At 42.3% G+C, this 71,259-nt stretch overlaps 2 protein-coding genes and 2 non-coding genes across 8 annotated transcripts; 2 read left to right on the top strand and 2 right to left on the bottom strand.

The window, feature by feature from the left end:
• Positions 1–9,690: 9,690 nt before the first annotated feature.
• On the top strand, positions 9,691–9,814 carry LOC112630882. Its single transcript, XR_003121009.1, has one exon. It is a non-coding gene; the product is annotated as a U6atac minor spliceosomal RNA (small nuclear RNA).
• A 16,676-nt stretch (positions 9,815–26,490) lies between these two features.
• On the bottom strand, positions 26,491–45,252 carry LOC112629869 (translation initiation factor IF-2-like). The gene is made up of 2 exons (XM_025393650.1): positions 45,229–45,252; positions 26,491–27,525 (listed from the first exon to the last, which is right to left on the bottom strand). The coding sequence occupies exon 2, from the start codon at positions 27,466–27,468 to the stop codon at positions 26,830–26,832; it is 639 nt and encodes a 212-aa protein (XP_025249435.1). The 5' UTR covers positions 27,469–27,525; positions 45,229–45,252; the 3' UTR covers positions 26,491–26,829.
• PABPC1 (poly(A) binding protein cytoplasmic 1) lies at positions 26,753–45,472 on the top strand. Of its 5 annotated transcripts, XM_025393644.1 has the most exons (17): positions 26,753–26,796; positions 27,608–27,760; positions 27,874–28,102; positions 31,191–31,384; positions 31,583–31,698; positions 33,831–33,970; positions 36,229–36,323; positions 36,609–36,746; positions 36,939–37,034; positions 39,686–39,958; positions 40,195–40,285; positions 41,407–41,517; positions 41,599–41,753; positions 42,727–42,811; positions 43,354–43,484; positions 44,003–44,096; positions 45,024–45,472. In XM_025393644.1, the coding sequence occupies exons 3-16, from the start codon at positions 27,910–27,912 to the stop codon at positions 44,093–44,095; spliced, it is 1,911 nt and encodes a 636-aa protein (XP_025249429.1). In that variant the 5' UTR covers positions 26,753–26,796; positions 27,608–27,760; positions 27,874–27,909; the 3' UTR covers position 44,096; positions 45,024–45,472. The 5 variants fall into 5 exon arrangements, with proteins under 5 accessions (XP_025249429.1, XP_025249433.1, XP_025249430.1 ...); XM_025393648.1 differs by lacking the exon at positions 26,753–26,796 and having other exon boundaries at positions 27,406–27,765; positions 28,041–28,102; XM_025393646.1 differs by lacking the exon at positions 26,753–26,796 and having other exon boundaries at positions 27,501–27,781; positions 31,191–31,288.
• Positions 45,473–65,152: 19,680 nt separating this feature from the next.
• Positions 65,153–65,256, bottom strand: LOC112630838. Its single transcript, XR_003120971.1, has one exon. It is a non-coding gene; the product is annotated as a U6 spliceosomal RNA (small nuclear RNA).
• Between the last annotated feature and the right edge of the window lie 6,003 nt (positions 65,257–71,259).

Raw genomic sequence — 71,259 nt, 5'->3', positions numbered from 1 at the left:
ATTAGGGGAAAGGTGGCTGATTCAAATTACAAGTCTATACTCATCAAGAGAAAGGAAGTAAAATCCTTTCCTCTGACCAATTTTTTTTTTTTTTTTTTTTTTGAGACAAGATCTCACTCTGTCACCCAGACTGGAGTACAGTGGTGAGATCACAGCTCACTGCAGCCTTGACTTCCCGAGCTCAAGTGATCCTCCCATCTCAGCCTCCCAAGTAGCTGGGACTTCAGGTGCATGCCACCATGTCCAGCTAATTGTTTCTATTTTTTATAGAGACAGGGTCTCACTATACTGCCCAGGCTGATCTTGAACTCCTGGCCTCAAATGATTTTCCCACCTCAGCCTCCTAAAGCACTGGAATTATAGGCTTGAGCCACCGTGCTCGACCTGGACTTTGCATTTAACAAGTAAGTTTATGCCATCATGTAGAGATATGATTTTAAATGTATTTGATTCAATAACATATATACATAGGTCAATATTCCCTGGATGATCCCCTAGGTCCCTTTTCCTAGAGGCAACTACTACTACCAACCTGATAAATGATTATGTCATTCATGGGATTCACTCATGCTTACTGGATCAGAATCTTCAGGCTGCAAATATTTTCTCCAGCCCTTCCCACATGTTCAACTATCACAAAGACTTGTGTAATGAATACAAGATAAAAAATCAGAAGATTGTTTACCAGTTTTAATTCAAATTCTTACCAGGCTATTCCCCAGCCCTTTCAGGCCCTAGAAAGGCCTATGCCATTTGCTGCAGTTAGACAAGTTTCTAGACAAACTAGAAAATCAGGATTTCAGGACAAGCTCAACGTCTAGACAGACAACACCCTGGCGGTGGTTTCAGAGATTAAGAGATGTACTCCCCTCCGATATCGCCCACATGGGCTTTCTATGACAGGCACAACTCCATCTCCTTTGCTCTAAGGCAGTGTGGTATCATATGGGGTCATTCAAAGAACACGGGCTAAACAGCCTGGATTCAAACCCCAGGTTTACTTCTTGAAAACTGTGTGACCTAGGACATCTTGCTTAACTTCTCTGAGCTCTTTTCTCTAGTATAAAATCGAAGAATACCTACCTCCTAGTGTTGTTGTGAAGATTAAATGTAATGATATACGTGAATGGCTCTCAACAAGTAGTCATCTCATGGTTAAATGACTTTGGATTTATGTAAAATTCAGATGACCTCCCCCGGGGGTGTCTTCCATAACCGACCACACCCGACTCTGTGGCATCAGCATCTGCAGGTCCCCGAGGAGTCTCTCTCTTCCTGTCTGGAGTCAGCCCCTCTGCAGTTGATCTCCATTGCAACCCTCCTCCTGCTCCTCCAGGATCTGCTTTCATCGTTAGTTTTTTCTCTCTTCTATCTTGAATCTCTCTTTGTCCATTGACTCTCTCTTCTCTCACAGGTTTGCTCAAGTCTTTTTTTTTAAGGCAGACTCACTCGGCCACCCAGGCTGGAGTGCAGTGGTGCCATCATGGCTCACTGCAACCTCAAACTCCCAGGCTCCAGCGATCCTCCCACCTCCTGAGTAGCTTGAACCAGAGACATGCACCAGCACCTCTGACTAATTTTTTGTTTTCTGTAGAGATGGGGGTCTTGCTATATTGCCCAGACTGGTCTTGAACTCCTGGGCTCAAACGATCTGCTCACCTTGGCCTCCCAGAGTACTGGGATTACAGGCATGAGCCGCCATGCCCAGTCACGTCTTTCATACTTGAAACAAAAAGCCCATTGGTGACTCTTGTGTGTTTTCCATTACTTCCCACTCTTGTCTTCTCTCTTAACAAGATTTTTTTTTTTTTTTTAAGTATGAAAAGTTTTAATCACTAAACTTAAAAAGAGCCTGAGCGACTGGTCAGACCCCTCAGGCTGGGACAGGACTTCCAAGATCAGCTCAAGCCTGAAGGCTAAGTATACCTCCCTTCTCACAGAAGAGCTGGCTTCCGTGTTGGTGATAAATGGATCCTGGCTGAGGTCTGGAGCAGAGTGGGACGGACTGAACAGTGACAAAGGAAAGGAGCCCAGTTCCTCCACAACTCTTCTCTGCTTTTAAGAGCCTGGGGAAGGCTGGGTGTGGTGGTTCACACCTGTAATCCCAGCATTTTGGGAGGCTGAGATGGGAGGATCACTTAAGGCCAGAAGTCTAAGACCAGCCTGGCCAACATGGCAAAACCCCATCTCTACTACAGATATAAAAATTAGCTGGGCATAGTGGTGTGCACCTGTAATCCCAGCTACTCGGGAGGCTGAGCCGGGGAATCGCTTGAACCTGGGAGGCGGAGGTTGCAGTGAGCCGAGATCAAGCCATTGCATTCCAGCCTGGATGACAGAGCAAGACTCTGTCTCAAACAAACACACACAAACTTGAATGACTCTTTCTTCCCCTCCAGATGTCTGGATCTCCTTGATTTGATCCCTATCTCTCAGCCACCCCCCAACTTTCACTAGTTGTCCTCCCACTTTGCTGTGCTAATTCTCTTCTCTGTGCCTTGGATTATGCTGGGAATGCCCTGCCTACCTCCCTTTACCTGAAAACCTTATCACCTTTTAAGATAAAATTCAGATGTTATCAGCCGGGCGGGGTGGCTCACGCCTGTAATCCCAGCACTTTAGGAGGCCAAGGTGGGTGGATCACAAGGTCGGGAGATGGAGACCATCCTGGCTAACATGGTGAAACCCTGTCTTTACTAAAAATACAAAAAAAATTAGCTGGGCGTGGTGGGGAGTGCCTGTAGTCCCAGCTACTTGGGAGGCTGAGGCAGGAGAATCGCTTGAACCCAGGAGGCAGAGCTTGCATTGAGCCGAGATCACACCACTGCACTCCAGCCTGGGTGTCTGAGCAAGACTCCATCTTAGAGAAAACAAAAAAAGCAATTCAGATGTTAATATCTCCAAGAATCCTCCCCTGAACCCTCAGGCAGGATTGTGGCTACCTGTCATCGTACCTTGTGATAATAAATTCCAAGAAGACTGGCAGCCTGTCTGCTGAGATATTTCCTAGCTGACTCAGAAATCTGATTTCATCAGCATTTTAAGAACAAATTAGCCAGGCGTGGTGATGCGTGCCTGTAGTCCCAGCTACTCAGGAGGCTGAGGTAGGAGGATCCCATTAGCCTGGGAGGTATTTCTCAGGAAATAAAGTTTTCCGCAATATCTCCACTCCTCACCCCACTTTCCCTGCACAGCTCTCACCCCATGCTTCTGATAATAACAGATACATGTGAAAGTTTCTAGTTTCTTTCTTTCTTTCTTTCTTTCTTTTTTTTTTTTTTTTTTTTTTGAGACAGAGTTTCACTCTTGTTGCCCAGGCTGGAGTGCAATGGCGCGATCTTGGCTCACTGCAACCTCCACCTCCCGGGTTCAAGTGATTCTCCTGCCTCAGCTTTCCAAGTAGCTGGGATTACAGGCATGCGCCACCATGCCCAGCTAATCTTGTACTTTAATAGAGACAGGGTTTCTCTGTGTTGGTCAGGCTGATCTCAAACTCCCAACCTCAAGTGATCCACCTGCCTCGGCCTCCTAAAATGCTGGGATTACAGGTGTGAGCCACCACACTCGGCCTCTAGTTTCTATTTGGCTGCTACAGAGAGGCCTTCAACAAGAGCTTGGAAATACAGTTCAGCTCTTGAATGATGACTTTAAGGATCTTGATGACTTTAAGGATCAAAGTACAAGCTGAGAGGATGGCTTTTACTAACAGGTTCTTCAGTAGCTACATTAAAGGATTAATGAGCAAGAGGCACCCAGGCCAGGGTTTGGGGAGTGACATTTGGTAGGCCAGGAAAGTAAAAAGGGAGTCACATAAACTAGCATGGGTAGTGATTATCCAGACTTCAGCCTGGGATGAGGGGACACAAATGAACTGTCTTCTGATATCATGGTCCCTTTGGCGAACCCATTCCTGACGTAGAGATAGAGGCATCAAACTTTCACCCCGATTCCACCAAATGCTTGATTTACTCAGCTTCCATTGTTCTGATTTTCATTCATCTCCATGGGTAGGTCTGTTTGCTATTTATAACAATAATGACTATCACTATTTTGCCAACTGCATTGACTTTAGTAAAAGGGTAAGTCTGTTTGCAGGGAAAGAGTGCATTAGTCTCTCACATTCCAGTATTACAGTTTTAAGAAAATTATCATTCTTTTTTAAATTAATCTGTTCATATCCCGCTTCATGCATTACATTTTTCTTTCTTTCTTTTTTCTTTTCTTTTTTTTTTGAGACGGAGTCTCGCTGTGCTCCCAGGCTGGAGTGCAGTGGCGTGATCTCAGCTCACTGCAAGCTCCGCCTCCCGGGTTCACGCCATTCTCCCGCCTCAGCCTCCCATGTAGCTGAGACTACAGGCGCCCGCCACCACGCCCGGCTAGTTTTTTGTATTTTTAGTAGAGACGGGGTTTCACCGTGTTAGCCAGGATAGTCTCGATCTCCTGACCTCGTGATCCACCCGCCTCGGCCTCCCAAAGTGCTGGGATTACAGGCTTGAGCCACCGCGCCCGGCCCTTTTTTTTTTTTTTTTGAGACAGAGTTTAGCTCTTGTTGCCCAGGCTAGAGTGCAATGGCGCAATCTCGGCTCACCATAACCTCTGCCTCCCGGGTTCAAGGGAGTCTCCTGCCTCAACCTCCCAAGTAGATGGAATTACAGGCATGCGCCACCATGTCCAGCTAATGTTTTGTATTTTTAGTAGAGATGGGGTTTCTCCATGTTGGTCAGGCTGGTCTCGAACTCCTGACCTCAAATGATCCGCCCATCTTGGCCTCCTAAAGTGCTAGGATTACAGGCGTGAGCCACTGTCCCTGGAGACTTTACACATTTTTCAAGAAAATAGTTAATTTGAGCCCACTGCTAAGAGATGAATTTTTGTCTTTCTTTCCCTTCCTTCCTTCCTTCCTTCCTTCCTCCTTTCCTTCCTTCCTTTCCTTCCTTCCTTCCTTCCTTCCTTTCTTTGTTTCTCTTTCTTTCTCTATTTCTCTCTCTCCCTTTCTTTCTTTCTTTCCTTTCTTTCTCTTTCTCTCTCTTTCTTTCTCTCTCTTTTTCTTTCTTTCTTTCTTCCTTCCTTCCCTTCCCTTCCTTCCTTCCTTCCTTCCTTCCTTCCTTCCTTCCTTCCTTCCTTCCTTCCTTCCTTCCTTCCTTCCTTCCTTCCTTTCTTTCTTTTTCTTTTCTTTTCTTTTCTTTCTTCTTTTTTTTTTTTTTCATGGTGTCGATCACCCAGGCTAGAGTGCAGTGGTGCAATCACAGCTCACTGTAGCCTCAAACTCTTGAGTTCAAGTGATCCTCCCACCTCAACCTCTCAAGTAGCTGGGACTACAGGCTCCAACCACTGCACCTGGCTAGATTTTAAAAATATTTTTGTAGCGTTGGGGTCTCAGTATGTTGTCCAGGCTGACCTTGAATTCTGGGCTCAAGCAATCCTTCCACCTAAGCCTCCCAAAGTTCTGAGATTACAGGCATGAACCGTTGCACCCAGCTCTTGGGGAAAATTTTAGGCAATGATTCCTCTCCTCTATCTCCACTCCAGCACAATTTTCAAGAGCTGCAGCTCTTTTAACAACTTGTTAGGGTTAGAAGTTGCCACAGCAGTAAAATTGTGGTGAAAAGAACATAGGGAAGTGATGGAAGCTCAGTGATCAGACCCTGAGGCCTATAGAGAAGGAAGGTGAGGAATAGTGCTGTTTTGGTGTTTTTGTTTGTTTGTTTTGAGACAGTCTCACTAATTTTTTTTTTGTTTGTTTGTATTTTTTGTAGAAGCGGGGTTTTGCCATATCGCCTAGGCTGGTCTGGAATTGCTGGCCTCAAGTGATCCACCCGTCTGGGACTCCCAAAGTGCTGGGATTATAGGCCACCACGCTGGCCAGCACGGTTTATTCCGTGCATCCATACCTAGCCCCACCCCACCATCTCAACCTCAGTGGATCTCAAGTGCAGTCTCTACATCAGTGGCATCAGCACTGCAGGGGACTTGGTAGAAATTCAGCGCCTCACTTCTGACCTACTGAATCAGAAACTCTGGTGGTTGGACCCAGCAATCTGTTTGAACAAACCCCCGAGGTGAGTGTTTTTGGATTTGAGAATCACTGATCTAGGGCAGAGTCCAGGGCCCTCCTCACAAGGCACACCCTGACCCATAGCCAGGCAGACCTGCTTCCTGGATGGGTTCCTCCTGATGCTAGAACGTGGCTTTACCCTGGACAATGTCAGGGGCCTCGTTTTATGTATTCTCTGGGTCTAGCACACAGGAAGTATTTAAGAATGGCTAATGGGCCAAACTTGGTGGCTCCCACCTGTAATCCTAGTACTCTGGGAGGCCAAGGCGGGTGGATTGCCTGAGTTTAGGATTCCCAGACCAGCCTGAGCAACATGGTGAAACCCTGGCTCTACTAAAAATACAAAAATTAGTTGGGCGTGGTGGCATGCACCTGTCGTCCCAGCTACTCAGGAGTCTGAGGCAGGGGAATCACTTGAACCCGGGAGGCAGAGGGAGGTTGCAGTGAACCGAGATTGCACCACTACACTCCAGCCTGGACGACAGAGTCAGAATCTGTCTTTAAAAAAAAAAAAAAAAAAAAAAAAAAAGAATAGCTAATGAACTAAACTGAAGTGCATATTTTATATGTGTTTGGAATCAGTTCATTTATTCCATTCCTTAGCTCTCTATGATTCAGAAATATTCAAATTCTCCTCTCTCTCACACCATTTCTTTCTTTCTTTCTTCTTTCGTGGGGGGAGCGGGGGGACAGACTGTCACTCTGTTGGCCAGGCTGGAGTGCAGTGGTGTGATCTTGGCTCACTGAAGCCCAAATTCCTAGGCTCAAGCAATCCTCCTGCCTCAGCCTCCCAAGTAGCTGGGACTACAGGTGTGCACCACCATACCCGGCTATTTTTATTTTATTTTATTTTTGCTATGCTGATCAGGCTGGTCTCGAACTCCTGACGTCAAGTGATCCTCCCATCTCAGTCTTCTAAAGTGCTGGGATTACAGGTGTGAGCCACTGCACCTGGCCTCACATCATTTCTTTCAGTTTTCCCCAGGGTTTCTTTTCTCCCTTCCCCATCTCCCTAATTCCAGTGTGCAGAGCTCTCAAACCATCCTGCTGTGCAGAGTCCATGCTTTCCTCTCTAAATTCAGTCCTTCGGAAATGTATTCCATTCACTGTCCCAAGTATCACAACCATGGCCTATCTTCCAGACACAGAATCCACTTGAAGGCCCCAGCGCACAGCATTCGGCGTCGCTACCCCACGCTCTCTACCCCATCATTCCTCCTGCCCACCTGCCCCCAATGTTTTAACTTCATTCTTTCTGTGATTGGTCCCACTATTTTCTTTTACCGTGGCTCCTACTCTTACTACTCTTACTGATATCCCTAAGTCTGTCCTCCATCTGTCACTTCTATTCCCTTCTATTCCAGTTGACACCACAATAACTAAAGTCTTCATTCCTGGTCAACTGTGTCTCCTAACTGTTCTAATCTCAAGTATCTCCTAGCTCTGATCCAAACCGTAGCGCATCACTCTCAGATTAACTTTCATCAGACACCACTATGGTCATGACAGGGAGGGGTACACTGCAGAACAAACTATAATGCACAGGCACCAAGCCTATCACCAGGGAATCGGCATGCGCCCCTCCCATGGAGTCCACCCACCTACCTTATCCTCAGAGCTTGACTTCTCTCCCTCCCCATTCACTCTAATTTTCCTCCCTTTTCCTCTCAGACTGTCCTCTGGAATTGATAATTTATTGCGTCCGCTATTTTACTCCTAACTTATTCCTGTCATCCCCTGAGGACTGCCTTTGGACAATCAACATGGCCAGTGAGAGTGCTTTGCTAAATCTAGTTCTTCAGGTAAAGACAGTTCTTTCTCCTAAGAGGAGTTCCGTTCTCCTAAGAGGAGTTCTGTTGGCAGATTTTAATCTTAACCATATACTTTTTCTCCCCACTACAGGTGATGAAGGGTGGAAGAGGTTCAGGCTGTAATGGGTCATCAACTACACTTGACCTAGAACAGGTCCTTTGACAGGAGGTCAGGGCCTCCAGAGGCTTCGTGAGCACACTGGAATCCCGAGGGAAGTCTCTAAGGAGGCGGTGGGAAAGAAGGTGCAGAACTGGAGTCTGGCCAATTCCACTCGCATAGAGAAAGCTGACCCCCCTTCCCTTGGGATGTCCAGTAGAGAAGAAGCTAGAATCTAGAATCAGAGACACAGAGGCCAAGGAAATCTGACCATAGAGAAACCTCCAGCCAAGAAGGTAAACCAAATCATTCCTTGGGAAGGTATTCCTAGATTTGCTTGGGATGACATAATTGTCTTCTTAGTGCATATGCATCTCTTAATCCTGGGAAGATTTAGAATTACATAGAGATATAACGAAGGCAATCAAACCTCATGTTGTTTTTTGTTTTGAGACAGAGTCTCACTCCGTTGCCCAGGCTAGAGTGCAATGGCATTATCTTGGCTCACTGCAACCTCTGCCTCCTGGGTTCAAGCAGTTCCCCTGCCTCAGATTCCTGGGTAGCTGGGATTACAGGCACATGCTACCATGCTCAGCTAATTTTTTGTATTTTTAGTAGAGGTGGGGTTTCACCATGTTAGCCAGGCTGGTTTCAAACTCCTGACCTCAAGTGATACACCCGCCTTGGCCTCCAAAAGTGTGAGGATTACAGGCGTGAGCCACCATGCCTGGCCTAATTTGCATTTCTCTAATGATCAATGATGTTGAGCTTTTTTTCATATGTTTGTTGGCTGCATTAGTGTCTTCTTTTGAGAAGTGTCTGTTCCTGCCTAGACATACTTTTAATTTTTTTCTAAAGTGTCCAAAAATTAACCTTGCACAGGCATCATGGTACACACCTGTAGTCCCTACTACTTGGGAGACTGAGGCAGGGAGATTGCTTGAGCCCAGGAGTTTGAGACCAACCTGGGAAACACAGCAAGACCCCATTTTTTAAAAAAATTAAAATTAACCTTGCAATGCTGCTTTAAAGTATATAACTTGCTGATTTAGATTTTTTGTTATAATTTTAAAATATTTTAAAAGTTTATGTACTATTTTGGAACTTTTTAATTTTTATTTTATTATTTTATTTTATTTATTTATTTTTGAGATGGAGTCTTACTCTGCCGCCCAGGCTGGAGTGCAGTGGCACGATCTTGGCTCACTGCAAGCTCTGCCTCCCAGGTTCATGCCATTCTCTTGCCTCAGCCTCCCGAGTAGCTGGGACTACAGGCGCCCGTCACCACACCCGTCTAATGTTTTGTATTTTTAGTAAAGATAAGGTTTCACCATGTCAGCCAGAATGGTCTCGATCTCCTGACCTCGTGCTCCACCCACCTCGGCCTCCCAAAGTGCTGGGATTACAGGCATGAACCACCGCGCCCGGCCCTATTTTGGAAATTTTAAGAGAAATTACAACTTACTGTATGTATTAGTTTAATGTATTTGTTTAATGAGAATTACTTAAGAATTTGGAAAAGTGTGTTAATCAGAAAATTGATGTATTTGAAAAAATAATCAAATTTTAAAATTAATAAATGCAATTTAAAATGTTTAAAATGATTAACCAAGTGGCTCAGACATGGTTTGATTTTTAAATAGCATAATAATATTGAAATGTTTAAGGGAAAAGCTTGAGATTTTAAATGTGAAAGTAGTGAATATTAATTTTTAAAAACCCAAGCAGTGTTGTATGAAAGGAGAGAAAGTTAGCACACCTCTTGACAAGGATGAAAGAGGCCCTCAAGCCTGACAACACACATACAGTTAAGGCATTGCCACATACTTCATGGCATCTGACTATCTTTAAAAAATAATTTAAAAAAAAGTAACTTTTTTACCCTTTTTTTTTTTTTTTTTTTTGAGACAGGGTCTCACTCTGTCGCCCAAGCTGGAGTGGACCTCGGATCGCTGTAACTTCCACCTCCCAGGCTCAAGTGATCCTCTCACCTCAGCCTCCTGAGTAGCTGGGACGGAAGGCACTCGCCACCACATCTGGCTTTTTTTTTTTTTTTTTTTTTTTGCGGAAACAGGGTTTCTCCATGTTGCCCAAGCTGGTCTCAAACTCTGAGCTCAAGTGATCCACCTGCCTGGGCCTCTCAAAGTGCTGGGATTACAGGCGTGAGCCACTATGCCCAGCCCCAAGTAACCTTTTTTTTTTTTCTGATGGAGTCTCGCTCTGTCGCCCAGGCTGGAGTGTAATGGCGCAATCTCGGCTCACTGCAACCTCCTCCTCCCGGGTTCAAAGAGATTCTCCTGCCTCAGGCTCCTGAGCTGCTGGGATTACACTACCATGCTCAGCTAATTTTTTGTATTTTTAGTAGAGATGGGGTTTCACCATGTTGGCCAGGCTGGTCTTGAACTCCTGACCTCAAGGATCTGCCCACCTCAGCCTCCTGAAGTAGGATTACAGGCATGAACCACTGCAACTGGCCCCTAAGTAACTTCTAAATAATCATTTCAGGGTGAAAAGTCCTAATGAGTTTTTAAAAAGTCTTTTATCTTTCTTTTTTATGCTACCATAGAGAAAGTTCACTAGGAAATATCTGAATCTACAAATGTAAATTCTTTGTAATAGTAAATGTACAAGAAAAGTGTATTTGAGTTGGGTGAATAGGCAGCAAGTGTGCAGAGTTGGGAAAGCGAGCCAGAGGCTAATCAGAATGACACAACACAAGCTCTGACTTCTTACCTTCTCTCCAGACTTGTTTCTCCAGTTGCCTACAGACCTGCAATTGAACAACCTTGCTTCATCTTCAACTTTGCATTTCAAAAACTTAGCTCATCACTTCCTCATCCCCATCTCTCTATTCTTGGCCTCAGCCAAAAGGCTTCCTGTCATAAATAATGTGTTTATTATACCATAATCAGCCCAGCACAACAGGCTGGTCGCCTTGCAGTCATTTTTTCACTCTTTCCTCTCCTTCTCTTTTACTCTAAATCCATCAGTCAGTCCTGATGAGGCTTTCACGCTGGGCCCACTTTGCTCCAATATCCTCAGTCACTACCATCAGCTTCGGCCATGTTACCTCATGCCAAGATTACTGCCGCAGTCTTCTGTCAATTTCTCCTGCTGCAGTTCATTCCACACAGAGCTCCCACAAGAGCCATCAAACTTTGTTTTCATCTCTAATTTTTATTTGCATAAGCTTTTATGGATTCCCCAATGTCTGTCAAATAAAACCCAAGCTCCCTTTGCTATCCAAACGTTTTTACCAATAGGGGTACTCTTAATCTTCATCTTTTGTTATTTCTTGATGGGACCCCTCTGTTTTAGTCAAGCTAATTTGCTGGTCCCGTTCTCCAATGGCGTTGTGCCTACACACACATCTTTGCACAGGCCATTTCCTCTGTCCGGAAAACTCTGACCCCTCTTGATTTCCACCCCTCAACTCTGGTTTCTTCCTCTCCTTCCAAACCTTGTTAAACACTCACCTCTTCCCACGCTTTATAATAGATCTCATTTGGCTATAAACAATTCACAATCTCCCTGGCATCAGTATACATTTCTGTAATTAATTTCCATGTGTTTATATTATTCTGTAACAATGTCTTTGGTTTTACATGTGTATTATTTCCTTAAAAGAATATATAAAGTTTTTGGTTGGGCACGGTGGCTCGTGCCTGTAATCCCAGCATTTTGGGAGGCCAAGGCAGGTGGATTACTGGAGGCTAGGAGTTTGAGACCAGCCTGGCTAACATGGTGAAACTCCATCTCTACTAAAAATACAAAAGTGCCTGTAGTCCCAGTTACTCTGGTGGCTGAGGCATGAGGATTGCTCGAGCCCAGGAGGCAGAGGTTGCAGTGAGCCGAGATCATGCCATTGCACTCCAGCCTGCACGACAGAGCAAGACTGTCTCAAAAAGGAAAAAAAAAAAAAAAAAAAAAGGCTATATAAAGTTTTTAGAGAAGAGTTTTACCAGAAAAATTTAATCCCTCCTAAGTTCCAGTAACCTCACCAGTAAAATGGCCACAAAATGCTTTACAGAGTAGGGGGCTTAGGAAGATCAAATAAATTGACATCAACAGAAACTTTGCAGATTGGGCACAGTGGCTCACACCTGCAATCCCAGAATTTTGAGAGGCTGAGGTAGAAGGATCACTTGAGGCCAGGAGTTTGAGATCAGTCTGGGCAACTCAGGTCTCCAAAAAGAAAAATAAAAATGTTTTACAAACTTTAAAGCACCAACAAATGCACATTCCCTTTGTTTTCTTTTCTTTTCTTTTTCTTTTTTTTTTTTTTTTTTGAGACAGGGTCTTGCTCTGTCACCCAGGTCGGGGTGCAGTGGAATGATCTCGGCCCACTGCAGCCTCAACCTCTCGTGCTCAAGCGATCCTCCAACCTCAGCCTCCTGAGGAGTTGGAACTACAGGCTTATGTCACCATGCCCAGCTAATTTTGTCTATTTTTTGTAGAGACGAGGTCTCACTATGTTGCCCAGACTGGTCTCCAACTCCTGGACTCTAGTGATCCTCCTGCCTCAGCCTCCCAAAGTGCTGGGATTCCAGTGTGAGCTACCACGTATTTTTTGGTAATGACAAGGTAAGCACTTGACTAACAAATGTTGACTAAGAGACAGATACGTGTCAACTTAGTGATTCAACGAGATTATAAGATGAAGAGCATACATTATGGCATTAGCAGCATCACTTCATAAACTGCAATCACAGCAGAGCAAGCAGCCTAGTGATTCAAACATACTGAATGTCTATGACTTACAAAACAAGTTAATGGGACTCCAGATAGAGGCTAATGAATCAAAAACCTCACATAAATCACTGTTTCTATGAAAGTAATTCATTATATTTATTCAATTATGAGGGACTATTTGAAAAGCATAACATTTGTCCAAATTCCCCCAAGTTCTGATCCTATATTTGAAAGGCATTCAAATTTGCTTATTCAACCTTTTTTGCTTTAGCAAATATTAGCTGTATACCAACTATATACTAAGCTCTATTTTAGGCCCTGGAGACATACCAGTGAAGACAGTTCAAGTTCATGTTCTCAGGGATCTTATATTTCAATCAGATAAGTAGCATTAAATAAACAAAATAATTACAGATTATAGTTAAGTGCTATGAAGAAAGCAGAATGGGGACTGGGTGGGAAGGACTATGGATGGCATATTTAGGGAAGACATCAATGAGGGTGCCTTTTTTGTAGAGACAGGGTCTCACTCTGTCATCCAGGCTGGAATACAGTGGCATGCATGATGAAGGCTCACTGCAGTCTCAAATTCCCAAGCTCAAGTGATTCTCCTGCCTCAGTCCCCCAAGTAGGTGGGACTACAGGCATGTGCCACCACACCCAGCTAACTTTTTAAAATTTTTAAGAAATTTTTTTAATTTTTTGAGATGGAGTCTCACTCTGTCACCCAGGCTGGAATGCAGTGGTGTGATCTCGGCTCACTGCAACCTCCACCTCCTGGGCTCAAGTGAGCCTCCCACCTCAGCCTCTGAGTAGCTGGGACTACAGGTGTGTGCCACCACACTCAGCTAATTTTAGTATTCTTTTAGTACAGATGGGGTTTCACCATGTTGGCCAGGTAGGTCTCAAACTCCTGGCCTCAAGTGATGTGACCATCTTGGCTAGAATTACAGGTGTGAGCCATTGTGCCCAGACTAATTTTTCCAAATTTTAGTAAGGACGAGGTCTCGCTATATTGCCCAGGTGGGTCTCAAAGTCCTGGGCTGAAGCAATCCTCCCTCCTTGGTCTCCTAGAGTGCTGGGACTACAGGTATGAGCCACCATGCCAGCCAGGATGGAGGATGAAGTAGAGAGGTACAGGAGCCCAGGAGGGAGCGTGCCAGCTGAGAGAAGAGTGAGTGCAAGGGCCCTAGGGCAGCAAAGAGCTGGCTGTGCTAAGAGGTCTATGTGGCTGGAGCCTCCTGATTAAGAAGTCTGGAGCCAGATCACACAAAGTTCGGTGAGCCTTAGGGAGGAGTTTGGATGTTATTCTTTGTGCAATGGAAAACCACTAAAGGAAATTACATAGTATTGAAATTTAAATTGTGTTATTTTTTAAACAGTCATATTTATTATTATATCTTGGGTCACTTCACAAAACTTAACTAGATTTTGTTCAAAATACAAGTTTTTTTTTTTTCTTTTTTTTATGGAGACTAGCTCTGTTGCCCAGGCTGGAGTACGGCAGTGCAATCTCTGCTCACTGCAATCTCCACCTCCTGAGTTCAAGTGATTCTCCTGCACCAGCCTCCTGGGATTACAGGCATTGCCACCAGGCCCGGCTAATTTTTGGGTTTTTAGTAGAGATGGGGTTTCGCCATGTTGGTCAGGGTGGTCTTGAACTCCTGACCTCACGTGATCTGCCCGCCTTATTCTCCCAAAGTGCTGGGACTGTAGATGTGAGCCACCATGCCCAGTCCCCAAAACACAAGTTTTGAAAAGAAAAAGGACAAGGTATTTTGAAATGCGAGCTTCCTGCATATGGGCAGGGTGCACTGAGGAGCGGCTGTCATAGGCTCTACTTGCTGTTATTATCACCTGTATTATGAAATTATGATTTTTTGAAATTATTTTTGGAGAGACAGGGTCTCACTACATTGTCCAGGCTGGTCTCAAACTTCTAGCTTCAAGTCATCCTCCTGCCTTGGCCTCCCAAAGTGTTGGGATTATAGGAGTGAGCTACTGTGCCCGGTCAAAATTAGGATTTTTAACATTTCAAATGCAAGCTCTCTCGTTGACTGTCAAAATGGCAGACAAGCCACCTTCAGGTATCTTTTAAAACAGATTCTTAAGACTACACAGTCATAGGAAGGAGACAGTTGATGAACTGATATAAAGTAACCCTTAAAATATGTTAAGAGAAATTAAAAATGCCCTGTGGATAACAATGATGTGCTAACATTACTTGTAAATGCATAAAGTATCTCTGGGATATATAAGAAACTGGTAACATCGGTCACACCTGTGCTGAAGAGACCTGGGTTGCTGAGGGATAGGATGGGAGAGAATTCTTACTATACATCTTTCTGTTGTTTTAGTGTTTTGAAACAGTATGAATTTACCTATTCAAACAAAAAATTTAAATTTTAAATTTTTTCAGTATAGATCCTTATCTGAAAGAAAATGGACAATGTTCCAGAATTGATGAGAAGAAATTTGCATCACTGGGTAAACCATCTATTTTTTTGTTTTTATGTTTTCTTTTTCTTTTGTTTTTTTCCTCAAGAGGCCACACTGAGGAAAAACCATCTAATTTGAAGGAAGTTTAACAGAACAGTGCAGTGGCTCAGGCATATAATCCCAGAGCTTTAGGGGCATCTCTTGAGGCCAAGTGTTCTAGAGTAGCCTGGGCAACATAGCAAGACCTCCTATCTCTACAAATCAATTTTAAAATTAGCTGGGCATCGTGGCACAAGCCTGTAGTCCCAGCTACTTGGGAGGCTGAGGTGGGAGGATTGCTGGAGCCAGGAGTTCGAGGCTGCAGTGAGCTATTATCACACCACTGCACTCCAGCCTGGACAACAGAGTGAGATCCTGTCTCTAAAAAAAATTAAAAGTGGCTTAAAATCTAGATGTATACTGTCCAATACATTAGTCATTAGCCACATGTGTCTATTTTACTTTAAATCTAAATTAAATGAAATTAAACTAAAAATTCAGTTTCTTGGTCACAGTAGCCACATTTCAGTGTTCAGTAACCATTAGCTACATGTGACTAATGGCTACCATATTGGTCAGCCCAGATATACAATATTTTCATCATCATGGAAAGTTCTATTGAACAGCCTGCTATATAGTTAAACAAAATGCCACCAGGGTTACAAACTACCTCTTAAAATTTATTTGACAGGCTGAGCACAGTGGCTCACACCTGTAATCCCAGCACTTTGAGAGGCTGAGGCAGGTGGATCAACTGAGGTCAGGAGTTCCAGACCAGCCTGGCCAACATAGTGAAACCTAGTCTCTTCTGAAAGTACAAAAATTAGCCAGGTGTGGTGGCATGCACCTGTAATTCCAGCTACTCAGGAGCCTGAGGCAGGAGAATCACTTGAACCCAGGAGGTAAGGGTTACAGTGAGTCACTGCACTCCAGCCTGCGTGACAGAGCGAGACTCCATCTCAGAATAAATACATAAATAAAACAAAACTTAGTTAACTGAAACAAATTCGAATATATTCCAACACCAATTTTCCTGAGATGATTCACTAAAATGACATTTTGAGGTGTAATCAAAACCCTCAGTACTCAATTTCAAAGGCAGCCAGGGATACCCTGGGAAGGTGCCTACATACACAAATAATTTCATCACTACAAAAAAGCAGTTTGCACTAGTAGACACAGGTAGTTATGGCCTAAGAGTTAAAGAACTATTTTTCTCAATGTAAACTTAAAACTAACATACTTGTTATTTACTGAATTTGGTATTCTGCACTGATTCAATAAATGAGTCAGTAGTACTAACATGATAACAGGGTAAATAATGAGATTGATTATATTCAATTTCTTTAGTACAATTCATCGACTTTTCTCATTTTTGCTATCATTATGAATTCATCACCTCCCTACTTAAAGCATTTCAACTAACTATAGCCATCATTTTCCTTTTGATACACAGTTTAACAGAATTTAGTCAATGGATGTCCCATTAAACTGGCTTCCGTATTCTTCCATTATTTTCAACACTGTTATTTTTATTTTTATATTTATTTATTTATTTATTTGAGATGGAGTCTCGCTCTGTCACCCAGGCTGGAGTGCAGTGGCATGATCTTGGCTCACTGCAATCTCCACTTCCTGGGTTCAAGTGATCCTCCCACCTCAGCTTCCTGAGTAGCTGGGACTACAGGCACACACCATCACAACTGGCTAATTTTTGTATTTTTAGTAGGACAGTGTTTTGCCGTGTTGGCTAGTCTGAACTCGAACTCCTGACCTCAAATGATCCTCCTGCCTCAGCCTGGGATTGGGATTACAGGCGTGCTGTAAAATGCTGGGATTACAGGCGTGAGCCACCATACCAGGCCCCAACACCATTACTTTCAGAAAGTACTTGCTTTCTGGCCCAAACAAAAGGTTCCAAGACTCACCTGTGCTTCCCTAGATCCAGACATGGAATCAGCCATTTTTCTGAGGTATGTTGGTTCTTTTAAGTGAAAAATGGTTTTAGACCTTAAAATTTAGCCAGCAGGAGTGCATATGATCAGGCTCACGTTGGTGGTGTAATATTGCTCCTTGACAATTTCATTGAACAAAGTTAGAAAAGACATATTCTATTAAATGTTATTAGTTTGTATTAATATTTTCAACTTAGTTCTTACGTTACTGCATGTCTACTCCAATTTTTTATTCTTCTTCCAAGTTATAATTGTAATTCTCTTTCTTTATAATTCAATGAAACATGAATTATCACTCTAAATAAAAATGTTAAATTCTTAACAAAGTTAGCATAATCCCTTCTTTTATTTGGCAATATAAAAAAGCATGAAATAGTAATGCAATTATTAACACTAACAGTAAAATACTGAATAACGTTCAAATTATTTGCTTTTCTCTTATAATGTATCTCACTAAGGATGACCAAACCAATGATTTTGTCCCTCACAAGAAGTCTTCATTTTGTTTGCTTACTGAATACTTCACGAATGCGTGGTTCCATCCTCTTAGTTCACATGAGAGCATTGGCAGGCAAACAACTGACACCTCTGAGTTCTTAGACGGGAATGGCTTTCAGCGTCTCAATTTTCCTCTTCAGAGGCTAGGACTTTTTAAAAATGCAAATTATCTTATCAATAGTTAAATGGCAGATAGGCTACCTTCACATTATCTTTTAAAAATAGATTTTTATATGGAAGGAAATGAACAATGTTCCAAAATTATTCATGACAAGGAAATGGTATAATGTAGGTAACCTGAGGTAATTCTAATTAACAGTAGGTTATCATTCAGACAATACAACTATAGATTTGCAAGACAGAGACACACTGGACAGGTACCTACACACAACATTCTGTCATGACAATCATTCGACACACACTTGTCAGGACATAGGCCATTACCACCATTCAGCGTAAACATATTTTCTTGCTCAGCCTGTGAAGGAGCCAAAAGAAAGATTACTAGAAGGAAGTTATTCATACCTGGTTGGCTTCCTAGAAGAGAAAACAAACCAACGAACCATAGTTACAGGAGCTGTCCCATAATTAGTAATACAAAGCTGGAACTGATTTTGTCATTTAATCTGATAGGTAGGTCATTTATGACTCACAAGAGCTGCCTGGCACCTCTGTCATGGCCTATCCCAGAGAAGGCAGTGCTACCACTCAGCACACTGCTAGTGAGCCTGGACCTGTGTCTGGCTGTGAGCCGACCTTATTTGGGCCTCACTTGGCTCCATGAGCTGTTGTTTTAAGCAATAGGGCTCCTTAAGTGGTGACTATTATCATTTTTTTTATTTTTCATTTTATTTTATTTTATTTTTTCTGAGACAGTTTCACTCTTTTGCCCAGGCTGGAGTGCAGTGGCGTGATCTCGGCTCACTGCAACCTCCGCCTTCCGGTTTCAAGCAATTCTCCTGCCTCAGCCTCCTGAGTAGCTGGGATTACAGGTGCCCGCCACTGTGCCCGGCTAATTTTTGTATTTTTAGTAGAGATGGGGTTTCACCATGATGGCCAGGCTCGTCTCCAACTACTGACCTCAAGTGATCCACCCACCTTGGCCTCCCAAAGTGTTGGGATTACAGGCGTGAGTCACTGTGCCCGGCTTTATTTTTTATTTTGAGACAGGGTCTCACTGCGTCTCCCAGGCTGGAGTGCAGTGGTGTGATCATGGCTCACTGCAACCTCCACCTCCTGAGCTCAAGCAACCCTCCCACTTCAGCCTCCCAAGTAGCTGGGACTACAGGTGTGCACCACCACACCTGGCTAATTTTTGTATTTTTTGTAGAGATGGGGTTTCACTATGTTGCCCAGGACAGTTTAGAACTTCTGGGCTCAAGCAATCCACCCACCTCAGCCTCCCAAAGTGCTGGGATTATAGGTGTGAGCAACAGTGCCCAACTCCAGCTCTTTTAAAAAGCCCAGATAAAATCACTGATATTTGAGATATGTTGCCTAAAGGGTGCACCACCGTCAGTTTCTGTAGATTTCGTAAGCTTTATGTTAAATTTAGTTCTCAACAGGAATGCCACTAGTACATTACAATTTGCCATTATTTATTTTTCTTCGGAGATAGAGTCTCGTTGTGTTGCCCAGGCTGGAGTGCAATGGTGTGATCTCGGCTCACTGCAACCTCTGCCTCCCAGGTTCAAACGATTTTCGTGCCTCAGCCTCCCAAGTAGGTGGGACTACAGGCGAGAATCACCATGCCTGGCTAATTTTTGTATTTTTATTAGAGACAGGGTTTCACCATGTTAGCGAAGCTGGTGATATGCCATTATTAGGAGTTGACAAAAGAGGCTGGGCATGGTGGCTCATGCCTGTAATCCCAACACTTTGGGAGGCTGAGGAGGGTAGATTGCTTGAGCCCAGGAGTTTGAGACCAGTCTGAGCAACATAACAAAACCCTGTCTCTATAAAACATAAAAAATTAGCTGGGCATGGTGGCACTCACTTGTAATCTCAGCTATTCAGAAGGCTGAGTTGGGAGGATCACTTGAGTCTGGGAGGTGGAGGCTGCAGTGAGCCAAGATCGTGCCACTGCATTTCCAGCCTGGGCAATAGAGTGAGATCCTGTCTGGAAAGGAAAGGAGAGGAAAAAAGAGGAAAGGAAAGGAAAGGGGAGAGAGAAAAAGGAAAGAGTTGACAAAAAAATTGTTCTTGCATTAAAAATAGTCACTTGAATGTGGCTTTTGTTTCAGAAAAAATAGAATATAAAAACAAATAAAAACAAAAATCACTATTTAAGACAACTGCCCTAGACAATTTCTCTAGAAAGTAAGCTCCATAAGGGCAGACACTTTAGTGGTTTTAATGTTTTATAACAACATTTATAACAACACATGCTGTAGGCCTAAAAAGCATTTGATCTGTAGTGAATGAATAATTGATTTACATAATTCAATGTCTTTAAAGAGCTACACAGTAAGTTCTTTAGAAGATTTACTATAGGAAAAAAAATTAGTCTTCCTGAATAAAACTGTTGTGCTGCTTTTCATTAGACAGTTAGGAACTTGTTTCTTTGACTTCCAGGAAGATGAAAGTGAGGCTATTCCAAGAATATCTCAGCTGGTCTTCCTTTGGCTCTCATCTTTCCAATCCAGTACTTTTACACCACCGCTGGAATTACCTTTTGGAAAAAACCTGAAAGCCAAAAGTTTAGATCCTGTGTTCCCTTTTCATTCAAGCCCTAATCTATTGTTTATCGTACTTGCCCCCTCTCCCGCCTGCCTTTACGCCCTCCTATTCACCGTTTCAGCCAAGGGTTCATCATCCCTTCAACACATGCTGCTTATTTCCACCTCCACCACATTCCTGAGGTTATTTCTTCCACCTTACAATGCCCTTTCCTCACTCCAAGTGCTGGTCTGCCCCCCGTCATTCCCACATCAAAGACATCCTTTGAAATTTGCACTGCCTGTGTTTGAATCAAAGTTGTTCTACTACTGAAGCCTCAGTTTCCTCATTGGCAATACTGTAGTTTCCTGCCTGTTAGGATTCTGTGAGGAGGCAATAAAATTATCCAGGTTCAGCCAGGAGCAGTGGCTCATGCCTGTAATCCCAGCACTTTGGGAGGCTGAGGCGGGCAGATTACCCGAAGTCATGAGTTTGAGACCAACCTGGTCAATATGGTGAAACCCCAGCTCTACTAAAAATACAAAAAAAGTAGCTGGGCGTGGTGGCAGGCGCCTGTAATACCAGCTACTCAGAAGGCTGAGGCAGAAGAATCGCTTGAACCCAGGAGGCAGGGGTTGCAGTGAGCTGAGATTGTGCCATTGCACTCCAGCCTGGGCAACAAGAGCGAGACTCTGTTTCAAAAAAAAAAAAGAAAAGAAAATTATCCAGGTTCAATAAATATCCATGCTCCATTAATATTAGCTGTTAATAAAATTAAAATTTCTTCTATTTATCTGAAAAGTATTTTTGTCATTCTTTATATCTTCTTGTTGTTTGTTTAGAGACAGGGTCTCGCTCTGTCACCCAGGCTGGAGCGTAGTGGTGCAATCATAGCTCACCGCAGCCTCAACCTCCCTGGCTCAAGTGATCCTCTTGCCTCAGTCTCCCAGTAGGGGGGACCACAAATGCACACCACCACACCTGGCTTTGTTTTGTTTTGTTTTAACTTTGTAGAAATGAGGTCTCACTGTGCTACCCAGACTGGTCTTGAACTCCTGGCCTCAAGTAATTGTGCCACCTCGGCCTCCCAAAGTGCTGGGTTTACAGGTATGAGCCAGCCACCATGCCTGGCCAAATATTTTATATCTTTTTTTTTTTTGAAATGGAGTCTAGCTTTGTTACCCAGGCTGGAGCACAGTGGCATGATCTCAGCTCACTGCAACTTTCACCTCCCAGGTTCAAGCAATTCTCCTGCCTCAGCCTCCCAAGTAGCTGGGATTACAGGTATGCACCACCACGCCCAACTAAGTTTTGTATTTTTAGTAGAGATGGGGTTTTACCATGCTGGCCAGGCTGGTCTCGAACTCCTGACCTCAAGTGATGGGCCCACCTTGGCCTCCCAAAGTACTGGAATTATAGGCATGAGTGACCATGCCCAGCCCCAAATACTTTACATCTTAACCTATGTTCTTAAAGTATTTGTGCCTTAAGAACAGTGATCCTAGAATATGACCCATCACAAGAATATTCTCATTTTGACCCCTCTTGTTAGTTTTTTTGTTATGCATCTAATATTTAATATTGTCTCAATGGGGTCATTGCATTTTTCTGTTCTCTAAATTAGTTCAGGACAGTAACAGTTGTATCTCTTTCATGTGTCTGCATGTGTATGTTTGTTTTATTTTTTTTTGCCCCCCCCCACCCTCCTATGTATGTCTCTGTTTAATACTTCTGTCATATATTTGAACTCGGTATCTACCAAATCAATTGATGTGTGGTAATAGAGAGATATGAGGTACTCAATAAGTGGTAGCACTGTATATTATGCTATTTAAGCTTACATATAAGCCAGGCGTGGTGGCTCACGCTGTAAACCCAGCACTTTTGAAGGCTGAGGCTGGTGGATCACCTGAGGTCAGGAGTTCAAGACCAGTCTGGCCAACATGTTACAAAAATGAGCCAGGCTTGGTGGTACGTGCCTGTAATCCCAGCTACTTGGGAGGGTAAAGCAGGAGAATCACTTGAACCTGGGAGGTGGAGGTTGCAGTGAGCAGAGACCGTGCCACTGTACTTCAGCCTGGGGGACGGAGCAAAACTCTGTCTCAAAAAAAAAAAAAAAAAGTTTACATATAATATTTTACTCAAGTCTTACAAGAATCCTATTAGGTAGGTAATAGTATCCTTGTTTTGTTTTGTTTTTGTTTTTGTTTTTGTTTCTGAGATGGAGTCTTACTCTGTCCCAGGCTGGAGTGCAGTGGTGTGATCTCGGCTCACTGCAACCTCCACCTTCTGGGTTCAAGAGATTCTCATGCTTCAGCCTTCTGAGTAGCTGGGATTACAGGAGCATATCACCACACTTGGCTAATTTTATGTATTTTTAGTAGAGACACGGTTTCACCATGTTGGCCAGGCTGGTCTCGAACTCCTGACAAAGTGCTGGGATTACAGGCGTGAGCTGCCACTCCTGGCCATAGTATCCCTGTTAGATTAAATGATTATTATAACAACTACACTGGTTTAACATAGATGGCTATGCCATTAGAAAAGCACCTTGTAAGAAACCCTAGTATTTTGAGATTTCTCTTATTCTCTTCTACAACAAAATCATTAACCACATTTTTTCCCAATATTGTTTCTGTGTTTATGACTCTGTGTTTATGACCCTTGACTTTATGACCCTTGATCCTGCCGCAGCATGTTACCTCTAAACTGCAGGAGCTGTTTCAGGGAGTGTTTCCTGACATGCTGCCTGGGTTCTCATTTCTAGTGCTTAGCTTGGAAGTAGTGGACTTTTGGTACCCAAAGTCAGGCAAGCAAGGACAAGCAAGGACTTCTGGACAAAAGGAGTTTCTGGACCTCCAAAGCTGAGGACGCTGTATGGCGGTGATCCCACTAATGTTCTGAGATCCCCTCTTTGATGTTAGCAGTCTAATTGCCATTTTCTCAGAACTAATGTCAGGTTACAACATCAGACACACAATCTAGAAACAGGACCCCATTTCAAACTCATATAAATTCCTTCCTTCGTTCTTGATTGGTATGAGAAAAACATGTAATGAGTACGGAAGAAAACATAAACTCGAAGTGAGTCTCATTTCAGGAATTCCTCCGATCATGGGCCTGACAATTTGCAAATCTGAGTAGGTGTTATGTTCCTCACCAACCCGGCAAAGCAATTAAGTGGGTAGCTCATCTTCTGAAACACTGCATAGTTTTGATTTTATCACAGACAGCATATAATATTTTTTTTCTATGTCAAGGATCTATAGAAAGTATACCCCTTCAATTGAGAGGGATCTGCTCTATTCACTTATTATCCATTTCAAATATATCTTTCTATATTACCTAAAGCTCTTACAAGGCCAGGCAACTTTAATTTATCTTACATTACACAAGATACTATAAATTACCCTGGATATATTCTGAACATATCCTGGATATAACCTGAAAATTACTTATAAATTGCTAGTGAAGTTCAAGTGAATAAGCTCTCCGGAGAACTTTACAGTTTACTCATTAAATAAAAACAGGTTAATTGAATGACTTTAATGTCATTAGATATTCTTAGGCACCCACAGTGAGATGCTGCACATATAAAGACATTATTCTGTCCCACAGCTTGCAATCTAAAATTAGATAAACACAGGCAAGCCAGATAAACATAGACAGCACATTTTTTAAGACAAAAAAAAAAATGATGGGAGATAAAAATGAGAGTAGTGAATCAAAAAGGCAGAAGGAATCAACAAATATTTCATCTTCTGCCTTTTATTCGTAGCCTTAATTACTTCTATCACAAGCAATCAGACTGCTAACATCAAAAAGGGGGTCTCAGAACATTAGTGGGATCACCACTATACAGTGTCCTCAGCTTTGGAGGTCCAGAAACTCCTTTTGTCCAGGAGTCCTTGCTTGTCCCTCCTTGCCTGATTTTGAGTACTAAAAGTCCACTACTTCCAGCACTAGAAATGAGAGCCCAACCGGCATGTCAGGAAGCACTCCCTGAAACAGCTCGTGGAGTTGAGAAGTAACATGCTGCGGCAGGCCAAGGAGTCTGGAGGTGAACACGGCCCTAGGTGTCCACGTGACCATCAGGTTGAGACCTCCCAACTAACCCCCTCCTCATCCTATATGGTCAGTCCATAAGGCCTAGCTGGTCCTCTCCTGAAGGTTTGAAAAGAACCTCTCCTCTTAGGTTTCAAAAGAAAAAATACACCCTCAGTGTGCCAAGCTTCATGGTAGATGATAGGGATGCAGATAAACATGACATAAGCCCTCTTTTGGAGCTTACAACTTATTTTGGGAGACAGCTCATAAACAGACTATTTTGATATAATGTAGTAAATGTAGTGTCAGGGTGTGGGGAGGGCAGGGGAAAAACCGAAGGAGGGGTGCCCAATCCTACCTGGTGGTCAGGGAATGGTTACTGGGGGAGAGGAGGAGGAGTCTGAGAGGCAGAACCAAGAGAGTGTAGTCCACACGCCAAGAGTGTGTGTGACAAAAGAGAGGGAGGAAAACAGTGTCAAACTCTGCAGATGTCCAGTAAAATTGACCTGAAGAAAGTCCACTGGATTCGTCAAATAGAAAGGGATCATTGGCAACTGTTGACGGGGCAATTTGAGTGGAGCTGGAAGTCATACAGTAGTGTTGAGGAACTAAGGAGAGATAAAGTAGAAATGAAAAGCTTGGCTATGAAAAAAAAAAGTGAATGAGAGAGGAATATGTCATTAAGAGAAGATTGGTTTGTTTTCTTTTTGATCCGAATTGACCAGTTTCTGATCTGAGCGAAAGGAGCCGGCTGGTGATGGATGGATGAAGGGAACAGGTTCTTGGTTTCAGTTCCAGATCCCACTCCTGTTTCCTCCTGGGCTCTGACTCTCTCTCCTATTCTATTAAATAGCAGTTGCCTTTCCCCAGGGATGGACTTTGCTTCTACTTTCCCTTGCACTTACTCAACTGTACCTCCATAAAATATGACAATGACATCTACTAAACCCAAGAGCCACAGCTGCATGGACATCCTAATGACTGACTCCCTTCCCAAACTACGTATTCTCCTACAAAGCACTAATATCCTTTTCTAGTGATGAGAATGCTTCCACTTACCATCCAGGGCATCATTGCCTGTCAAGCTGCCCTGGAAGCCTAACTACTGTTTTTATTTTTATTTTTTGAGTCTCACTCTGTCACCAGGATGGAGTGTAGTGACACGATCCTGGCTCACTGCAACCTCCGCCTCCTGGGTTCAAGCGATTCTCCTGACTGAGGCTCCTGAGTAGCTGGGACTATAGGTGCACGCCACCATGCCCAGCTAATTTTTGTATTTTTAGTAGAGACAGGGTTTCACCATGTTGGCCAGGATGGTCTCGATCTCTTGACCTCGTGATCTGCCCCCCTCAGCCTCCCAAAGTGCTGTATTACAGGGATGAGCCACCGTGCCCGGCTACTTTTTGTATTAAGAGACGGGGTTTCACCATGTTGGCCAAGCTGGTCTTGAACTCCTGACCTCAAGTGATCCGCATGCCTCAGCCTCCCAAAGTGTTGGAATTACAGGCGTGAGCCACCATGCCCGGTCACATTTTATCTTCTTCCTAATAGGAGCAAAATAGTATTTATGTGGGATTCCACTGGTTTAAATTCTATTTAAATGAGAACAAAAAGTACTTAATTCCACATCTAGCAATACAGTTGGCATCCATTAAAGTTTATTGAATTAAAGAATAAATTGGACAGTCATTTAACTTCTTTGAGACTGTTCCCTTAACAGTAAAATAAAATTATTACTACTTGCTCCACCTCCCACACAAGATTGCTCTCAGGAACAAATGATAGTATGTTTACGCAAGTGCTTTAAAAACTGTAAAAGCACTTTACTACTTTCGAGTGGAATTTGTATGTTGATTTAATGTCATTCCTACAGCCGATTTTTATTACTATCAATTCGTTAAATTTAGCATTCCTATTAAAACCCACTACTAATGTGCAGAATTGTTTTATTTATCTATAATGAGGTTGTTTTAGACTATTCCTAATTTTGTCTGGTTGCAGGGCTGTGGTGCCATATAGTAGTGATTATGACAAACCCATACTTTCAGGAAAAACATTCATTTTTCTCCACTCCTGGTTTCTATCGCCAAGAAATGTCTGGCAGAAGCAGCACAAATCACTGACTCCAATCTAGCACCTTAAGGTAAGAAGTGATCAAAGACCCCCAATACAGCTATCCCAAATTAAATCCACTTTGACCAACGACAATCTCCAGTGAAGACACGGAGGAGGATCGGGCTGGAAAAGCAGAGGACGAGGAACCCGAGGGGCCCTCCCCTCTCTCTCCCTCCCCCAACCCAACTCCCCGCCGGGAGCTTCGCGGGTTGGCGCCGGGGTCCGGGGCGCAGGACGGTTGCGGGTCCCGGAGCGGGCGGCCACGACCCCCGCAGCCAGTTGGGGTCAGCGAGCGCCGCGGCCGTTGGGGACTCCAGCTCCCAGCAGGCACCGCTTCTGCGGCCGACGCGCGTGGCGGCGGTGCCCGCTGGGACTCGTAGTGCGGTCCGGGTAGGAGAGAGCGGGGAGCCACCCCGGATCCATCTACGCACGTTTCGGAAACCGGGCCCGGAGGGGACCACGCCCGCTCACCCGTGCCCGGCGTCCCTCGGAGCTGGGGTGAGAGAAGCCGGGCCGGCCGCGGCGGGAAGAGACCCCAAGCGGCCGCGCACGTGGGGGGTGGTTAGCGCGTAGGAACCCGGAAGCCCCTTGCACCGCCCACCGCCGCGGTGACGGGTTAACGCTCCTCCTGGTGGAGGCGGGGGAGGGCGGGGCGGAAGGTGGGGCCGCCTCAGCCGACACCCCCGAGGACCGCCCGCGTGCCGCCCTCCCCTCCCCCACGGACGCGACGCAGCGCGAGCTCCGCTTCCCCGGCCGCGGCGCCTGCGCAGAAGCCCCGCCCCTTCGCCCCAGCCCCACCCCCACAACGCAGCCTCCGCCGCCGCCACCTCTCCCTTCCTCTCTGCTCTTTCCTGCTGTTTTCTCTTCCCTCCTCCCCCTGGCCTCCGCGTCTCCTCCTCCTTCGGCGCTGACGCTCGCGTAGGGCCCTGGCGTCAGACGCGCGGGGGCGGGGCGAGTGCGGCGGGGGGTATAAGTACAGGGTGCAGGAGGCGGTGCTTCCCCTTCTCCCCGGCGGTTAGTGCTGAGAGTGCGGAGTGTGTGCTCCGGGCTCGGAACACACATTTATTATTAAAAAATCCAAAAAAAATCTAAAAAAATCTTTTAAAAAACCCCAAAAAAATTTACAAAAAATCCGCGTCTCCCCCGCCGGAGACTTTTATTTTTTTTTCTTCCTCTTTTATAAAATAACCCGGTGAAGCAGCCGAGACCGACCCGCCCGCCCGCGGCCCCGCAGCAGCTCCAAGAAGGAACCAAGAGACCGAGGCCTTCCCGCTGCCCGGACCCGACACCGCCACCCTCCCTCCCCGCCGGCAGCCGGCAGCCAGCGGCAGTGGATCGACCCCGTTCTGCGGCCGTTGAGTAGTTTTCAATTCCGGTTGATTTTTGTCCCTCTGCGCTTGCTCCCGCTCCCCTCCCCCCGGCTCCGGCCCCCAGCCCCGGCACTCGCTCTCCTCCTCTCACGGAAAGGTCGCGGCCTGTGGCCCTGCGGGCAGCCGTGCCGAGATGAACCCCAGCGCCCCCAGCTACCCCATGGCCTCGCTCTACGTGGGGGACCTCCACCCCGACGTGACCGAGGCGATGCTCTACGAGAAGTTCAGCCCGGCCGGGCCCATCCTCTCCATCCGGGTCTGCAGGGACATGATCACCCGCCGCTCCTTGGGCTACGCGTATGTGAACTTCCAGCAGCCGGCGGACGGTGAGCGCCGGGCTCCGCGGTCGGGCGGGCGGGCGGCCATGAGGCTCGGGCGGCGGCGGCGGGCGGGGTAGGCCGGCGGGCCCGGGGCGGGGGGCGGGAGGGCATGTCACCCCGCGACGGCCAGCGGGAAGGCGCCGGGGCCCCTGGAGTCACGTTCCCCGAACCGGCGGGGACTCGCGCTGCCGGCAGCCGCACGCCCGGCTACTTCCTCCTTTGCGACCATTTTCTCGGCCTCAGACGCTCTCAAACTTTAGGGTGATGACGCGCCGGGAGGGTGGGTAGATTCGGTTCCTCCGCCGCGCTCCCGCCGGTGGCCCCGGGATTCTGGGACGTTGAGCGCTGAGCTCCCTTCGTGGATAAGAGGTGGAGGCGCTCCCACCACCCGGAGCTCCTGCCGGCGCCCCAGCCTGGGGAGGAAGTGCAGTTCGGTGCTCAAAAAATACCACGTGTTGAACCCTGTAACCTCGCAGGCCCGAGGCCTGCTCCTGCTCCTGGCCCAGTCGCCTGGGGGAGCCACCAGGCCTTAGAATAAAGTTCCTGTGGCGATGTGTGGTGTGGTGGTGGTCCTCAGGCTTGTGAGTCCACTCCCCAGAACTCATCAGTGACTGATGGATCTAGAAATGGAATTTACTGGAGACGTGCATTTGGGGGTTTCCCCTAGATCAAGCATTTCTTTAACATTAAAAGGGCAGAGTGGGAGGAGGGGTTGTGGGAGCCGACCACTTTGAAGGCCAGTTTTCTCAGGCAACTTAGACCATGTTTAGTTAAATTTTACCTTAGATTCACAATACTGGTAGTTTTCGAGTATATTATATGTTACCTTCTGAAATAGTTCTTGTCGTTTTGAGGGGCTTTTCTTTATAAAATAGTCAATTTTGGCTATAAAATATTACTTTAATTCCAACTGGACCAGTCTTACCTGTAGCATGCAAGAACTTCAAGTTTCTCTTTTTTTTTTAAAAAAAGTGGCCCATGATACTTGTAGATCTTGGGAAATGACTGAGTACAAACCAACAGAGATTAAATTGAGCTTGAAATTTATGGGGGGGAAATGCAGCTAACTTTGTGCTTTTATTTGGAAGCTAAACAGTTAACAGAAATACAATTTTGTAAACAGATAATGTCTATGATGGTCTGTTGAGTTGCTAGGATTTGTCTTTAGATCAATTGGCTTTGAGAAGTCAGCTTCATTCCATTTTACAGCCCAATTTTGCCTTTTTCCCCCCTACAGGCTGGCCACTTGAATATGTGTCAAATAATAGAAATAAGAATTCATTTTTATTTTAGTAGAAAATGCCTTAAGGGTGGAATTTAAGCTTCTATTAACATTCATTCAGTAGAACTTAGGTTACTGATCAGCTCTTCACTGTGTAAAATTGATACTGATTTTGGAAGCGAATATTGAGTGACACAGAGCCAGAAGTTGTAAAACTGCACTGCAGGTTTCCTGCCCTTTTGCTCTGTAAGCAGTAACTCCAAATGTCACTTCATAACAGTTCTTGTCAACTTTAGGCAGGATGTATCAATGCGTGTCAGATGCGGGTAGATAACTTTGGGACAGGTTATCACAACCTAAGAGTTGGTAGAGAAAAGACGGGAATGAATTCTAGAGACCGTAAAATGGTAACTTGAAAGTGTTACTCTTTCTCAACTTGACGTTTTTAAATCCAAAAAACAGTTTTTACGTTTCTTGGGGTTCGAAGAGTTGAACTTCAGGTTGCCGTGGTTACAGTGTACAGTATATATTATCAGTCTGTACCAGTAAGACCAGTACCCTAACTACTGAAAAGAATATGGCAGTTTTCCATTTGTCTAGTTCTGTGTGTACAATTTGCCATCCAACTAATTCAGTGGATTTCTTGTTCTTATTTTTTTAAAACCTTATTGCTACATTGATAGGCAGAATAGCTTCTGAAAGTGACCAGTTTTCAATTTCATAGGAAGAGGTGACTCATTGAAAAATAGCTCAAGCAAAGTCAGCTAAAAAAAAAAAAACAACTAGGGAAGCTGAGTAGGTGTGGTCACTTGATAATGAGCTAACAGCTGATTATCACTATATTCTAGAAACTGGAACTTTCATTTATAAAAAAGGTGGCTGGAAAATTGGTCCTGTGAATAATTTTAAATTTACATTGGCATGGAATTTGTGGAAATGGTTTCAGGACTTAAAAGGGACTGTTTTTCCTCTCTTGGGGGACCAGTCTTTTCATTTAAGGATGTGTTATTTCATTTAGAGCCTTTAATGGTACAGGAATACATCCAATTCAATCCTTTATAGACCCTGAAATTAATTGTAGATTTTGAAATTTTCTAGCACTATTCAGAAATAACTAAATCAATTGTTAAGAAAATCAGCGATCTAAAGTGAAATTGATTTTATGTGTCAAGAAAGCGTTAATAGTGATTTCTGAATATTGCAGACCTGGTGTTTTTAAAATTCTGTGATTATGAAACCGAGTATGTCCAACTTCACATTAGCTTTTGAAAGCATGATTCAAATCTTGGTCTAGCCTTTCATTTTCTTAAATGGAAGTTGTGCCATGAATCACTGAAATCCTCCCTCCTCCCAATAATTAAGAAACTTTCATTTTTTAGGAAATGGACTGGTTTTCGTATAATATTGTTAGTCATTAGCAATGAAATGATCAATTTTAGCAAGTAGTTGGGAAGAAGTTAAACTATTTAAATCTGTAAACTACTTCCAGCTTGTAGATAAATCTATTGGGTAATGTCTTATACTATTAAATGGGTCATATGTGAAGGAATTTGGATTTTGTTAACTAGGGAAAAAAAGTACTTCTAGATTTAATGGCAATTAAGGCAAGAGATTGCTTCAGGAACTCATTAATTATTAGCAATATGGCATCCTTTTATATGTGAGAAATTTCGGGGGCTTCTGGTATTTGTCTTTGCTTTATACAATTTAGGTCCTACACTAGTGTGTGATACTTGAAAAGGTCTAGCCATCTTGAAGCTTAAAGAGGAAGTGTTCAACTGTGAGACCATGTGTCCACCCACTCCACTCACCATAGTTTATGTAAAGTAGCCAGCAAAAATAATATTGACTCTGAAAATGTCTTTCCTGCAGCGGAGCGTGCTTTGGACACCATGAATTTTGATGTTATAAAGGGCAAACCAGTACGCATCATGTGGTCTCAGCGTGATCCATCACTTCGCAAAAGTGGAGTAGGCAACATATTCATTAAAAATCTGGACAAATCCATTGATAATAAAGCACTGTATGATACATTTTCTGCTTTTGGTAACATCCTTTCATGTAAGGTAAGCCAAAAATGTCCGGTAAACATGTTTATATTGTTGAGCTACTTTTAGTTTAGTGCTTGAAATAGGAACTGTGCTGTAATGGATATCTTTATTTCACAAATATCCAGGTTAGATGGCTAACAGGTTGTTTCTCAACACTGAACAAATGTTAAATCAATAGCAAATAAAGAAAAATGGGTATACGTTTTTCCCTAGGTGGTTTGTGATGAAAATGGTTCCAAGGGCTATGGATTTGTACACTTTGAGACGCAGGAAGCAGCTGAACGAGCTATTGAAAAAATGAATGGAATGCTCCTAAATGATCGCAAAGTGTAAGTATAAATAACTAATCATATTTTGAATCTTATTTTTAATAATTCTAAATCATTCATTTTAAGTTAATATTTGTCAGGGAGAAGTTAGATACACGTAAGACAAAAGAATAAAAATAAAGATGAATAACAAGAAAATTGAATACAGTTGTACTGGAGTGAAAATAAGCTAATCTAGATTTTTATAATTGAAGTTTTTACACAATAAGTATAACATACAAATAACAGGTTTAGTATAATTAACATTCATGCCAAAAGGAAAACAGAAGATAGGTAAACAGAAATATGAAGCTTTTTCAAAATCAGTGCATTAGTGAAAAATGAGGAATTCAGACCTAATATAATTCTTGAGGTACTGGTTAAATTAGCCCATTTTATAGGTGAGGAAACTCAAAATAATTTGCTCTTAAGTACTGTAAAATGAGAGACATACGTTACTCACAAGTCTGGCCGCGGTGGCTCATGCCTGTAATCCTAGCACTTTGGGAGGCTGAGGCGTGCCCATCACCTGAGGTTGGGAGTTTGAGACCAGCCTGATCAACATGGAGAAACCCCATCTCTACTAAAAATACAAAATTAGCCGGGCGTGGTGGCACATGCCTGTAATCCTAGTTACTCGAGAGGCTGAGGCAGGAGAATCACTTAAACCCAGGAGGCGGAGGTTGCAGTGAACTGAGATTGCGCCATTGCACTCCAGCCTGGGTGACAAGATTGAAACTCTGTCTAAAAAAAAAAATTAGTACTCACAAATGCCTGTCACCAGTGCTTTAGGAGAAAAAAAAGCAAGCCCAACCCTGGCAGGATCCAGAAAAGAATGCTGTATTGCTGTTTGGAGTGAAAGTGATATAACTCTTTTGGAAATTTGTAACTGTCCTAAGAAGAAGTACACAAAGTGTCTTTCATAAAGTTTCAGCTTTACTGCAGTGTGCCTTTCTTCCCAGCCACTGGGAAGCTGAGGCAGGATGCTTGAGCCAAGACTGTAGTGTGCTGTGGTTGTGCCTATGAACAGTTATTACACTCTAGCCAGGGCAAAGTAACAAGACCTTGTCTCTTAAAAAAGTTGCAGCTTTATTTACAAAGCAGAAAGTGATGCCCACAATGAAATACACTCCCTTTGAGAACATTTATGAAACTAACAGCATAGTGAAGACCAACCATATTTTGTGGGGAGATAAGGCAATTATTTTTATTTTACTTTTTATTCCAAAGCTAGGTTAGAGATAAGGAGATTTAGATGACTAGGGTTAGATTATGGAAGATGGTTTTTCCTTCTGCTTTGCTGTGTATTACAATATGCTATGACTAACACGTGCTACCTTTTCTTCTTCAGTGATACTTATTCTTTTTATTTTTATTTTTTTGAAACATGGTCTTGCTCTCTTGCCCAGGCTGGAGTGCAGTGGTGCAACCTCTGCCTCCCGGGTTCTAGTGATTCTCGTACTTTAGCCTCCCAAGTAGCTGGGATTACAGGTGTACACCACCACACCCAACTAATTTTTGTATTTTTAGTAGAGACAGTTTCACCATGTTGGCCAGGCTGAACTTGAATTTCTGGGCTCCAGTGATTATGCCACCTTGGCCTCCCCAAGTGCTGGGATTACAGGTGTGAGCCACTGCCTAGCCCAGTGATCCTTGTTGTGAATTACTACTGTTACATTCAGGAAAAATTAAATTTTAGTGTCATTTTGTTGAAAATGCTGCAGTTATGTCAGGCTGTTGTATGTTAGAGTACAGGATTGGGAAGTTTAAATTTTTATTCTAGGAGATGGCAGAGAAAGCGCAACGGCCACTTTGAAATGACGATGAAAGCTTTTTAATTTGATAGAGGTCTTTTTATTGGCACGGTACACATGCACTTCCACTCATTTGTATTGATGGGAGTGATCCCTTTAACCCTGGGGTAGCTAGAGAAGTGTGTATTAAAAGTTTCCTTTTTTGTGATTGTAGTTAGAGGTTTATTCATGTATTTCATGGTGTCATATCTTAAATTATGGCCCCATTTCTCTTTTGTAGAGTGCTCTTTATTAGGGATTCTGAATATTCTCAGTAACAATAACAAAACCAACCATCAGGCTTAATTAATTTGAACTTTATAAAATAGTATCTAATGTTATAGTCCTTGTATATCTTAGATTTGTTGGACGATTTAAGTCTCGTAAAGAACGAGAAGCTGAACTTGGAGCTAGGGCAAAAGAATTCACCAATGTTTACATCAAGAATTTTGGAGAAGACATGGATGATGAGCGCCTTAAGGATCTCTTTGGCAAGTTTGGTAATGTGTCTTAATTAAATTTTTACACACAAAGTTCTGAATTAGTGCTCAATGTTAATTTTAGCTATTACTTTATACTAAAAAAGGCAATAAAATTAGACTTACGTGGTACTTTAAAATATTTGTGGTTATTAGAATTAAGCTGCTGGCCATCTATTACACATAAATAGAATTCTATCCAGGTTAAAGGTTAATAGCATTAGATTCGCACAGTAAGATATGACTAAGTAATTAGGACAGATTTTAAAATATTTTACATTAAGAGGCTGGAGATATATATATGTGTGTGTGCACGTGTGTGTGATTAGAGATCCCGTGTCGTCAGAAGCATACATTTGACACAGCCAGCTTACAGTGGAATGCAGTCTCATAGGACAATAAAGCTGGTCAGTTTAAGTAACATCATGTTTAAGCAGTTTAAAACAATGATTTTCAGCAATGAAGCCAAAAATCCAGATTTTCCAGTGATTCCTTGGGATTTAAAATACTTATTTCCTGCATTTAAAAATAACTTCGTAAAACTTGAAATTAATGAAGCACATACCAGCCTTAGTTTAGGTAGGGATGTAACAGAAAATAACTTTTAAGCGTACACGTGCAGATGATTTGCTTGACCCTGCCCTTTGCACTTTTTGTTGAACTTAGAGGTGGCTTGCTTTTTTTAGTATGTCAAATAATAAAGAATTTGGAAATATAATACTAAATCTAGTACTTTTTTTTTTTTTTTTGACTCTTGCTCTGTCACCCAGGCTGGAGAGCACAGTCGCGTGATCTTGGCTCACTGCAACCTCCACCTCCCAGGTTCAAGCAATTCTCCTATCTCCTCCTTGAGTAGCTGGGATTAAAGGTGTGCGCCACCATGCCCAGCTAATTTTTGTACTTTTAGTAGAGTCGGGGTTTCACCATGATGGCCAGGCTGGTCTCCAACTCCTGACCTCAAGTGATCCCAGCCACCTCGGCCTCCCAAAGTGCTGGGATTACAGATGTGAGCCACTGCGCCTGGCCAGGAAATGTAATAGCTTATTGCCATGCTAGCATATCACATTGAGCCCTCCACTAGAGCAAAAAACATACCATTTTGCACAAAGATAATATAAAATGTAGAAAGTGACATCATGTTTCACAGCTCAACCCCCAAATTGTTTTTAGCTACTGTCTTTTATATATTTCAACTATCGTGTTTCTTAATATCTTTTAATTAGAAGCTATTTGTAAAAGTTGATGTTGTTAACTACCTATCCCATGAGTAATGCTGCATAAGTTGACCACAAATATGTGAATATGTCGTATTTTCTTTGGCCTCAGGAGAGAGGCACATTCAGAAGAAAATCTGCCTTGGCCCATACGTCTTCTAAATTTTTGTAATCAAATGTGATTTTTAACCTTTTCTGCCCCACTTGCTTGAGAGATCACCTGCCTCAGTTACTTATCTCTCCCACTTTAGAGGGAGTTAGGGGAAAACATGTCTTCAGAAATAAATGCTTTCTCCTCCAGGTAATTCACCTGTGTCTTTAAAAAAAAATTTTTTTTCCTGTCTTTCAAATTCCTAAATCACCTGTGTCTTACCAAAGAGTCCAACCATGTATTCCCTCCACTCCCTATTGAAAGTCAGGTAGGCCAAGGCTTAATAAATACTTGAGTCTTAATTGATACAAAGAAAATCAAATTGGTCTGGCACAGTGGCTCATGCCTGTAACCCTAGCGTTTGGGGAGGTCAAGGAAGGAAGATCACTTGAAGCCACAAGTTTGAGACTAGCCTGGGCAACATGGCAAGACCCTCTCTCTACAAAAAGTAAGTTAGCCAAGCATGGTGGTATGTGGGCCAGTAGTTCCAGCTACTCGGTAAGTTGAGGCAGGCGGATCACTTGAGCCCAGGAGTTGAGGTTAAAGTGAGCTTATTCATTGTGCCACTACACTCCAGCCTGGGTGATGGAATGAGATACTATATAGAAAAGGGAAGGCTTCAAATTATTGGGTAAAAAACGCAACTCTGTTTTGTGCTAGAGCTGAGAATGAAACTTTCTACAGCCATTTAAAGTAAACCTCCTTAAATGGAAGGAGGAATCCTTCAGGGGAGGGAAGGTATTTACCTTCTTAATAATAAAGGGTCTTTCAAGGTGGGAGGGAGGAGTCAATTTATGGAGTTTTGAAATTTTATCTCATTTTTTTCGTGGCTTTGTCTTTGCATATTGAAATTTGAAATGTATAACATGAATATTGTATGGAATATTTTTGATTTATTTAAAAAAATTTTTTAGGGCCTGCCTTAAGTGTGAAAGTAATGACTGATGAAAGTGGAAAATCCAAAGGATTTGGATTTGTAAGCTTTGAAAGGCATGAAGATGCACAGAAAGTAAGTGGTCTGTATTCAGCAGGAAGAAGGGGGTGCAAAGTTGAGTTGCTCTTGTGTTGAAGTTTATGTGCATACTAATAGCTATTTTACATGTTCTTATATTTTCAGTTATTTGCATTTTATGCATTAGCTTTGAGAGTATAAATTGGTAACCTATGTTGTCCCAAAACCTTGAGATTTTGGGATGGGTTTGTCTTTAGCTTTTGTGACTTAACAAATTCGTCTTAACTGTTAAGGAAATGAACTATAAGTTGAAAGTTTTGTGATTTTTTTTTTTTTTGGAAGGCTGTGGATGAGATGAATGGAAAGGAGCTCAATGGAAAACAAATTTACGTTGGTCGAGCTCAGAAAAAGGTGGAACGGCAGACGGAACTTAAGCGCAAATTTGAACAGATGAAGCAAGATAGGATCACCAGATACCAGGTTCATTTTTAATTGAACAAGCAAAATAAGACAGGGATGAGGAAACCTATTTTATGTTGATTTCAGTTACTCCCAGGTAACTGGAGGGTTTGAGAGGGGAATAGGAGAAGAAACATGGGATAAAATAATAGGAGATGTAATTAGGTACCACCATGGTTTTCTTTTTCTATAGTTTTCTTTTCTTCTTTTTAGGGTGTTAATCTTTATGTGAAAAATCTTGATGATGGTATTGATGATGAACGTCTCCGGAAAGAGTTTTCTCCATTTGGTACAATCACTAGTGCAAAGGTAAGAAAACATATGGTGCAGTTTTTTTGAGGTTTGATTAAAATTCATACATGTAGATATATGTATATAAATTTTGCATTAATTATAGCCACTAGAGAGGTGTTTGCTTCGTTACTTCTAAAACTTATATTCACATTTGAAGTAGTTGTCGTAGCCTAAGGGTTAACTTGTAAATGGCAAGTGCTGAACTCTTTGCTAAGGTCGAATGATAATCCTCACATGATATGCAGTATTCCAACAATTAGTCATTTTACTAAAGCAATTTATTAGGGACTTATAATTGTTAGTATAGTTCTGATCTGTTTGTTCATGTCTACAATTCATTCTGGGTAGTCAAGCCCCAATTCCTTCCCCTGCCCCCTAGCAGTAAGAATAGAGATCATATTTTCTTTTACTTGAAATGAGAGATTAAGAAACACAACAGTAGTATTCTAGTACAGATTCTGAAATCTTGATTTAAGAAGTTTTCTTCTAGATGTTTTTGTCTAGTGTCCGTGGGCCAAGAGTCCCTCTATATGCAAAGTTTTGTGCATATGTAATTCTGCTGGGGTTGGGGAAGAGTGCATAGAAAAAATTACAACTCAACTGAACTGGAATGATGCTGTGGCTGATCTTTCTAGTCAGCTTTTCCTGGCAAGCCCGAGGAAGCTTCTGTGAGAGTGAGGAAATGTTAGGGGAAAGGTGTGTGAATACAAGTAAGATGGAAGTCCTATGGTTGTCTTGTGTTTCAGATTATGCTTTTTATGTAAGAGTACTTAGAGTATGATATAATTTATTCCTGAATGTTTTTGTCTTCAGTGTGTTCCCTGGATGTTGTTTAAATTGAGTGTTGTGCATCAGCATATTTTGAATGTATGAAGCATGCATGTTTTTCTGTTTCTTGAGACAGGATCTTACTGTGTTGCCCAGGTTGGAGTGCAGGGGCATGGCACAGTCACAGCTCACTGCAGCCTCAGCCTTTCCTGGGCTTATGCCAAGCTTGTCCAGCCTGCTGCTTGCAGGCCACATGCAGCCCAAGAGTGCTTTTAATGTGGCACAACGCAAATGCTTAAACTTAGGAGGGTTTATTTTTTATGTTTTTATTTTTTGCCTTTTTTAAAGATGAGTCTCACTCTCGCCTGAGCTGGAGTGCAGTGGTGCAATCTCGGCTCACTGCAGCCTCTGCCTCCCGGGTTCAAGTGATTCTCCTACCTCGGCCTCCCGAGAAGCTGGGATTACAGGCGTGCATACGCTCAGCTAATTTTTGGCATTTTGAGTAGAGATGGGATTTCACCGTGTTGGGCAAGCTGGTCTTCAACTCCTGACCTCAGGTGATCTCCTAAAGTGTTGGGCAGGCGCGAGCCACCGTGCCTGGCTGATTGTCTTTTTACTGATTGAGGGAACATTTGTTTTATTATTTTTTTGAGACGGAGTTTTGCTCTTTCACCCAGGCTGGAGTGAAGTGGCACGATCTCAGCTCGCTGCAACCTCCACCCCCTGGGTTCAGGCAGTTTTCCTGCCTCAGCTTCCTGAGTAGCTGGGATTATATGCACCTGCCACCATGCCTGGCTCATTTTTGTATTTTTAGTAAGGACGGGGTTTCTCCATGTTGGCCAGGCTGGTCCTGAACTCCTGACATCAGGTGATCCACCCGCCTTGGCCTCCCAAAGTGCTAGGATTACAGGCATGAGCCACCATGCCCGGCCGAACATTTGTTTTATATTGGAAATGTTTTCTTCGGATTTTCCACTTTATGGACTTCAGTTTGTGTGTGTGTGTGTGTGTGTGTGTGTGTGATCTTAGAAAGGCTTTCTATTTCTACATTTTACATTCAGACTCAGAATCTACCTGGCATTTAAGATTTTTCAATGTAATGTGAATAAGAGTTCTACATTTTTTCATTTGTCCCAGTGTATCATGTATTGAGTAGCCCAAAGTCCTTTTTCCCCAGTACTTTAAAATGTTAACTTTTAACACAATGAATTCCCATAATTGCTTGGGTATATTCCTGAACTCTTATTTTATTACCATTTGTTCCTGTGCCACTCGCATACTGTTAATTTAGTTTTATAGCACGCGTATATATATTGCTGGCCTAGCGAGTGGTTCTTTGCAAGTCTTCGTTTCTCATTTAAAAGGTCTTTGCAATCAATTTTAGAGGAACCTTCCTCTTGAGTGTTCTTTGTAGTGTAATATTTATGGATCCTCTGCTCTTGAATGTGAAAACTTTAAGATGTGGGTATTGTAAGATGCAACTACTTTTTTTCTCAAAGGCATAGTAAAGCATCTTGTCAGCTTGAATTGTTAGAGTAGTCACAATTTAATTGGGAAATGCTTCCAGTGGTGCCCAAAAGCCCATTTAGTAGACCTGGGATGTATTTATTTAGATAATTTTAATATTGAAGATACAATCAAATTCAGTATCTAAAATCTTTAAAAGTCTCTGTGCGGCCTTCACTTCTTTGGCTTGACTAGGGTAGTGCATATGTGTAGTTTGCCCTTAGTAACTTGGGTATTAAGGAAAAATTGTGAACTCAATGGGTGAATACAAGATTAAGCATTAATACGGTTTAGTTATTTGATTCGGTGATTTATCATTGTCTAAATTGTAATACTCTTTTTATGTGCCTCATTCTACCATTGCATTAACTTTTTTTTTTTCCTTTTAATAGGTTATGATGGAGGGTGGTCGCAGCAAAGGGTTTGGTTTTGTATGTTTCTCCTCCCCAGAAGAAGCCACTAAAGCAGTTACAGAAATGAACGGTAGAATTGTGGCCACAAAGCCATTGTATGTAGCTTTAGCTCAGCGCAAAGAAGAGCGCCAGGCTCACCTCACTAACCAGTATATGCAGAGAATGGCAAGTGTACGAGCTGTGCCCAACCCTGTAATCAACCCCTACCAGCCAGCACCTCCTTCAGGTTACTTCATGGCAGCTATCCCACAGGTAGGTTTTAGGAGGTAACCAGAACCATGAAGGATTTCATATTTGGTCATTTCTAGTGTTTTTTATGCCCCATGCCCCCCAAATGTGAAACATTAAGAAAGGTGAATTATGATTGAGTTGGAAAAAATGCTTGAGTGTGAAGGCCTGGTAAATGTTTTGAAAAAGTACGTATAATTTATTGCATTATTTGCTTTTTTCTTCAACTGATAAACTCATGTGCTTTTTTTTCCCTGCAGACTCAGAACCGTGCTGCATACTATCCTCCTAGCCAAATTGCTCAACTAAGACCAAGTCCTCGCTGGACTGCTCAGGGTGCCAGACCTCATCGTAAGTATTTTTTCTTTTAATTAAGGTTGGGGATTGAGTTTAAAAATACACATTGGGTAAAACAGCTCTTCTATATCAATGTTAGGTTAACTATTGCATTTCACGTAATTTGTGGTTATGGATGTTCATTTTTATAGCATTTAAAAACAGTGCTAAGATAGTAATGTCTACAGTGGTTTGATTTGCTTTTAAAAGAGTTTTGGGAATAGGTACAGCTCTTCTTTATTTATTTATTTATTTATTTATTTATTTTTGAGACAGAGTCTCGCTCTGTTGCCCCAGGCTGGAGTGCAGTGGCTCAATTTCGGCTCACTGCAACCTCCACCTCCCAGGTTCAAGCGATTCTCCCTGCCTCAGCCTCTGGAGTAGCTGGGATTACAGGTGCCCGCCACCACACCCAGCTAACTTAATGCATTATTAGTAGAGATGGGGTTTCACCATGTTGGCCAGGTTCGTCTCGAGCTCCTGATCTCAGGTCATCCGCCCACCTCAGCCTCCTAAAGTGTTCAGAGTACAGGCGTGAGCTGTGGTACCCAGCCAGTTTCGTATTTTATTAGGCCACAGTTTTAAAGGTCTCGTTCCATTTAATCATGTATGAGAATCAGAGTCGTGGCATTTTAAGTCTTGTCCTGTGGAACAGTACGTTATATTCCAAGAGCACTTAGAGTTTATTTTTTTAGACAGAGTCTCACTCTGTCTTCCAGGCTGGAGTGCAGTGGCATGATCTTGGTTTACTGCAGCTTTCATCTCCCGAGTTCAAGTGATCCTCCGGCCTCAGCCTCCCAAGTAGCTGGGACTACAGGCACACACCACCACACCCAGCTAATTTTTTAAATTTTTTGTAGAGACGGGATTTTGCCCTGTTGGCCCGGCTGGGAGCACTTAGAATTTTATCATGATTTTGTTCCAAGTATATTTATAAGTACTCATCCTGTATGAATTAATGTTTTTACTTACTGATGCTCTTGAGTCTGGGAAAATGGCAGATGTAAGACTCAGCTTTAAAAAGCTTTGTCACTTTTTAGTCTTTTATGCAAACCTCAGATCGAAGAAAATAGCATGAACACTTTTCAGTCAGTAAATTTTCCCAGTTAATGTATATTCAAATCTTTAAAATGCAGCATTCCAAAATATGCCCGGTGCTATCCGCCCAGCTGCTCCTAGACCACCATTTAGTACTATGAGACCAGCTTCTTCACAGGTTCCACGAGTCATGTCAACACAGCGTGTTGGTGAGTCTTAATCCTTCCTTTAAAAATTGATCACCAATTTGAAAGAGCAAGATAAAAATACAAAACGTTCTTATTTTTTAGCTAACACATCAACACAGACAATGGGTCCACGTCCTGCAGCTGCAGCTGCTGCAGCTACTCCTGCTGTCCGCACCGTTCCACAGTATAAATATGCTGCAGGAGTTCGCAATCCTCAGCAACATCTTAATGCACAGCCACAAGTTACAATGCAACAGGTATGGATTTAATGATTTCTTAATAAAAATCACATTTCTTGGGTGAAATCAAAGGTGTGAAGACAGCTGGGTACAGTGGCTCACACCTGTAACCCCAGCACTTTGGGAGGCTGAGGCAGGCAGACTGCTTGAGACCAGGAGTTTGGGACCAACCAGCCTGGGCAACATAGCAGGACCCTGTCTCCACAAAGAAAACTAGCTGGATGTGGTGGCACATGCCTGTAGTCCCAGCTACTAGGAAGGCTGAGGCAGGAGGATTGCTTGAGCCCAGGAGTTTGAGGCTGCAGCAAGCTGTAATCCCTGCTGGGTGACAGCAAGACTCTGTCTCAAAAGAAAAAATGTGAAGACACCTGCATGATAGATTTTTGAGAGTTTAGCCTATCTGGATCATCCTGCTAATGTGATAGTACGTAAGATGTGTTATGCTTCAGGAATTGGACAAGCAGCCGGAAATTCACATCCTAAATCACCATGCCTGGTCTAAAACAACTATTATAAGTAGCTATGGGCCGGGCGTGGTGGCTCACACCTATATGTAATCCCAGCACTTTAGGAGGCTGAGGCGGGTGGATCACTTGAGGTCAGGAGTTTGAGACCAGCCTGGCCAACAGGGTGAAACCCCAGCTCTAAAAATACAAAGATTAACTAGGCGTGGTGTGGCACATGCCTGTAATCCCAGCTACTGGGGAGGCTGAGGCAGGAAAGTTGCTTGAATCCGGGAGGCGGAGGTTGCAGTGCGCCAAGATTGCGCCATTGCACTCCAGCCTGGGCGAAAAAGCGAGACTCCATCTCAAAAATGTATATATTTATCTATAGTATATGATATATAATAACTACTTTGGCCTCTGATTCACTCACTCAACTTCTCCACCTCATGTTTCGATGGAAGTCTACCACTTCAGCAGATGTCCATTGATGACTGTATTTGCCTTTTTTTCTGTGCTTTAAACTTAAGTTCTCATTTTCTGTCTAGCCTGCTGTTCATGTACAAGGTCAGGAACCTTTGACTGCTTCCATGTTGGCATCTGCCCCTCCTCAAGAGCAAAAGCAAATGTTGGGTGAGTACTTTCGTCTCAACCTTGCCAGTTTAAAGAGACTAGAAAATATAGGAATCACTTAGGCACCGTTTGTACCTAAAATTGACAACTAGGGCAGGGGAATTGATCTGAATTGGCATGAATGATTATGATACACAGTTGGTCTGCCTAATTAAAACCACTGGAAAGCCAATAAGAAAATGTATTGTTAGTAATAAATAGGGTAGTAGGGCATTAGTCACCGTGGGCCCTCACTACATTTTTGAGATAAGGAATTTGGAAGCAAATGAGAAGAAAATTTGTGACTTTGCCTGAACACCGATTTGACAATCTAATGGTAACATTGCTTAATTGGCAAGCCGATAATGTCAAGAGTTAATTGCCTCGTGGCTGATTTTCTTAACTATGTTGTTCCCATGAAGACATAATGAAATTGTGGATTATGGTTTATTATATACGTAAGACAGAAGTATGGTTCTTAAACCCCAGTTTAATGTGGTAATTCAATGCAGTTAAAAACTTTTTTTTTATTGAAGGGAGTTTTTGAATGTTTCTGTTCCTAGGTGAACGGCTGTTTCCTCTTATTCAAGCCATGCACCCTACTCTTGCTGGTAAAATCACTGGCATGTTGTTGGAGATTGATAATTCAGAACTTCTTCATATGCTCGAGTCTCCTGAGTCACTCCGTTCTAAGGTGATTTAAATTTATTTACCATGTTGCCTCTTTACACAGTTATTACATGGCTTTTTATGGGGACTTAATTGTACAGAACACTTATGTTATATATAAGCCATGTACAATTGTAAAGTCTGCATAATAACCTGTGGCGCTATTATCCCCATTTTATAGATAGGGAAACTGAAACAGGCTGAGTAATTTGCCAAATGCCTACACAGCTCTTAAGTGGCAGAACCTGGCTTCAAATCCCATCAGCTCCAACAGTCATACTCTCAACTGCTGCTGCTTTCTCTAGTGGAGACAAATATTTTTCGAGCATGGGGAGGACAAGGAAAGAGAAGTGCAAGGGGGCGATTCATAATTCTAGAATAATGGTGTAATGGAACTCAAAATTGAATGTATATAGTTTAACGTAACAATTTATACTTTCATCTGAGGGAAGAAACTTATCTTTGTTGGGAATTGGTATGTTACCAATATGAAACTCTTTATTTCCTTTCCTGAACCAGTTTATCTGTTTGCACCTTTCTTAGGTTGATGAAGCTGTAGCTGTACTACAAGCCCACCAAGCTAAAGAGGCTGCCCAGAAAGCAGTTAACAGTGCCACCGGTGTTCCAACTGTTTAAAGTGAGCTTTTCCCTCTGGTTTATTGTTTTAAGCTTATTTTCTTCATCTTTTATTAAGTTTGTTGAGCATATTTTTGAAATGTACGTAGTAAAAGACCATTTTACAGGTCATTTAAATGTATTGCTAATTTTTCAAGGAAAAATAGAACTAACTATAGAGGAATTAAAGGAATTTTAGCCGTTAACTGTTGGATTCTTAAAGTCCCAGCACTTTCAGGGTTTTTTTTTTTTTTTTGAAATGGAGTTTCGCTCTGTCACCCAGGCTGGAGTGCAGTGGCGCGATCTCGGCTCACTGCAACCTCTGCCTCCTAGGTTCAAGCAATTCTCCTGCCTCAGCCTCCCAAGCAGCTGAGATTATAGGCCCATGCCACCATGCCCAGCTAAGTTTTGTATTTTTACTAGACTCGGGGTTTTGCCGTGTTGGCCAGGCTGGTCTGAAACGTCTGACCTCAAGTGATCTGCCCATCTCTGCCTCCCAAAGTCTTGAGATTACAAGGCGTGAGCCACTGCGCCCTGCCAGATTTTGTATAGTAATATATATTAAATGGCCTGTCACAGGTTGGCTTTCATAGTTACACCTTTCCTTTTCGGGTGATGTCCTTGGGTCTCTACTGCTGTCTTTCATTACTCCCAAGAAATTGAGTAGTGCAGCCGGGATCAGGACCAGGGATTGGTAAATCTTTTTTGTAAAGGGCCAGATAGGAAATATTTTGGGCTTTGAGGACCATGTTATCTCTGAAATGATCTTGTTCCAATGTTACCATGTCACGACAACCGTATACAGTATATATACCAATGAACAGTTATGGCTGTGTTCCAATAAAACTATAGATAAAAACAGGCAGCTACATTGGATTTGGCTAAGGGCTTTAATTTGCTACTGACAAGTGATAGTCCTGGTCTTAATTTATTTTTTTAACATTTACAGATTGATCAGGGACCACGAAAAGAAACTTGTGCTTCACCGAAGAAAAATATCTAAACATCGAAAAACTTAAATATTATGGAAAAAAAACATTGCAAAATATAAAATAAATAAAAAAAGGAAAGGAAACTTTGAACCTTATGTACCGAGCAAATGCCAGGTCTAGCAAACATAATGCTAGTCCTAGATTACTTATTGATTTAAAAACAAAAAAAAAAAACACAAAAAAATAGTAAAATATAAAAACAAATTAATGTTTTATAGACCCTGGGAAAAAGAATTTTCAGCAAAGTACAAAAATTTAAAGCATTCCTTTCTTTAATTTTGTAATTCTTTACTGTGGAATAGCTCAAAATGTCAGTTCTGTTTTAAATAACAGAATTGATAACTGAGCAAGGAAACGTAATTTGGATTATAAAATTCTTGCTTTAATAAAAATTCCTTAAACAGTGCACGGTTTTGCTTTTTTTCAAAGTCTTTATAATTGCCATGCATAAATAGGTAATATCTTAATGGTGCTGAGCTGACATAAGAATCTTTGAAAAATGTACTGTTAAGTTCAAGGGGTCTATTGGTTTTATGTAAAAGGCACAAGACAATTCCTGTAGTGCATTTTATGAGTTAAGGTTTCCATATGGATTATGATCTTAATATTTCATCTACAAGACTGACACCCATCAGCTTTTGAAGATAAACCAGTTTATGGGGTTTTTTTTTTGCGGGTAGAGGTGGGGTCTTCCTGTTTTGTCCAGGCTGGTCTTGAATTCCTGGGCTCAAGGTGTCCTCCTGCATGAGCCACCATGCCTGGCCTGCCAGTTTATGATTATATTGAGGTTTCTAGGCTATGAGATTATTAGCTTAAACTCTTACATCATATAAAACAATGACAGCTACTCTTGAAGAGGATGTAGATAAGATAAGCTTTGGTATGATTTTAATATTAAAGTGTTAAAAGTTATGATTAGTTTTAAACCTTATTTTTGTAAGGTCTTTAATTTGGTAGTTCATGATTGTGACTTAATTTTAGTGTAATACCCCAAGTACTTGTTAAAGGTGAAGATACGGGGTTCTTTTAGGAGGATGGATTTACAAGATCTAGCCTGGGGTGTATAGGGTATCTGCATAAAACTGATAACCCAGGCAGTTTACACTTTTGAGTTTTAACTTCTAACCCATCATTCTCTGGACTACTGCCAGAGTTAGCTTTCTAAGTTAAACGTGGTTATCTCATTCCATGCTAAATAAACAATTCTATTAACCTTTGGGATTAAATAAATCCAAACAAAACCCTGGCTTGTGACAGTGGCAGCCCTCCCTGCTGATGAAGCCTATTGATGCTTCTGTACCTAGGATGCTTTTCACTTTGGCTTCTTTTGAAACTCAAGATAATACAGACTCCACCCTCCTACCTTTTAGCATAGAACAGTGCATCCAGTGGGGATCCTGATTATTTTGTGTTTTGCCTCACTGCAGACATACCCTCTCGGGCTGGTGGTTCGTTACAATTTCTTCTGAAAGATTTTCTTCACTGTGTTAAGAAGGCAGAGAAACACCTTATTTTTTCAAAATTGTAATACAAAATGATTCAGATTTTGAGGATTTAAAAGAGCTGGCTATTTTGAGACACTTGAAGTCAGATCTATAAAGTTCACACACTAGTTCCAAAATCTAGTGCCAGGTTGGGTTATAGCTTTCTATGTTAGGTAGCTGATTGGAAGTCAGTATTTGTTGTGAATTCGAAGATAAGTCATTCATCTGTTCTTGAAATGTCTACTTTTTCAGGTGTAGCAAACTGAGTGGCTAGAGCCAACAGCTCTGGAGAGTAGACATTTGGATTCTTGCAGGAATTAAGGAAACAGAGTTGATCCTCATTTGCAGATTCCATATTTGCAAATTTGCCTGCTCACTAAAATTTATTTGTAACCCCTATATGCTGCTTTCATGGACGTGTACAGAGCAACAAAAAGTTTGCATCACCTGACGTCACACTTCCAGACGAGTATCCCTTTCATGGTCTCTTGAGTACTATGTTCTTGACATTTTTGTGCCTTTTGTGGGTGGATTTTGCTGTTTAAAATGGCCCCAAGGATAGTGCAGAAGTGTTACCTGGTGTTCCTCAGCACAAGCAGGAAGAGATGAGCCTTTTGGAGAAAATGGGTGTTAGGGAGGCTTTTTTTCAGGCATGGGTGTCATGAGGTATATGAGTTCAGTATTAATGTATGTTAAATAAGGTATCTCAACAGAAACACATAAAACAAGGTCATGTATTGCTGGACATGTCACAGGCTTACAGGAACCTAACCCTGTCTTTCCTCTAGGGGGGCAACAATTTGGTACAGGTTGATTATCCCTTTTCAGAAATGCTTGGGATTTTGGAATATTCACATATACAGAATGAGATCTTGGGGATGGGACTGAAGTCTAAACACAATTTATTTCATACACGTTACAGCCTGAATGTAATTTTATACAGTATTTTCAGTAAATTTGTGCATGAAACAAAGTTTTGACTGTGACCCATCACATGAGGTCAGGTGTGGAATTTTCCACTTGTGTCATATCAGCACTCAAAAGTTTTGGGTTTTGGAGCTTTTTGGATTAGGGATGTTCAACCTGTATTTTCTAATTCAGTGTTCATGGTGATTTATTTCTTTTTTGAGACAGAGTCTTGCTCTTGATGCCCGGGCTGGAGTGCAGTGGCACGATCTCGGCTCACTGCAGCCTCTGCCTTCCGGGTTCAAACGATTCTTGTGCCTCAGTCTCCCAAGTAGCTGCGATTACAGGCGTGCACCACCACGCCTGGCTAATTTTTGCATTTTTAGTAGAGACAGAGTATCATCATGTTGACCCGGCTGGTCTCAAACTCCTGATCTCAGGTGATAACCCTCCTCAGCCTCCCAAAGTGTTGGGATTACAGGCGTGAGCCATGGGGCCTGGCCCATAGTGATTTCATAGAATATAACTGCTATGAGTAAAAAGAACTGACTGTAGTTGTATATGGTAAATAACGTAGCTTATAATCCACAATGGTTTGTTTGAAACTACCTAGTTTCATAGCAGGATTTGAGATGCAAAACGGAATAAGACAACTGACATTTTTTGGGCTACCATGTATCTTTTAAAGCATGTATATGACTGCATCATTTGACAGTTTTGACACAAACTAATAGGTGACATTTTTCTGTGGATACTAGATGTATGATGGTTAATTAGAAACTTGTGGAATCTTTTCTCTGTTTCAATATGTATGCTAAGACTTGCATAGATGAAATAAGCTCAAGTAATGTGCCTTGTTTATATAGTATGCTATCTTTGGTTTGGTTATGCGAGAGACGTTAATGGAGAGTACTTTGAAAACTGCTTATTTTTGGTTTAAAATTGTGATCCCAGATTATTCATTTAAAGCAAGTATATGACTTTTTTGTTGTTGTTATTGTTGTTTGGTTTTTGTTTTTGAGACAGAGTCTTGCTCTGTTACCCAGGCTGGAGTGCAGTGGTGCGATCCCAGTTCATTGCAAGCACTGCCTCCCGAGGTCAAGCAATTCTTAACGTCTCCTCCTCCCAAGTACCTGGAATTACAGGTGCACAATACTACATCCGGCTAAAATTTTTGTATTTTTAGTAGACAGAGTTTCGCCATGTTGGCCAGGATGGTCTTGAACTCCTGACCCCAAGTGATCTGCCTGCCTCAGTCTCTCAAAGTATTGGAACTACAGGTGTGAGCCACCATGCCTGGCCGAAATCAAGTATATAACTTTGAAGAGGATCTGGATACTTAACGTTTAATGAGTGCAGTAGACAAGTTGTCATGGAAGCAAAGTAAAATCCTAAGTCTGAGTTGGAAGCACCATGGGTGGAGCTACTCAATATACTGCCTAACACTGTCCGACTATGATAGTCTGCTTCTTGGCTCTCTGCTAGGAGACCTAGCCAGTCATAGGGACATCTTTGAGTAAACCAGTCAGGGCAGACACACAATGCCAGTGCTATACCAATGAATTTTTTTACTTTTTTGTATTACAGAGACAGGGTCTCACTCTTGCCCAGGCTGGAGTGTAGTGACACAATTGTAGCTTACTGTAGCCTCCAATTCCTGGGTTCAAGAGACCCTCCCACCTCGGTCTCCAAGTAGCTGAGACTACAGGCACTTACCACCTCGTCCAGCTAATTTTTTTATTTGTAGAGATGGAGGTCTTGCTATGTTGCCCAGGCCAGTCTCAAACTCCTGGCCTCCCGAAGTACTGGGATTACAGGTGTGACCACTACACCTGGCCCCACACCAATGATTTTTAAATTTTTATATTTATTTTTTATAGAGACAGGGTCTTTGCTCTGTCACCCAGGCTGGAGTTCAGTGGCATGATCACAGCTCACTGCAGCCTCAACCTCCTGGGCTCAAGCCATCCTCCCGCCTAGCCTCCTGAGTAGCTGAGACCACAGGTACACTCCACCACATCTGGTTAATTTATTACTTTTTTAGAAATGGGGTCTTGCTCTGTTGCCCAGGTTAGTCTTGAACTCCCGATTCTCCTGCCTAGGCCTCCCAAAGTGCTGGGCTTATAGGTGTCAGCCACCATGCCTGGGAATGAATTATTTGTCTTCCATTTTCTAGGCCTCATACTGACTCTCCCTCTTCAGTAAATATAGCCTGTCTTCTAAGTTAAATTTAAGGGTTTTTAGTTACCACTTTGTATAACACTCAGATCACTTTGATACATCTTCTGTGGCTGTATCTTCTCTACCACCTAGTTTCACATGCTAGGGAGATACATGGCAGAATTGCAGGACAACCTAATTTTTATTTATTTATTTTTTCTTGAGATGGGAGTCTTGCTCTGTCATCCAGGCTGGAGTGCAGTAGTGCAATCTAGGCTCACTGCAGCCTCCACCTCCCAGGTTTAAGCGATTCTCTTGCCTCAGCATCCGGAGTAGCTGGGACTACAGGCACGTGCCACCACACCCAGCTAATTTTTGTATTTTTAGTAGATACGGGGTTTCGCCATGTTGGCCAGGCTGGTCTTGAACTCCTGACTTCAGGTGATCTGCCCGCCTTGAACTCCCATAGTGCTGTGATCATAGGCATGAGCCACTGCACCCAGCCAGGATAACCTAATTTTTAAATTTTAGATAGTATTATTTTATTTGACCCTCAAAATCATGGCAAGTTTGCAAAATACTGTATTATCTAAAAAGGTAGAAAAACATGCAATTTACTTTCTTTGTTACAATATCCCCAGAAACAGAAACAACATGAGTTTTTCATTAGCTCTGATGTTCTTTTTGTAGAGAAAAAGCTCTATATGTTAGAATATTTGTCCTTTTCAGAAAGTTCCCACAAGATACATAATCATTGATAAGGCATACATGAGCAGCTGGATTTATGATTGGTGATGGGTTTTTGTTTCTATACCCCACGCCAAGTGAAAAAAAAATGTGTGGTACATGGAATATTTTTTATTATGCTTATTTGGAATTGCCAGGTAGATGGCCACCTGACATTCAAAAGTATTTTATCAGCCCCTAAATGTCAATATTTCCCAAACTATTTAAATCATTAGAAGACATTTTTGCTGTTAAGAATAAAAAGTTGTAATGTAAAATGGACTAAATGCCAGATTATGTGCTAAACAAGTCCTTTAAATTTTTAAGTTAATATTTTTAACAGATTTTTTTTTTTTTTTGAGATGGAGTTTCACTCTTGTTGCCCAGGCTGGAGTGCAATGGCACAATCTTGGATCACTGCAACCACCGCCTCCCAGGTTCACACGATTCTCCTGCCTCAACCTCCTGAGTAGCTGGGATTACAGGCATGTGCCACCACACCCAGCAGCTAATTTTGTATTTTTAGTAGAGATGGGGTTTCTCTATGTTGGTCAGGCTAGTCTCGAGCTCCCAACCTCAGGTGATCCGCCTGCCTCAGCCTCCCAAAGTGCTGGGATTACAGGCATGAGCACTGCGCCCAGCTTTAACATATTTTTATAAGCAAATCATTTATAAATACGGGTGACTATTCTTTACAAATCCAATTGTGATGCGCTGGTAATTTGATGGCACTGCAATTATGGCCAACAATGAAAATTGTAAAATAATTGCCTGAGGAACCAAGCTCATGTGCACTAAAAAAAAAAAAAAAAAAAGGAAGCAGGGATTCTTAGAAGATTGTTAGAGGTACAGAGCAGTGAATTTTTTGGAGATGGAGTCTTGCTGTGTTGCCCAGGTTGGAGTGCAGTGGTGCAATATCTGCTCACTGCAACGTCCATCTCCTAGGTTCAAATGATTTTCCTGCCTCAGCCTCCCAAGTGGCTGGGACTACAGGCACCCGCCACCATGCCTGGCTAATTTTTGTATTTTTAGTAGAGACAGGGTTTCACCATGTTGCCCAGAGTAGTCTTGAACTCCTGAGCTCAGGCAGTCTAGTTATCCTGCCTCGGCCTCCCAAAGTGCTAGGATTGCAGGTGTGAGTCACTGTGCCTGGCTGATAAGCCTGTTTTTTAATCAACTAATTTTAAAAAAATTTACCAGAGCCAACTCGGAATTAACATTTGTAACTGCTAATATTGAGTATATGTATGTGTTTACTTATCAAGCAAACTCTTTACATGCCCTATCTCATTTAATTCTTAAAACCACCCCATGAAATTGGTTCAGTAATATGTTCTGATTTTGCAGATGAGGAAACTGAAGCATCAAACTGAACCGTTACTTGTCCAAAGTCACAGAGTAAGTGGGGGTGGAGCTGGGCTTTAAATCCAAGCCGACATACAGACTCTAGAGTTCACGCTTTTAGGCTTGGCGTAAACTGCCTATAAACTATAAAAAAGTAAAACTCCATAAAATCTCAGGTGCTTGGACTACCTTCAGTCTGAGAGATGGGGGATGGGGAGACACAGGTAGCAAATTTTTATGTTTATCAAAGCATGAAATATAAAGCAAAAACAAAGATGCTTTTTTTTTTTTTTAATTTAAATTTTTATTTTTTTACGGAATCTCACTCTGTCACCCAGGCTGGAGTGCAGTGGTGCGATCTCAGCTCACCACAGCCTCCACCTCCCAGGTTGAATGAAGCATGTCTCCTGCGCCAGCCTCCCAAGTAGCTGGTATTACAGGCGCATGTCGCCACACCTAGCTAATTTTTGTATTTTTAGTAGAGATGGGGTTTTACCATGTTGCTCAGGCAAATCTCAAACTCCTGACCTCAAGTGATCTGCCTGCCTCGGCTTCCTAATATACAAAGATACTTTTTTGTTGTCATATTTTAAGGCAGTCAAAAGGAATGAGAAAGTCATTGTTTAGAAGAAAAGGAATCCTAGTGACGAGTTGTCTTGAAAGAGAAGAAAAAAGAAAGTTGAAAAACAAATAGAAGAAAAAGGAGATCTTTACCCGTGCTGGGTATAAAATTCTAAATCAGGATACTTCCTTTGAGCATCTTCGACTGCCTGGGGAATATCAGACATTCTTTTAGTGGCCTTGTGATCATGTTGCTGAGCTTGTTCATATTCCTGTTCTAGGTTCTCTTAGAATTGATAAATAAACTTAATGAAAACCTTTTAATTACCATGAGTTTTTAATAGAACATGTGAAATTAATGTTCTGACCTTGTATTGCACTTCTGTGCCAATTAGGAAGATGTTTCAACCTTTTCTCAACAGTTACTAAGAAATATGTTGGATAAAACACGGATTACTACTGCTAAAGAAGAACTTTCCAACAAATTGGGAATGTTTTCTTTCAGATAAGTAACAGACTGCCAGTTAAGTAGCAAAGCCCAATCTAGAACTCCTGGCTCTCTGACATCAGGGTCTGTGCTGTTAACTTGTTTAATTTTGCTTTTATTTCTCTTGCTATTTATGAAGACAAGAATGTTTGATATTTTCGTTACCAATTATATTAATGAATAATAACTACTGTCATTTAAACTTAGCTTTCATCTGATCTCATGGAGATGACATAGATGTTTTGTGCCATGTGAGTGTAAACATTGATCCTGTTCCAGCTCTTTCCTTGAAGAAACAAACCAGTGGACTTGGAGAGGTGGTGTTATTTATCATGTGTGAATTGAGCCAGAAGACATCTAGCATACCATAAATAAGCTCCCCTTGAAGAATTTCCTTTTAATCACATCTTTGATACATGGCAGTTTGGGAACATCACCCCTTGCCTTGCTTTGGGTTTTAAAAAAATTATTCTTTGTTTTTACTACACCCAGATTTTATGCATGATATTTTAATGGAGTTATCATTTATGTACAATTGATATAGCTTTATGATTTTTGACCAGTGTTTATTTTTAATTTATTTTTCATTTTTCATTTTTTTATTTTTTTGACACGGAGTTTCACTCTTGTCGCGAGGCTGGAGTGCAGGGATGGGATCTCGGCTCACTGCAACCTCCACCTCTTGGGTTCAAGTGATTCTCCTGCCTCAGCCTCCTGAGTAGCTGGGATTACAGGCGCCCATCACCACACCCAGCTAATTTTTTGTATTTTTAGTAGAGAAGGGGTTTGTCATGTTGGGCAGGCTGATCTCGAACTCCTGACCTCAGGTGATTGCCTGCCTCGGCCTCCCAAGGTGCTGGGATTACAGGCATGAGCCACCACCCCCGGCCTATTGTATTTTATTTTTTGAGACAGAGTCTCGCTCTCACCCAGTCTGGAGTGCAGTGGCGCAATCTCGGCTCACTGCAACCTCTGCCTCCCGGGTTCTAGCAATTCTTCTGCCTCAGCCTCCGAGTAGCTGGGATTACAGGCGCCTGCCACCACGCCCAGCTAATTTTTTGTGTTTTTAGTGGAGACCAGGTTTTGCCATGTTGGTCAGGCTGGTCTCAAACTCCTCAGGTGGTCTCAAACCTCAGGTGATCCACCTGCCTCGGCCTTCCAAAGTGCTAGGATTACAGGCATGAGCCACCGTGCCTGGCCCTGACCAATGTTTATATCCTGTAATCACTCATATAAAAATGTAGAACATTTCCAGTACCTCAGAGGGTTCCCTTGGGCCCCTACTCAGTTAATATTTGCGCCCTTCCCCAAAGGTAGACATTCTTCCTATGTCCTATATTTGTGGTAGCTGTTTTGAATTTCATGTAAATAAATACACACATACTGACTTGTGCTTGTCTGCTTTGTCCAACTCATGTCTGAGATTTCTCCGTATTGTATGTAGCAGTAGTTAGCTCCTGTGTGGCCGCATAGTACTCCATGTATGAATATACCACAATTTATTCCTTCTGTTGATGATGTAAACTTGGGTTTTTAGTTCTTGGCTGTTAGACAAAAAGCAAGCTTGTGACTAGGTCTCTGAATCACAATAAGGCAGCAAGCTGGATATTGTGTGCTGCAGTGATAATTGCTCTGCTAAGGCCACCAGCAATCTACAACTTGATTTATTGCGTTGAAACAAGGCCAGAAACTCCAGAGACAATGTAACATTGATAATTGCAGGACAATCAATGTTTTCATATTGATTCCCAAACAAGGGGAAAATGTCTTCAAAAGCTCTGCAAAATCAGAGCAAGTCTTAAAATGAGAACAATTACTGTCCTCATAAAATGAAATGTCTTGAAATGAATGCTATTACTACTACTTTGTGACTTCAAAACAAAGCTACGTATAACTTCCTTTCTCTTAATTCACCTTTTCTCCGGTGTTAGGAAGGGGTTTTGCTATTTAAAGAAGAAAAAGACTACAACGCTAATGACAACTACAATGATAAAAACAATGACGATGATTCAGAAATTTGCATTGATACCCACCCCTGATGTTTGAATCCTAGATGGGGTGACTAGCAAAATGGAAAAAGCACGTAGAGCCAGGCCTATCTCTGTAAGAGCACTTAAGAGTAGGGGCATGACTGGGGTATTCTCTCTCGCTTTACTGCTTGGCACATTCAGTAAATACTTGTTGAATGAATTCAGTAAATACTTGAATGAATGGTTCAAACATGAGATGCCATTTTTCTTCAGGTTATGAATTTCTAAAATTAGAAAATGATTACTTGAGACATGGCATACTTCTTTACTTTTCAATGAAATAATTCAAACTTAAAATTGCAAGAATAATATTCAGAATTTTCATATATCCTTTACCCAGATTTACCAGTGTTTAACATTTTGCCACATATTCTTTTTTTCATTCCCTGCATATGTGTGTATATATATATTTTCTGAACCATTTTAGAATAGGTTGCATATATCATTTCCCTTTACCTCTTATTACTTTAAAAAATTCTTTATATAATTTATAGATGGGGGTCTTGCTGTGTTGTCCAGGCTGGTCTTGAACTCCTGGGCTCAAGCAGTTCTCCCACCTTGGCCTCCCGAAGTGTTGGGATTACAGGCATGAGCCACTGCGCCTGGCCCCCCTCTTCTTATTTGTGTATTTCCTGAGAACAAAGGTGTTCTCTTATATAGCTATACATCGATTATTACATTCAGGAATTTAACGTTGAAAAAATCGTAAGTCTTCTTACCTCAACTTTTTCAATTGCTCTGATAATGTTCATGAAATTTTTTTCCCTCCAGTCCAGGATGATGTTTTACATTTTGTTGTTTTTTGTTTGTTTTGTTTTCTTTAGTCTGCAACTGTTCCTCAGGCTTTTAGTAGCTTTCATTACATCAATCCTTATTTTACAAATGTTCTTCAATTTGAGTTTGTTATACATTTCCTTAAGATTAGATTTCAGCTAACTTATTCCCAACCCAAATAATGTATTTTTTCCAGTGTATCACATCCTGAGGCACATTTTGTTCCTCTCTTCCTCATTGGTGATCATTTTGATTAAGATGTTGTCTGTTTTCTCTACTGTAGAGTTACTGTTTTACCTTTTGTAACTAATTAGCAGTTACAAAGTGGAGAGACACTTTGAAACTATTTAAATATTCTGTTCCTCACCAAACTTTCCCCCTAGATTTAGCATTTATTAATTATTCTTGCTTGGACCAACCTTTACGAGGATGGTTGAGAATGGTGATTTTCCAATTTCATAAGGTTGGTTGAGAATGGTGATTTTCCAATTTCATAAGGTTGGTTGAGAATGGTGATTTTCCAATTTCATAACTCTCTTTACATGTTATCAGTTGGTATAAGGAAGGGCACATCCCATTCTTATTGATTGATTGATTATCAGTATGACCTAAAGAATTCCTGTTTTATAACCAGAGTTATAATCCATTATATTCTTAGTTTGATGCTCACATTTTCTCACAATTGGCCAGTGGTAGCCCGTTCAAATTGGGTCCTGTGTGCATTTAACAATCTCCCATCATGTTTTGAACACTTTCTCACTTCTTGGCTTAACAAGATGTTCGAGATTTATTTTGTACTTCCCTTACCCCAGCCCTGGGACCAGACATTCCTCTAAGGAGTAAAAACCAAGATAAGGCTTTAGGTGTGCTCATTGCAACTGATTTGACATTGTTTCTAAGCCCTTTCAGAGTTAGGAAATTTAAGAGTTATAAAAGTCCATACTGATAAATCTCAATCTCAATCCAACCTCCGATTTTTTTTTTTTTTTTTTTTTTGAAATGGAGTCTCGCTCTCTCACCCAGGCTGGAGTGCAATGGTGCAATCTAAGCTCACTGCAGCCTCCGTCTCCTGGGCTCAAGCAATTCTCCCACCTCAGCCTCCCAAGTAACTGATACTACAGGTGTGTGCCACCATGCCTGGCTAATTTTTAATTTTTTTTTTTTTTTTTTTTTGTGGAGACAGGATTTCCCCATGTTGCTCAGAGTGGTCTCAAATTACTGGGCTCAAGGGATCCTCCTGCCTCAGCCTCCCAAAATGCTGGGATTCCAGGTATGAGCCACTGTGCCCGGCCTAATTTTATTACTTATTTATTTATTTATTTATTTGAGACAGTGTCTCACTCAGTCACTCAGGCTGGAGTACAGTAGTGTGATTACAGCTCACTGCAGCCTCAACCTCCTGGGTTCAAGCCATCCTCCCACCTCAGCCTCTGGAGTAGCTGGGACCACAGGTGTATGCCACCATGCCTGGCTAATTTTTTTAAATTTTTTGTTGAAATGGGAGTCTCACCATGTTGCACATGCTGGTCTCAAACTCCTGGGCTTAAACAATCCACCTACCTTGGCCTCCCAAGTGCTAGGATTACAGGCGTGAGCCACTGTGCTTGGCCCAGTGTAATTTTAATCTGCATTTCTCTTACTATGAGTGAAGCTAAACATTTATATGTGTGTGTGTGTGTATATATATATGAGCATATATATGTGTCATGCAGGCTGGAGTGCAGTGGGGCAAACACGGCTCACTGCAGCCTCAACATTAACATCCTGGGTTCAAGCCATTCTCCCACCTCAGCCTCCCAAGTAGCTGAGACCACAGGTGTGACCCACACATATATATATGTAGACCACTTTTATATCTCTTTGAATTGTCTGTTCATGCCTTTTGGCCATTTTGCTATTGGGTTTTTGGACTTTTTGTCCTGCTCAATTTTAAAGACAGTTTTATGTGCTGTATCAGGGATAGTAACCATTTGTCTGTGATGTACATCGGGAATACTTCCTCCCAATTTGTATTTTGTCTTTTAACTTTATTTACAGTGATTTTTTTTTTGTCATGCAAAAGTTTTTTTATGTAGTCAAATTTATCAATCTTTCATTTCATTTAGATTTTGAGTCTTAATGAGAAAGACTTTTCCTACACCCATTTTATGGAGAAATTTGCCCACGTTTTCTTCCACTATTTTTAGTTTCGTTTTTTACATTTAGATCTTTGATCTATTTGGAGTTTATGCTTGTGTGAAAAGATCGTGTGAAGAATGGATCTAATTTTACCTTTTCCCAAATGGCTCTCCAGTATTTTGTTTTTCTTTCTCTTTTTCTCCCTAAGCCAGACAGATTTGGCATGTTTGGTTGTTTGAATATCATTTATTTAAAAGCCCACCTTTTCCCTGGTAACTTCTGGTACCACCTTTATCATACACTAAATTTCTATTTGTAATTGTGTCTATTTCTGGGCTTCCTATTCTGTTTCATTAGTCTATCTATTCATGCTCCACAATGATACTCTATCATACCAGCTTTGTAATGTGGTTTAATGTCTTACAGGACTGGTATCTCCTCAGAGCCCTTCCTTCTTAGTTTTCCTAGCTATCCTCACATATTTATTTTTCTATATGATCATTTCAATTTGTCTATCTCCAGAAAAAAAAACCAAAAAAACCTTTTGAGAATTATATTCGGATCACATTAAATTTATATATTGACTTAGAATTGAAATCTTTTTTTTTCTTTTTGAGTCTGAGCCTCGCTCCATCACCCAGGCTGGAGTGCAGTGGTGTGATCTCAGCTCACTGCAGCCCTCTGCCTCCCAGGTTCAAGCGATTCTCATGCCTCAGCCTCCCAAGTAGCTGGGACTACAGGCGTGTGGGCCACCATGTCCAACTAAGTTCTGTATTTTTAGTAGAGACAGTTTCACCAGGATAGCCAGGCTGGTCTTGAATTCCTGATCTCAAGTGATCCTCCCACCTTGTCCTCCCTCTCAAAGTGCTGGGATTACAGGCATGAGCCACCACACCCCACCTAGAATTGAAATCTTAATGAAGCTGAGATATCCTAGGCAAGAACAGAAGTCTTTTTGTTGAAGTTCACTTTCAGGTCTTTCAAGAGTGTTTCATAGTTTCATTCATACAGGTTTTGAACATTTCTTGTTAAGTTTTATTTCTATTTTAGCTTTTTGTTGCTTTTGTAAATGGGGTTTTTTCTTCCACCATTATATATCCCAACTGGTTATTACTTGTGTATATGAAAAAAAATTACTTGTGCTGATTTTTGTATGTTATTTTTATATACTGCTACATTGATTTTCTTTTTTAAATTGAGTTTATTTTATCATTTTTTCCCAGGGTCTCAGGTGTGCTATCATGTCATGTACAAATAGAGATACTTTCACTTTTTCTTTTCTTCTAATTTTTATGCCTTTGCTTTTTCTTGCTTTTTTATGCCTTTGCAATTGTATTGGTCAAATACCTGTTGTGTGAATACTAGTGGGCCGGGTGTGGTGGCTCACACCTGTAATCTCAGCACTTTGAGAGGCCTAGCTGTGCAGATCACCTGAGGTCAGGAGTTTGAGACCAGCTTGACCACCATGGTGAAACCCCGTCTGTACTAAAAATACAAAAATTAGCCACGAGTGGTAGCAGGTACCTGTAATCTCAGCTACTTCGGAGGCTGAGGTGGGAGAATTGCTTGAACCCAGGAGGTAGAGGTTGCAGTGAGCCGAGATCCCATCACTGCACTCAGGTTGGGCAACAGAGCCAGACTCTGTCTCAAAAAATAAATAAATAAATAAATAAATAAAGTAGTGGAGACAGTAGGAATCTTTGTCTTGTTTCTGACCTTAGTCGAAAAGTCTTTAGTATTTCACTGTTATGTAAGATGCCAGCTTTAGGATGGAGATATATATCTCCATATACCTACACGCACATGTAATTTATATAGGAGATATGTGCATATAAATATATGTACTGATGTATATATTTTGAATAAAGTAAAATATGTGTATGTATGTTCATGTATGCATATCCATTATGAATTGTGTCTTTTAATATTAAACATGTCCTTTGACACATTTAATACCTTATTGCTAGATATGTAATGTTATGTTTTTCTTTATGTAGTACATCTTCTTTACTATTTTTCCTTTTGGTATTTAGGAACGTTTTCATTTTTGTTCTAATCATATTACTTTTTTTTTTTTTGAGATGGGGTCTCACTCTGTTGCTTGGGTTGGAGTACAGTGGTGTGATTACTGCTCGCTTCAGTCTCAAATTCCCAGGCTCAAGTGATCCTCCCACTTCAGCCTCCCAAGTAGCTGAGACAACCACTTATCACCATGCTTGACTAATTTATTTTTTATTTTTTGAAGAGATGAAGTCTCACTATGGTGCCCAGACTGGGTCTTGAACTTTGGGGCTCAGGCGACTCTCCTGCCTCAATCTCCCAAAGTGCCAGGATTGCAAGCATGAACTACCGAGCCCAGCCCACCTGTTTTTGTTTGTTTGTTTGTTTCCGAGACGGAATCTTGCTCTGTTACCCAGGCTAGAGTGCAATGGCATGATCTCTGCTCACTGCAGCCTCCGCCTCCCGGGTTTAAGCAATTCTTTTGCCTCAACCTCCCAAGTAGCTGGGATTACAGGCATGTGCCACCATGCCCGGCTAATTTTTGTACAGATTTTTAGTATAGATGGGGTTTCACCATGTTGGCCAGGCTGGTCTTGAACTTGTGACCTCGTGATCCCCCTGCCGCGGCCTCCCAAAGTGCTGGGATTATAGGCATGAGCCACTGTGCCTGGTCCCCCTTTTTTTTTTTTTTTTTTTTTTTAAACTAAACCTTTTATTATCTGGTCTGTCAATTTTTTTAATGGTATCAACTTACAATCTAACACTCAATGATCTTATTCTACTTTCCCTTCTCTCTCCTCTCTCCCTTCTCCTCTCAATTTTTGTTTGTTTGTTTGTTTTGCCCTTTTCTCTTTTTATTTTGGAAACTTGCAAATGTGTACGAAAGTATATAAAGTAATAAGGCCAGTGTTCCTATCACCCGCTTTCAACAACTCTCAACATTTGGTTCATTTTCTTTCATTTACATTTCCCCAATTCACATGTCCCTAGATTATTCTGAAGCAAATTTCAAACCTCATATCATTTTATCTGTAACTATTTAAAAGTATATATAAAAGATAAAGACTTCAAAATTACTGCCACAATACCATTATCCCAGTTAAAATAAATGAATAAGAATTCCTTTTTCTCTCTCTTTCTCCTTTTTTTCTGAGACAGAGTCTCACTCTATTGCCCAGGCTGGAGTGCAGTGGCAGGATCTCAGCTCACTGCAACCTCTACCTCCTGGGTTCAAGTGATTCTCCTGCCTCTGCCTCCTGATTAGCTGAGACTACAGGCGTGTGCCTCCATGGCCAGCTAATTTTTGTATTTTTAGTAGAGACAGGGTTTCACCATGTTGGCCATGATGGTCTCAAACTCCTGACCTCAAGTGATCCACCCGCCTCAGCATCCCAAAGTGCTGGAATTACAGGCGTGAGCCACTGTACCCGGTCAAGAATACCTTAATATAAAATATCCAGTGAGTGTTCAGACATCTCCAGTTGTTTTATAATTTTTTTACATGTTGTTTGTCTGAATTAAGGTTTAAATAAGTTCTAGTTATTTGTGTTGGTCAACATATCTCTTAAGCTTCTTTTAATTTAAAGGTTCCTGTTACTGATGACTAGGGATTCTGGGCACTTTTTTTCTTGCATATTGGCCATTCATATCTCTTATGAAGTGTCTGTTCAAGACTTTTGCCCAATTATTTTTAATTGGGTTTTTGTCTCCTCATTGCTGAGATGTAGAATTTCTTTATATGTTCTGGATACAAGTCCTTTGTCATGTACATCTGTCTTGAATATAGTCTCCCATTCTATATGTCTAATAGACAACTTATCTATTCATTCTCTTCACGGCATCTTTTGATGAGCAGAAGATTTTAATTTGGATAAAGTCCAGTGTATTTTTTTTTTTTTTTTTTGAGATGAAGTCTCACTCCGTTGCCCAGACTGAAGTGCAGTGGCACGATCTTGGCTCACTGCAACCTCCACCTCCCGGGTTCAAGTGATTCTCCTGCTTCAGCCTCCTCTGTAGCTGGGATTACAGGCGCAGACCACCGCGTCTAGCTAATTTTTGTATTTTTAGCAGAGAAGGGGTTTCACCATATTGGTCAGGCTGGTCTCAAACTCCTGGCCTCCAGTGATCCACCCACCCCAGCCTCCCAAAATGCTGGGATTACAGGCATGAGCCACTGCCCCCGGTCATGTTATACTGAATATTTTAAGTATATTTTATTATGCTTAATTTTACTATATTTATATACTATACTTAATTATATATTATACTTAATTATACTATAATTCATTATATTAAGTATATTAATATTTTAAATTTTAACAATTTAAAATAATATTTTTAATTGTTTGGAGGTGAGGTATGAAGAGGCACCAAACAGCACAACCTTAGAGGCTAACCCAGTTACAGCATATTTTTTAAAGGTGTCTTCATTGTTTTGTTCTTGCTCTTATTTTAAAACTAATAACTCCTCTTAAAAACTAACTCAGAATTCAGCAGAAAGTAAAAGTCCTTCATAATTGAGGGGGGTGGGGGGTGACATGGCGAGTTAGGTCTGAAGTGAAACTTAATTCCATTGCACCTAAAGAAAGATTTTACATTTTTAAACAAATCAAAACAATCATATCCACGTCCAAGCCTCCAAATCCCCTACAACAGAGTAGCAGAATCAAAATGTCTTGCTTTTGTGCTAAGCTTTTTAAAATAAATGGAATTTAATTTTTTTAATTTGAAACAATGACAAAGGCTATGGAAAAGGTGGAAACACAGTACAAAAATTTATTTTCTAAACCATTTGAGAGTTGCTAACCTAATGCATCATACCCCAAACACATATTTATTTCCTAGAAACAAGGACGTTCTCCTCCATAACCATGAGACTGCCATGGAAACGATCAGCACCATCGAATTCTCATGCCCCACTCAAGTTCCTTGATTACTTCAATAATGTCCTCCATAGCAAAAGGATCTAGTTCAAAATCGGGAGCTACATTTCATTGTCGTGCCTAAAACATAAGAATTGCTCATTTGCTTTGTAGCAGTTCTTCAGTCTATCCTTGATTTTCATGACCTTGACACTTTTGAACATTATAGACCAGTTATTCTCTAGAATATCTTTCAATCTGGAGTTGTCAGATACCTCTCTATTATTAAACTGAAATCTGATATTCCACCAAAAACATATTTTTGGTGGAAATATCACAGAATTGACATTGCACTCTCCTCATGACATCCTGTCTGGTGGCCTGTGATTCTATTTTATCTCATTACCAATGGCATTAGTTTTGAGCATTTAAGTTGTTATCTGCCACTGTAAAGTTGCTATTTTTCTCTTTATAATTACTATGTTGTAGGGAGGTATTTTGAAACTATGTAAATGTTTGCTTGCCCATCAAACATTCCACTTGTTCAGTGATTTATTTGTATCTGTATGAGTTTATGGTTTCCTATTTTAGTCAATGAGTTATAATCTATGACTATCATTATTTAAAATTTTTTTTCTGTTTTCTTTGGTTCCCCAGCAGGAAACGATGACTATCATTATTAATTTTAGTGCTTAGATTGTCCCTGATGTGACTCATGGCAGATCCTTCAAGTTGGCTTCTTTGACCTTTTGACATGTCCCTATTATTCATTTTATTGTATTTATTTATTTATTTTTCGAAATGGAGTCTCACCCTGTCACCCAGGCTGGAGTGCAGTGGCGTGATCTTAGCTCACTGCAACTTCTGCCTCTCAGGTTCAAGCGATTCTCCTGCCTCGGCCTCACCTTGTTGGCCATGCTGGTCTCGAATTCCTGACCTTGTGATCAGCCTGCCTCAGCCTCCCAATGTGTTGGGATTACAGGTGTGAGCCACCGTGCCCAGCCTACTTCCTGGCTTTATGGCACAAGATGTGCCAGTCTTGTCTAATACCCTCCCTGCCCCTGCCCTGCGGTTACCCATTTTTACAAGAAGCCCTGGTTTCTTTTAGTGCAATATGGCATTTGGAAGCCAAGATCTGGGTGTCAGGTGTGCTCCTATACATCAGGGTGGTCACTGCACCTACGCTCCCTTTATGAACCGAGCTAGGGAATATAGGAAACACATCCAACACCTACTGAATCAGTCTGCAGTGTTAACAAGATCCCTAGGCGATTCGCATGCACTTTAAAGCTTTGGAAGCACTGCTCATCTACAGAGTAGACTCTGCTCTCCAAGCTAGCTATTTGAGTGTCAGCCATCGTGTTGCACGTTAGCCATCACGTTTCATTTCAGCCATCAGGAAGGAGGAGTGGAACAAAAGAATTCACTTCCTGTTGAGTTAGGTCCCTTGAATCCCAGAAGTCTCTCAGAACACTTCTGCTAATGTCTCATTATTTAGAACTTCGTCACATGCCTACACGCAAAGGAGACAGGGAAATCTAGTGTTTTAGTTGGGGGCCATTGCCCAGCTAAATAAAATTAATGTTCTTTTTTTTTTTTTTTTTTTTTGAGATGGAGTTTTGCTCTTGTCGCCCAGGCTGGGGTGCAGTGGCACGATCTCGGCTCACTGCAACCTCCACCTCCTGGGTTCAAGCAATTCTCCTGCCTCAGCCTCCCAAGTAGCTGGGATTACCAGGCATTCACCACCACACCCTGGTAATTTTGTATTTTTAGTAGAGATGGGGTTTCACCATGTTGGTCAGGCTGATCTCGAACTCCTGATCTCAGGTGATCCACCCACCTCGGCTTCCCAAAGTTCTGGGATTACAGGCATGAGCCACCGCTCCTTGCCTTAATGTTCTGTTTCTAAGGAAAAAAAGAGATGCTAGCTATTGGGTGGGTTATAAGAGTCTCTACACCTCTGGTCTCTCTTAGTAGCAGCCTGTGTGTCCTCTCAGCATACAGGGAAATTGTTGGTAGCAGCAGCCAACACCGGGCACAACAACCAATCACCCTTATGTGGACAGCAGGGAAGTCACTATGGTCAGCTCACAGTTGAAGGACAAATGTAAAACCCCTACCTCAACTCACTCTTTCTTTCTTTCTTTCTTTCTTTCTTTCTTTCTTTCTTTCTTTCTTTTCTTTCTTTCTTTTTTTCTTTCTTTCTTCTTTCTTTCTTCCTTCCTTTCTTTCTCTTTCTTTTCTTTTCTTTTCTTTCCCTTCCTTCCTTCCTTCCCTCCCTCCCTCCCTCCTCCCTCCCTCCTCCCTCCTTCCTTCCTTCCTTTCTTTCTCTTTCTTTCTTTCTTTCTTTCTTTCTTTCTTTCTTTCTCTCTTTTCTTTTCCTTCCTTCCTTTCTTTCTTTCTTTCTTTCTTTCTTTCTTTCTTTCTTTCTTTCTTTCTCTCTTTCTTTCTCTTCTTTTCTTTCCCTCCCTCCCTCCCTCCCTCCCTCTCTCTCTTTCTCTCTTTCTTTCTTTCTTTCTTCCTTCCTTCCTTCCTTCCTTCCTTCCTTCCTTCCTTCCTTCCTTCCTTCCTTCCTTTCTTTCTTTCTTTTCTTTCTTCCCTTTCTTCCCTTTCTCTCTTCCCTTCCCTTTCTTTATTTCTTATATGGAATGCTTTGGAATTGGTGTCATCCTTGCACAGGAGCCATGCTAATCTCTGTATCATTCCAATTTTCGTACATATGCTGCCAAAGCGAGCACTCTTTCTTTCTTTTTCCTTTTTTTTTTTTCTTGAGACAGAGTCTTGCTGTGTCACCCAGGCTGAAGTGCAGTGCACTCTCTGAGCAGCGCAATCTCTGCTCACTGCAACCTCCACCTCCCGGGTTCAAGCAATTCTCGTGCCTCAAGAAGCTGGGACTCATGCATCACAAGAAGCTGGGACTACAGGCATGTGCCACCAAGCCCAGCTAATTTGTATTTTAGTAAAGATGGGGTTTCACCAAATTGGCCAGGCTGGTCTCAAACTTCTGACCTCATGTGATCCACCCCCCTCAGCCTCCCACAGTGCTGGGATTATAGGCATGAGCCACCGCACCTGTCCTCTTTCTCTCGTTCTCTCTTTTCTTCTTTCCATGAGTGCACTGGTGCAATCATGGCTTACACCACACTTGAACTCCCAGGCTCCAGAGATCCTCCCACCTCAGCCTCCCAAGTAGCTGAGACTACAGGTACACACCACCATGCCTGGCTACTTTTTTTATTTTTTAAAGATGGCATCTTGTTGTGTTGCCCAGTCTGGTCTTGAACTTCTGGCCTCAAGTGATCCTTTCACCTCAGCCTCCCAAAAATGCTGAGATTACAGATGTGAGCCCCTGCGCCCAGCCCCAAACCCTCACTTTGATATAGACCCTGTTACTACCATGCCCACCAATCCTATCTGCCCGGCCCCAAACTGGAACCAGGGCCAGAATTCAAGGAGCAATAAGGTAGAAAAGAATGTTTGGAAGGCACTGTTTCACACAGTAGCTCAGCTGGCAGACTCTGAAAACAGATTGCTCAGGTTCAAATACCAGTGCCACCACTTATCAGCTGTGGGGTTTTCAGTAAGTGATAGCTCTTTGCTAGGGCTCAGTGTACTTGTATTAAAATGGGGATGAGGCTGCGTTCAGTGGCTCATGCCTATAATCCCAGTGCTTTGGGAGACCAAGAGGTGGGTGATGGCTTGAGCTCAGGAGTTTGAGACCAGCCTGGGCAACATAAGGAGATCTCATCTCTACTTAAACAAAATTTTTAAAAAGTAAAAAAAAAAAAACAAAAAAAAAACCCAGGCACAGTGGCTCATGCCGGTAATCTAAGCACTTTGGGAGGCTGAACCCAGTGGATCACAAGGTCAAGAGACTGAGACCATCCTGGCCAAAATGGTGAAACCCCGTCTCTACTAAAAAGACAAAAATTAGCTGGGCGTGGTGGTGTGCGCCTGCAGTCCCAGCTACTCAGGAGGCAGGAGAATCACTTGAACCCGGGAGGCTGAGGTTGTAGTGAATCGAGATTGCGCCACTGCACCCCAGCCTGGTGACAAAGTGAGACTTCGTCTTTAAAAAAAAAAAAAAAAAAAAAAAAGTGGAATGGGTATAGGGCTACCTCACATGTTGTGGTGAAGATTTGATGGAAATAACTATTATGCAAAGCTCGTGGAGCACCTAGCCCACAGTGAGCTCCCATACACCTTAGTTCTTATTACTAAGCAGAGACACCATAGCAAAGATAGCACCGCCCTGGAGGTGGCTGCCAAGCCTGACGGTGGGCTCAGGCCCAGAGACCCGTTCCACAGAAAGTACAGAAACCACGAACTTGGAGGTGCCATCGATTTACTTAGTACTAAAGCATTAAGTAAAAAGCCCAGTGTTTCCACCATTTTGGAGAAGATTGAAGCCAGCTCCATTTGCCATTCTACACCTCTGTGACAGGCACCCAGGACTTTCCTGTTTTGTTATTGCGTAGACAGCGTCTTTTCTTTCCTCGAGTTTGCTTTTTTTTTCTTGACTGCTGGAAGTATTTCCAACAGATTTTTTTTTTTTAAACAATATTTTGGAAAAAAACAAACAAGCAGGGAAACAAATTGACCTGCTAGATAGAGCATTTAACTTTGCACACATCCTCTGCAAGACAAAACCTGCAGCCACCCCTGCCCCTTTACAAGAACTTAGCAAACCCTCGCAAGTCTGCATCCGTCACTCGATACGTGAAAAGTGGCACTATCATTTTCTTAGACAAACATCCTGGCAGTTTGGCTTCTTTTACTTTGTCGTTAATACAACCGGTTTGGCTGAGTACCTTAGGGAACCTTGAAAGACCAGTTCTTATTATTTTAACTTCCTCCCTGGCTTATCATTTTGGTGTATAATTCGAACATATTTGCCAATGGCCTCTAGGTACCACTGAAAGAAATACCTAAGATAAACAAAGACCATTTTTTCTTCTTAAGATCCATGTCTCCCCATGACAATGGGGAAAGATTTAAAGAATGCCAAAGAGTGCACGAGTGTGTGTCTTTGTGGGTCTTTATGCAAAACTAGGACTAAATGTTCCTGTACAGTATGACTGTAGCTCATTCTGCCACTTCCAAGGCTAGCTGAAACTATTGGAACTAATCTCTGTCCTTTTAACCTCCAACTCAAGCTGGGGCCAAGATGCCACCTCAGGGGCCAGGGAAGTGGCTGAGAAGAGTAACAGTGCCCCTCCTGGCGAGTGCTTATGACAGTGAATTTGACAGTAGGAAACCTCCCCCAGGGGGCTCCTGAAGCAGCTGGAACGTGACCTTTGGTGTCTTGCCCTATGGCATATGCAAACTCATGTTTAATGGCAAATATAAATGTAGCAGTTACTACTAAGTATCTCAGGGCAGCCAGAGACTGGCCACTCTATGTTTTCCCTGCAGTGGCTGTGGTAGCTACAGCTGGGATCTGTTCAGCCGTTTTTTCCATCCTTCTTTTCCTGGTAACAGTACCACTTCTCTTCAGAAAATCTCTCCCAAACTCTACGTGAATCCAGTGAGTTTGATCAGCCACAGTACCTGATCCTGTCCATAGGGGTGAGAATGGGATCCAGCCAGGCCAAACTTAGTCCTGCATCCCTTTGGACATTGTTGAGTAAGCTAGAAAGCTGGATGTCATCCTCGACAACATCCTCTCCCTTACCTGCCATATCCAAGCTCCCAGATCTGCCAATTTTGCCTCCTGGATCTCTTTCCTGTCCATCTCCTCAATCACCCAAGTCCCAGCTGTTATTATCTAACTTCTCAGTTAGTGTCCTCCTAGCTGATGCTCTCACATTTGCTCTGGGCCACCTCCATGCAGCCTACTGCAGCTGGAGTCTTTTTTTTTTTTGAGACGGAGTTCTGCTCTTGTTGCCCAGGCTGGAGTGCAATGGCGCAATCTTGGCTCACTGCCACCTCCACCTCCCGGGTTCAAGCGATTTTCCTGTCTCAGCCTCCTGAGTTGCTGCGATTACAGGCGCTTGCCACCATGCCCAGCTAATTTTTGTATCTTTAGTAGAGGCGGGGTTTCATCATATTGGTCAGGCTGGTCTCGAACCCCTGACCTCAGGTGATCCGCCTGACTTGGCCTCCCAAAGTGTTGGGATTACAGGTGTGAGTCACCATGCCTTGCCATAGAGTCATTCTTTCAAAGGACAAATATGATTGTGACACCTTACCCACTCCCAATTTTGGTCTCGGCTTCCTACGGCCTTAGGATAAATGCAAAATTCCTTAATGTGGCCCATAAGCCCCAAGGATTACTCCCCGCGCCTCTCCTGTCCCACCTTGTCCTGCTCTCTCTGTTTTAGCTACTAGACATCCTTGCAGCCCCAGTTTCTGGTATTAACTAACATGCTCCTTTGTACATAGCAGTTCTTCCATCCAAAATGCCCTTTCCCTAACCCTCCACCTAGGTAATTCATCCTTTTTGTCTTAGTGCAAGCATCATTTCCTTAGGGAAGCTTTTCCCAACCTCCAGGGTCAAATCCTCCATGTACACTCTTAAAGTACCACCTATCTCCTTTGCAAAGCACTTGCCACAGTGCAGCTTCACACTTGCTGGCTAATTGATTTATGTTTGTCTCCCCAGTGATTATGAACTCCATGGGGCTAGGCCTAGTACCATTTTTTGCTCATATTTGTTGAATGATTGGCAGTAAATGAATTGGTCCAAGGGGAGGGCATCCAACATAAATCAGGCCAACTGGAGCCTTTCCCCCAAATTTCCCAAATCAAAGTGGGAGGAGAGTTGCTCTCCTTTCCTCTGGGATCATAAGATACAAGGAGGCAGGTTCTGGGTTGCAGATGACTATCTTTCCTGCCTTATGTGCTCACCTGTCTACAAAATAAAACCTGGCAAGTAGAGAGGAGAGAAGGTCCTGCCAGGTAGGGTCCCTCATTCTATCCCCAGGTCTCTGGGCTCAGGAACTTTACCCTCAGTTCTCCAAGCCTCCCAAGTCATTCCCAGTTGTGAAAGCCAACAGCTCTCCAGTTTAGGCAGGCTTGTTTGAGTTGGGGTTTTGTCACTCACAAAATAAAGATCTCTGGCTAAGGCAAGTTAACCCAGTGGCCTGGGTCTAGAGATCCAGGACTGGAGAGACATTAGGTTAGGACATTAGGGAAAAAACTGGCCTAAAGATAAGTTAAAACTTGTATCTGATAGGCTAACTTTGCCTACTACAATTAGACTGCACAGATGCCCATTGCTATCTGCCATAGAAAAGGTGTTCATAACCTGCTGGCAAGCATTTGTGGCATGGCTGAGATATTTCATTTGAATGCTGAGTACACGTCTGCAACGAACAAGCAGCCACATGTCTAAGCAGCCATCCGGTGATGCATCACACATGCATTGTGCACCTATGAGCAACACAGATGCTACAGGAAACAGTGAATAAGCTTCAGTCCCCTGAAGAGGTTTATAGCATAGTTTGTTAGGGAGTGTGGCACAGACGTAAATAGAAAGACAGAAAGTGCCCAGACCTCTGATGGAGCTCACTCCTGAAAGGCTGGTAATAACTAACATGCTGCTTTGTACATAGCGGTTCTTCCATCCAAAACGCCCTTTCCCTAACCCTCCACCTAGGTAACTCATCCTTTTTGTCTTAGTGCAAGCATCATTTCCTTGCATGAGGGGCCAGGCAGCATGCCCAGGAGCACAAACTTCGGAGCCAGGAAGACCTGGGTGTGAATGTCGGCTCTGCTGCTCACCGCCACTCGAGCTTACATTGTTTCCTCTGCTGTAAAATGGGGATAATCATGCCCTTGTGGGTAATCAGGAGGATTGACAGAGATAAAATACATAAGCTCCCCAGCAGAGGAGCATTTGGCAAATTGAAGTAAGTGTTACCATATGCCCAGGTGATACTTTGCAACCCACCTAGACAGTCCCAGGCCCAGATCATACTGTTCACCCCCATGAAAGACATAGCTCTTGAAATCCCAGCATTAGGGATTCAGTTTGGGGTTTATGGTTTGATTGCTGGACAACCCCTGTTAAAATGTATACACACTATTTAAAAGCGCTAATCCTTTTTTTTTTTTTTTTGGATACGGAGTTTCGCTCTTGTTGCCCAGGCTGGAGTGCAATGGCGTGATCTTGGCTCACTGCAACCTCTGCCTCCCAGGTTCAAGTGATTCTTCTGCCTCAGCCTCCCAAGTAGCTGTGATTACAGGCATGCGCCACCATGCCCGGCTAATTTTGTATTTTTAGTAGAGACTGGGTTTCACCATGTTGGTCAGGCTGGTCTTGAACTCCTGATCTCAGGTGATCCACCCACCTTGGCTTCCCAAAGTGTTGGGATTACAGGCGTGAGCCACCACTGTGCCTGGCCTAAAAGTGCGAATACTTTTATTTGTACTTTTTAATTAGTCATTGGAAGACATAGACACTTATCAAGGGTCAGTTACATTGATCAGCAAAGAGCAGAATAGGACTTGGAGAAGGAGGGAAATGATAATGGAGCCCTGCTGCATACTATGCACCGTGGATTGTGCTTCTCACATCAAATTGACCTAAGCTCTTGGTGGCCCAATTTCCACAACTGAAGACCCTAAGGACATTTAGTCAGGTATGGTGGCACGCACCTGTGGTCCCAGCTACTCAGGAGGCTGAGATAGGAGGATCGCTTGAGCCTGGAGGTCAAGGCTGCAGTGAGCCCAGATAGTGCCACTGCACTCCTGCCTGGGTGGCAGAGTGAGACCCTGTCTTAAAAAAAAAAAAAAAA

The sequence above is a fragment of the Theropithecus gelada genome, chromosome 8 (assembly GCF_003255815.1).
Source record: "Theropithecus gelada isolate Dixy chromosome 8, Tgel_1.0, whole genome shotgun sequence".
Lineage (NCBI taxonomy): Eukaryota > Metazoa > Chordata > Mammalia > Primates > Cercopithecidae > Theropithecus > Theropithecus gelada.
Note: the sequence above shows the minus strand (reverse complement) of the source record. Positions and strands in the feature narration are given on the sequence as shown.

Coding starts and splice junctions, on each gene's coding strand:
- PABPC1 (XM_025393644.1), top strand. CDS start 27,910: ATGAACCCCAGCGCCCCCAGCTACCCCATGGCCTCGCTCTACGTGGGG. Junction 41,518..41,598: donor CATGTCAACACAGCGTGTTG/GTGAGTCTTAAT, acceptor CTTATTTTTTAG/CTAACACATCAACACAGACA. Junction 43,485..44,002: donor CTGAGTCACTCCGTTCTAAG/GTGATTTAAATT, acceptor CACCTTTCTTAG/GTTGATGAAGCTGTAGCTGT.
- LOC112629869 (XM_025393650.1), bottom strand. CDS start 27,468: ATGTGTGTTCCGAGCCCGGAGCACACACTCCGCACTCTCAGCACTAAC.